The 72089-nt window shown below is 38.9% G+C and overlaps 1 protein-coding gene across 1 annotated transcript; it reads right to left on the bottom strand.

Moving 5' to 3' along the window:
- Window positions 1-15186: 15186 nt before the first annotated feature.
- On the bottom strand, window positions 15187-62907 carry TACR3 (tachykinin receptor 3; the record flags this gene model as incomplete). Its single annotated transcript, XM_079779352.1, has 5 exons — window positions 15187-15499; window positions 17503-17699; window positions 38641-38791; window positions 40614-40802; window positions 62378-62907. 5 exons carry the CDS (start codon window positions 62905-62907, stop codon window positions 15187-15189), a joined length of 1380 nt encoding a protein of 459 aa, XP_079635478.1.
- Window positions 62908-72089: the final 9182 nt, after the last annotated feature.

Here is a 72089-nt window from a genome sequence, read left to right as displayed (position 1 = left end):
ATATTGCAGTGAAATTATTTATTTAAAAATGTAGCCTGGCCAGTGTGACTCAGTGGATTGAGCATCGTTCCATGCACCAAGAGGTCACTGATTTGGTTCCCGATGAGGGCATATGCCCCGGTTGCCGACTCAATCCCCAGTAGAGGGTGTGCAGAAGGCAAGCTGATCGATGTTTCTCTATCATGAATGTTTCTATTTTCTCACCCTCTCCTTTCCTTGCTCTCTAAAAATCAATTAAAAAACTCATATTTTTAAAAAATAAAAAGAAAATGTAACCGAGGCTTAGCATTTTGAGGATTCAACAAAAATAGGTACTATATTAATCAACAGTGTCTTAGTCATAAATAAGAATTGTTGTCCAAGGAAACACAGAGAAAACCAATAAAAGAAAGTGACTATATAATAATTCTTGTTCTGAGTACAGGTTTATCAATTTCTCAAATAATTGTTTTATCATGTAGAAAGCTAATATGCTAGTTTGCCAATATTCTGAAATTTTCTCCAGTTTCCTGTGTAGATTGTTTTCTGTATAGTTCCTGTGAACTTCACTAACATTACTTAACTGACCCACTTTGGAATCAATCCTGGGACAGCCTCAGGCCTAGAATGAGAATCAGGACTCATCCTATATAATAAAGAGGTAATATGCAGGTTGACCCTCATGCCATCACACAAGATGGCCGCCCCCATGTGGTCAAAGATGGCCACCACAAGATGGTCGGCAGGGGAGGGTAGTTGTGGGCGATCAGGCCAGCAGGGAAGGGCAATTAGGGGCAACCAGGCCTTCAGGGAGGGGAAGTTGGGGGGGGGACCAGGCCTGCAGGGAAGGCAGTTGGGGGGGAACCAGGCCTGCAGGGGAGAGCAGTTGGGGGTGACTGGGCCAGCAGGGGAGGGCAGTTGGGGGCAATCAGGCTGGCAGGGGAGCAGTTAGACATCAAGCAGGCTGGCTGAGGAGTGGTTAGGGGGTGATCAGGTTGGCAGGCAGGGGAGTGGTTGGGAGCCAGCAGTCCTGGATTTTGAGAGGGATCACAGATTGGAGGGGGTGCAGGCTGGGCTGAGGGACACCCCTCCCCCAGTGCATGAATTTCATGCACCAGGTCTCTAGTTCTAATAATAATAATAATTCATCAGAATAACTAAGCTAATAAAACATCTTAGCATCTAACTCGTAAGAACTTTCTGTAAAAATACTACATGTTTTGAAATGTTTGGAAGTAGTAGTCCATCAGCTTAAAACTACACTTGAAATGTACAATAGTGCCGAAACCGGTTTGGCTCAGTGGATAGAGCGTCGGCCTGCGGACTGAAAGGTCCCAGGTTCGATTCCGGTCAAGGGCATGTACCTTGGTTGCGGGCACATCCCCAGTGGGGAGTGTGCAGGAGGCAGCTGATCGATGTTTCTCTCTCATCAATGTTTCTAACTCTCTCTCCCTCTCTCTTCCTCTCTGTAAAAAATCAATAAATATATTAAAAAAAAGAAATGTACAATAGTGACATTTTAATGTACAACATTAAAATATCTGAAGTGTCAGGATTATTTGTTTTCTAAGATTATTGTCAAAATAAGAGAGACAAACATAAAAATCCTTACTAAAAATCCTTTATTTCACCAAGTTTATGTGGCTGAATCTCACAAATACTAGTGAAAGGCATGGGGAGTTTCTGGAGTCAAATTCCCTGGGTTCCAAGATTAGTTTTACCAGTAACAAACTGTGTGATTTGGGCAAGATGCTTAAAATCTCTGTATTTTAATTTCTTTATTAAATTAATTTAATTTTTCTATAAGAATAGAAAATAAACATGGAATAATACTCTACTTCATGGGGTTGTGTAAAAAATTAACAAGCCATTCATAATTTTAAAAAAAATGCCTGGCTGGTGTGGCTCAGTGGTTGAGTGTTGACCTATGAACCAGGAGGTCACGGTTCAATTCCTGGTAGGGCAAATGCCTAGTTTTTGGGTTGGATCCCCAGTAGGGGGTGTGCAGGAAGCAGCTGATCAATGTTGCTCTCTCACATTGATGTTTCTTTCTCTCTCCCTCTTGCCAGAAGCTAATTCCAGCAGGTCATAAATGCAAGAAGTTTCATCAAAAGGTTGATGGAACCTTGAGGATCGCCTGCTGGAAGTGGCTAATGGCATTTCCCCACACCTAAACATATGCATAGATGATTGCTTGCTGCCAGACAGGTGAGGGCATTTCAATCTACATGTTATTGCTTCCTGCTGGCCAAACACCTGAACAGCCTTAGACAGTTCCCCAAATCCAAAAAAGCCTCTGTATACTAAACCTTGGCCTTTGATGTGTATATCTACCTTGCCTTAGGACAATTTGTGTTAATAAAAGCTCTGGGTGCAGAGAGAGAGGAGGACTTGGTTTCTTTAGCTAAGTCTCCTCTGGCTCCCTAAAATGCCTTCCAAAATAATGTTTCATCTCTGGACTCTTTATTAATTTACCACAGCCCTTCTCCAGATTCCTGAACCCTGCTAGAGGCTGGATAAGACTCCTGGCACCTATACTTTCCTTTCTCTCTAAAATAAATAAAAACATATTAAGTTAGACTAAGTGCTTATCTAATCTAATAATAGACAAATATGCAAATTGACCGCACCTTCGCTATGCCCAAGCCACGCCCACCAGCCAAGCCACGCCCACCAGCCAATCAGGACGAGTATGCAAATTACCCCAACAAAGATGGCGGCTAATTTGCATATCAAGACAGCTCAAAGAACCCAAGAGCTGAAGAAGGGAGTAAAGCTTTGGAGAAGCAAGCAAGCCGGGGGTGGAGAAGGGAGGAGCGAAGGCAGGGCCGGGGGTGAAGGGAAAAGCAGGTGGGCTGGCCGAGAAGGCTGAACGGGCGACAAGGGAGGAGCGGAGGCGGGGTAGAGTGCAGCAGGAAACCCTATTGCAGGATTTTTCCTGCAACGGGAATGCTAGTATTAGTAATAAAGAGGGTGGCTGATTCAAGATGGTGATGAATTTCACTTGCTGAAATAAATGCGTTAACTTTTTAAAAATCCTAACTAAATTGGAAATGATTTTCTCTTGTTTTCACACAAATGTTTTCTGTTAAGAACAGAAAAAATAAGAGAAATAAATTGAGCAAACTCTAAGTCTACTTGGGAAGGAAAAAGCCTTATGTCCTCGTAATAATATTATGGACTATTGTGAATGTTCTATACCATGAGAGTCTGTAAACACACATTCTCTGAGGAAGATCATAATAATAAATTTTGAAACATTACAATTGTCTGAAACCTATTCTGAACAATTAGCTTTCATGTTATCACTAAAGAGTACTAGCAGCCCTAACCAGTTTGGCTCAGTGGATAGAGCGTCGACCTGCGGACTCAAGGGTCCCAGGTTCGATTCTGGTAAAGGGCATGTAACTTGGTTGCGGGCACATACCCAATAGGGGGTGTGCAGGAGGCAGCTGATCGATGTTTCTCTCTCATCAATGTTTCTAGCTCTCTATCCCTCTCCCTTCTTCTCTGGAAAAATTCAATAAAATATATTGGGAAAAAAAAAAAGAGTACTAGCAATGTAATGATACAGTACTTAGATATTTTTAGCTGCTTACCTTTATCTAAAAAGCAAAAAGGGGACATACTTTCAACAATAAATATAAATAAATAATAATAAAATAAAAGCGCTGTCCTTAATAGTCTGTTCTTCTGTTATCATATGAGGTAGGTGAACTACATTTTATTTTTTACCACAATTTCCATGGATTCTGACAGGCATAAAAGGAAAATGGCTGATTCAGATTTGCAGAAGTTTCTCTGATTCCTGAGAGAAATCAGAAGGTGAAATCTAAGCGAGGTTAGGTCATTGAGAGCAAGCAGCATCTCTTTGAATTGAAGATGAGGTGATAGGTTTGTCAATCTGAGAACATCTGGCTTGTGTACTTTAGCTGTCATACTCAGGGTCAAAAGAGTTTTCAAAGCTGCTGCTTGATTTAAGTTCACTATGTATTTGGAGCTCCAAATCTGAAAGAAGTTTTCCATAATCAAGGACAAAGAAGGATACTTTCTACAAAATCTTTCTCTATTAAAAGTTTCATTCTTCAATATTTATATAAGACATTAAAATATTTGTTAATCACCTATAAAACCCCAGAACCTTTCAGATTGTAAGAGTAAGTGATTGAATTACATTCCAGAATATTAAAGAAATCTTCTGCATAATTGGTAAAAATTATTATAATGATTACTTTGTATGCTTATACTCATAAGGAGTATATTTACTTATTTTGTGTTTTAATATTCATAGCCAAGAGTAAAGAAAGCTAATGATATCTCATTTTTCCATTTGAGTGTGGACATATGTTGATAATGCATGTGTTGGCAGTTATGACAGTTACAAAATCAGATATTAAAATACTCCACTGCCGGGAGAGAGGTACATATAATACTTTTTCCTAGAATTTCATCATTGCTAAGGACCAGTCCCTGCTGTGTGCTTCCGCTTCTTCTCTTCTCTGAATTTGAGTTTGTAATTATATTTGTTCTATACCTCCTCCAGCACTGCATATTGGTTGTGGGATAGAACAGATGACTTGTCATTTTAGATTGCAGATTGCAGAACCATAAGCAGCCCCATCCAGTTAGATGGAGAGGGCTGCATACCACCTGGACACTGTGATGTTTGAGCTGGATGCAGTAACTGAATTTCATTTCCTATGTCTATGATGGGCTGTGTGAGGGTATATGCTGCCCTCCCATAGTGCAAACTTGTTGCTGAGAAGTAGCTACCTAGCCAGAGTCTCTCTTTCTCTGGCTCCTTTGCATCTAGACTGTACCATGTATCCAACTCTTATCAGTGGAGTATAATTAGAAATCAGGTGTGCCCAAGATTTCCCCCCTCATGCCTTGGTTCAAGAAAGCACACCCACATTAGAAGCTAGATTTGGAAGATACTGAACTTACAGGGGGAAAGAGCCTTATTCATTGACTCAGATTTGGAGAACCGCATCCTCTTAAAGCAGGAATTCTATCTATGGATCTCATGTGAGAAATAAACTCTTTCAGATATTATACATTTTGGGCATCATACATTTAGTTGATCATTACTTAAATTAATGCAAATATATGTTTGGTACTTAAAAGTCAAATGTTCAAAAGAAATTACTTAACTTTTGTTTATTGGTGACTGAATTAACTACACGTGAGGACAAACATGTGAGGACTATTTTCAAGTTTTGTCTTTAAATGAATAGCACATCTGATTTTTAAAATTATTGCTCAGTTTTTTTTGTTGAGGTAGTTAAGCTATCAACTTTAATAATAAATTCATCATGGATCTGTTTGCCATGATATCACATTGTTTTTTAAGTTGTAGCACTAAGGAATCATTTGTGCCCCATGTTCTTAAAGCTTTCGCATTTGCAGACAACTATCTCTTTGCCATTCCCACTGTTAGTGTTGCAGACCCACCTTGGGATAATGTAAAGGTAGGATAAAAGCAGACCCTGACTTGGCCAGGGGTGGTGCTGGATGGATGGGATGGATAGGAAGCAACATGAAGGTATGAAGGGGGATGAGATAGAATTCCTGGGGAGTTGCAGGGTCTACTTTGGTGAGTAGGGAGGCAAATTTCACATTTTTGAACCACATTAGCCTGCATGACTATTCTTAAGAAAAGTAACAGTGTTATTTTGACCTATACATCCAAGACCTGGAAATGAAATGGTAAAGTGTGTTGGCTGGGACATGTATACTCCTCTTTGCCTTTATTGTGTAAGCTGGGGAAGTTTAACTTCCACCAAATCCTTTCATTTTTTAGGAATTATCCATATTTGTTAAGATTTGCATTTTAGCATCAATTCTTTGAATATATAAACATTGTCTTTGAGATGCTTGGGTTCTTTCCCCAGTACCCAATATTTTTGAGTCCGTTTATCTTGCTTAAAATCCTCATACGCCTCTTCACTGTTTCTAGGTCCCCACTGGACCCACACCAGGTCTGTTCCATGTGGCTTCTCCTTGCCTAGTTCAGGTTTTCAGTGGCTTCTGGGGTGCTATCACGATTTCACATTTTGAAATTGCTTCATTCATCCTGCCAATTGTCTTTGCATATCTAAGTCTTAATGTTGCTCTACTAAATAAAGGGTCATGTACTTTCTGTGCCTGCCTTTTAGGAACACAAAGGTAAAGCTTTGCATGTTTTAGTGCTCTTCATAGCCTGGTGCATAAGCTCATGCTCAGGGTTTGCATTCATTACAATGCTCTTGTCCTCTTAGACCACCTAGGACTGCCCACACACATCCACCCTTAGGATACTTAGAGGTTAGAGGAAGAGGGAATCCAACAATTGAGACCTCTGGTACTGGTAAAACTTCTGACTTAGAACATAGAACAATATTCTGATGCCTTTCATTCATAAACTAGGATCCTTTTCTATAGCCCTTGCTGTACATTTTAAAATGAACTGTGAGCATCTTGTTATACACTGAAAAAAATTTTCATTGATAATAAAATATAAGTTAATTAAAATTGGTCTTCACTTTTTCTTGAAATCTCAGACCAGGCAGAGATTCAAGTTCTTTAAAAGATTAGGCCATTCATCATTGCTTGTTTGGCTTGTCAGACACAGGAGTTTTTGTTTTTTAATTTATAAAGTGCCTTTATGAATATGACATTATATCTAGAGAGTAATTATGTTAATTTTTCCCAATTGTGATATCATCTGCCTAACAATAGCCAAATATTCTAACCTTTAACAACCCCGTAGCTATTGTTTTTCATGTTTGCAAAGCATTGTCATAGTAAGATTGAAAAAATGGAGATATTTCCTGTGAATTCAGGTAAAACAGAAAGCTTCTCTCTTTTCCTCAGAATGAAGCTACTTAAAATTTGTTACTTATGCAGTACGTGCTTATTATGAAAAATATGGTTAACAAACACACAAAAGGAAAATTGTAGCATTTAGATATATTTTCTTTACTCAAGGCAACTAAAACAGACATCTGCCATTCTTTCTGAACATCCAAGACCCATATTTGGGGAATTTCCACCTTATGAAGTAGGTTCTGCCTCCCATTTTAGAAGTACTTAACCTAATACTTAATTTCAGCTGGCCTGGGAGCTACGGGCAAGCACACGGCGTAGGCCGCACCAATCCATGCAGCCAACCCAGCCCGTGCTTTGGATTGAAAGCTAGTGAAGCAAAGCAGCAGAGATGCAGGGAAACCTATTTAATGAGGGTGGTGTAGTGGCCTTTCATCCCAAGTACCCACAGGTGACAATTTAAGTCATCATGTTACACTGCATGCTATTGATGATCAATGCCTAATTTCCCGTTGATGAGGAGTTCAGATAGTGCTCAAGATCAAAGAGTTAAAATAAACTAGAATCCCCTGTGACCACTCCTGGTATCAAACACTATATCAGTCAGTGGTCTAGTTAGGAAAAGGTCAATCATCTTAGGTATTTCAAGCAGAGATTTTGTTCCCATAAATGTTAGAAGTCTGAAAGAGCAAATTAAAGCGTGTCGAGGCAACACAAAGATTCACACTTGGAGACAACAGTTCTTATATGGAGTGCTTGGATATATAAAAAAAAAGATAAGATAGTTCTAGACTGAGAATCCAGAGAGGGGACCTCAGTGGGCTGATGCTTGCATCTTTATGAAGGTGTCATAGGCCTTCAGGTGAGGAAATGTGGGTGGTGGTAATCTGATTGCTAAGGGGACCACAGAACATTTATTACCATTACCTTGGAAGGGCATGGAGAGCTAGTGCGAGGGGTGAGGGGTGTTGAAAGAGCTAGTGGTAGGTGTCAGTGGTTTGCTGTTGCTGGAATGTCACTTACCAAAGTTTTTCTCGGTCTACATTCTGATTTCCCTCCCATTTACAGAACCTAGCAGAAAAGTCAGGTAACAAGGACGTCTGGAGAGTGGTTTTCATGAAGTCCCATCACTGATACTATGGAGAAGAGTAGTATAGAAGGGTGGTGATACAGCTGGAAAATAGCTGACATACTCTGACATTGAGAAATGATAGATATATGAAGAACTTCAATCTCCATGATACCTTACATAAAAACTCATTTTTTCATTTATTTAATAACTATTGAATGACCGTCAGTCCCTAATAGAGCTCATGTATCAATTCAGGGGAATAAGTAATAAATATGATGAATCAGTAAATTATATGTTATTTTAGAAAATGAGAAATGCTATGAAAAATGAAGAGCTGAATGGAGGACCAGGAGGAATAGTTTGGGGGTGGGAGTGATATTAAATAAGGTAATTAGGATCAGCCTCTCTGGGAAAAGAATTGAAGAAAATGGAGTTTGTCATGTAACTATGTTGGTGGACTACATTCTAAACAAAAGGAACAGGCAGTATCAGAGTCCTGAAGGTGTAGCATGCTTGGCTACATGTGGCATGCCAAGGGAGAAGGCAATGTTGATGGCTCCCTGGATCCCAGTGAGCACGGGAGAAACAGTAAGAAGGGCCACATCATGAAGCCATGAGAGGGTTTTGAGCAGATGAGAGATATGATGCGATGCTGTTTTAAAAGAATCACTCTGGTTGCTTTATTGAGAATCAACTTTAGGGAAGAGATGGGGTGGAGGCTATTGCAACAATCCAGGCAGGAGATGATGGTGGCTTGGACCAGGTTGGTAGCAGGGAATATACCGGTAGAGTGAATCAGCAGAACACTGGGACTCTTTTAAGAGCCTAAAGGACTTCCTGTGTTTTGGATGTTTGGTGGGCCGGTAAAGATATGCTGCTTCTTTCTCTCTTCCCCTTTACGTAGACTGAGTTGGTATAACAGGGTCGGGGATGCTTGGCTGTCTCTGAGGGGGTGGTAACTGGTGGAAATGGATAGGCAGTATGGGTCTTTGCTGCCCTGTGACATGGAATTGTCCATGTTTGTTCTTCCTCAGAGCTCAGGGTGGGAGGCATTGAGAGATCAGCCAGTGCTGCCAAGGGAACCCGAAAAGAAAAAAAATGCTGCTTTCATTTATTATCTTCTTATTCTTTAACCTAAGATGGCTGTATCTTTCCTAAGAAGTGAGCTTAGTTTCACATCTTCACAGCCACTCCTCTGAATTGGACTTTTCTTTTGTTGTTGTTAATCCTCACCCTAGGATATTTTTTTTGATGACTTTTAGAGAGAGTGGAAGGGAGGGGGATAGACAGAGAGAGACACATGGATCTGAGAGAGACATATCGATTGGTTGCCTCCCACATGAGCCTGCAACCGAGGTATATGCCTTTGACCGGAATCAAACCCAGGACCCTTCAGTCTGCGAGCCAACACTTTACCCAGAGCCAAACCAGTTAGGTCTGAATTGGCCATTTTTATTTATTTAGTTTTTATTTATTTATTTATTTATTTTTAATTAATTTCTTTATTGATTAAGGTATCACATATTTGTCCTCATCCCCCCATTCCCATCCCACACCCCTCCCCACACATGCCCCACCCCCCTGTTATCCTTAACCATTGGTTAGGCTCATATGCATGCACACAAGTCCTTTGGTTGATCTCTCCCCCCTCCCCCCACCCTCCCCTATCCTCCCTCTGAGGCCCAACAGTCCGATCCATGCCTCCTTGTTTCTGGGTCTGTTCTTGTTCATCAGTCTATGTTGTTCATTATTTCCCCTAGATGAGTGAGATCATGTGCTATTAGAAATACACTTATAAGAACTGAAAATGAGACAAGCAATAATGGTTATGCTGACAAGCAAATGAATCAGTCTGTAGTGAGTTTCTTTCTGGGCCAACAATTCTTTTGAGACCCAATTTCAATGTCAAACAGTTCCTTATGTGTACATGTCAGCAATGACATTTCAGTTCTGGATGGTGGACAAATGGTGGTAATGCAGGTCCGACTCTCTCTGGTTTGGTCCTGGGCAACCTGCAGTGACGCACAGCTGTTAACTGCTGGTATGGCAAGGCGACGTCAGCGTCTTCCATCTCTGGACTGCTTCTCTTCTGTCTTCATGGCTGGAGTAGTCCTGTCGATTCCTCTCTGTTGCTGGAATCCACATGGTCTCGGAGTTGTTTTCTGAAAATATACAAACATATTCTCGACCAAAAGTTAATAAAGGAATATTTTCTATAAATTTGACTTGGGATCCTATTTCATTTTTTTTGCCCAAATGATTTTCCTCTGGCTTGTTTTGACACCTTGTGTGTTTTTCATGGGTGTCTTGCTTTTAGCCTTACAATTAATTTTCTAAAATATTAATTTTCTAGATGTAATTTACTTACAGGATATTTTTCCTTACATGATATTCTTCTACTATCCCCCCCTTTTTTGATTTAAATATTAGGAAGCTTTTGAAAATTTTATAATGTAGTCTTGATGGCTTTTAAATTTTAATGTTTTGCACTATAATATTAAGTTTTAGGTTCATTACATGGTGCGCAATTTTATCATGAGATGAACCACCAATAAAAATTTTAGTTAACACTTTAGGAACACCTTTTTGTCCAGTACAATTAATTTTTCTAGAATATTCACTTGTTTCAACTAGCCTGAATTGGCCATTTTTAACTTTTCACCTGCTGGAGGCTAATTCCAGAAGGTCATAATTATGCAAGAAGTTCATCAGAAGGCTGATGGATCTTGGGGCTTCAGCAGGGCTGAAAATCTGCATATATTATTACCTGCTGCTGGAACAGCCTGTAGGCATTTCCCCTAACCTGATAATCTTTTCCTGTTTACCTGCTGCTGGCGGAATAGCTGAAGGAATTTCCCCTAACATGATAATCTTTTCCTATTGATCAAATTTTACCTGTTTGCATTCCTAAAGGGCCAATGTGTTTCCCAGCAAATAAAAAGCCGTGGGTCCGGACATTAGGAGAGCCCACTTCACTAGAAAGTGGAGCCTCCCCTGGCTCCCCCATGTCCCCCAAATTTATATTTCATGTCTAGTCTCTTTATTCAGTTTACGCACGGCCTTTCTCCAGATTTCTGAACCCTTGCAGCTGCGGAAAGACCCCGGCATTCCCCTATACAGCTTTTCTTACTCCGGGCTCAGGGCCAGGTAGCAAATTCCCAGAACAATCATACAGAATCCATGAGCTCTTGTTTGTGTTCTGAAAACAGCCCAAGCCTAAGTGATAGGATGTTATAATGCTACATATGCCCCCAAAGAGCTTTGGGTGGGGCAGATGATAAAGGTTTCTCTAATGTTCTCCCCATGCACACAATGATGCTAATCATGTTTTAGGACATTTATTTACTGTTTGTCTCTGACCCATTTCTGCATTAGAGTATTCAATTCTCACATCAGCACTTGAAGAAATTAATATTTTCTCTCTTTATTTGATGAGTTAAAAGAGGCTCAGAGCAGAGAATCATTTGGCCCAGGTCTCCCAGCTGGCAGGCAGTGGGACTCAGACGGAAACTCAAGTCTGTAGGTGGATATAGCCCTGACGCCATAGCTCTAAAATGCTATGCTCTGTGTTCAACTACATGTACTTTCGGCTCTGCAGGCCAATTCACCTGCTCCTGTTCCCTGAACAAAACGTGTCTCTACATTTTTATGCCTTTGCTCTGCATAATTTTCTTTTTTCAAGTAAGGGTAACTTAGGAAAATTAGACATATTTTTGTGAGAAAAAAAATAGGGATGAAAACACAATCATCTTGAGGAATGGTTGAGTGATTGTGCTTAGACAAGATAGCACCCTCCATAGCATGTTTTGCTAGCCAGTAAGAAAATATTAGGGATGCTTTCACTTTTACTATCCTTTTTAATATTTTTAAAGAGAAAAGAAATAATATCTGTCACATATACCACATATACAAAGGGTATGAATGTATTAAACCTATTCAGTAGAATTATCACAAGTCGAAAATACTTTATTCACTAGCTACAAACTTTATGTACATTTATTTCTTATATTCAAATAATATTTGCCAAGCTATTTTACAACACATAATTGGTGACCTTGTACAGAACAACTGGACATTATTATCCATTCCTGCTTGGCCCTGGGGGGAATTAATACAATGTGCATGCGATATCGCGCGCAGTAGGCCCTCCGCCGCTTCTGTGGGAGCCCGTGGGAGCCGCGCTGCTTCCACAGGGGCTGCGCCACTTTCGCGGGAGGCGGGGGCAGGGGTGGGGCGGAGGACCTAGAGGTACTCCATGCGCACACAGCCTTGATCATTACTGTGACACCGTAACGGACAATTTGCATATTACCTCTTTATTTATATATATATATATATATATATATATATATATATATATATATATATATATATGGAGAGAGAGAGAGAGAGAGAGAGAGAGAGAGAGAGAGAGAGAGAGCTAATAAGCAAATTATGAATTCATATATATGAATATATATAGATAGATATATATGGCCAGTGTCATGCTTGATTGCCTTATTTTTGGCACTATCAACAATGAGTGGGAACTCAAATGGTTACTGTTAAAAGGGTGAGCAGTTGTTGCAACTCTCCAACCTTTGTAGTTGATGAAATAGCTTATCAGACACTAATCAGAAGTTTTCTGATAAAATCCTGAATTAACAAAAATCAAATTCAAATTATGAGCTGGCCACCCATGGCTTTTCACATTTATTTTGTGCTTCTGAGTTATGATACCAACTTTCTTTGCATTTTTCTGTGTGCTTTGTAAGGGTGAAGTTCACTGTAAACTTGGGAGGATCTCTGTTTAGAAGAGATTGAAAGGATCTGGAAAAGAATATGAATCTGGCTGCTGGGTCAGAAATGTCACCAGCATGAAATTGGGAGATGGAATGAATAATGCTAGCTAAAAACCAGGTATTGTTAGATTGGATTCTATAACACTTATGTTTACTTTTTCCTCATGCAGGTAATTTTAAAAACACTTTGTCCAGGGGCAATATACTGAAAATACAATGTTTACTATTTATTCATTTTTGTCTTTCAAAAAGAGAATATTTAAAGCAATGCGAAGTTTTTTATTTATTCAGATTTCTCTCAAAATAGTGTGCATTTTTCTTCAGCTGATCTAAATCCAAAAATATCTTAGAACATTGTAACTATCTGCCTAGTATTTCTAGCCAGTCTTTGCCTATACACAATAATAAGGTTCACAGTGAACATTTACATCAGAAGGTAGGGTGAATTTTGGATGCAAATTTTTCCAAACCCTGACAATAATGAAAACACTGGCATAGCTTTAAAGTGGGACCACCTGAAGCTGATTTCCATGTGTATTATTCTATAATTCTCAGTGACAAAGTTCATACAAAAAGGATAAAATATCACCTCTTTTGTATTGTATTCATTTATTTTATTGTTATTATTTTTCAAATTTTGAACTTAAAAAATTATTTTATAAGTCTTGTTTTAAGAGTCACTAGTATTGAGTGAATGATGTCAGTCTTTTTCTAAAATATATTTTAAAAGGTACTGTCTGGACCTTAGGTATTTCTGTCATTCTAGAAGTGATAGTTGGTAAATAAAACAACAAATCTACTAAAACTGAAAGAAAGAAAGAAAGAAAGAAAGAAAGAAAGAAAGAAAGAAAGAAAGAAAGAAAGAAAGAAAGGAAAAGAAAAGAAAAGGAAAGAAAAGAAAAGAAAAGAAAAGAAAAGAAAAGAAAAGAAAAGAAAAGAAAAGAAAAGAAAAGAAAAGAAAAAAGAAAAGAAAAGAAAAAACAAACAGTATGGCTGTCTGGAGCAAACTTTTCCTTAGATGTCTTAAAGAATTATACTGGATTTCCCTAGCATGTGTGAAGGCCCAGACTTGTTTTTCAAATGTATTTTGCCGGCGGCTGGCCACATTGACTCTGAGGGCCACACTTTACGTTTGCATTCAATAGCTGAATATGGTCCCATGTATGGAGAGGATTCATTAACGCTAGTCCCATAATCATTCACAAATTTGAGAAGATAATGTTTACTTTTAAAATATTAGACTTTTTTCTTGACACTTTCACACTGTGTGATAAGCATTTACATTTTTTTGAAGTGAACATTTAAAAGCGTTACATTCATCAATTAGATGCTAAATAGTAATACATTTGCTTATCTAAAGCATGCAAACTTCAGAGTTTACTGAGTATTGTGACAACTCTGTAATAATCATTGACTATTTCAGCATTCAATTTTTAATTTAGTTTTTGAATTTGTTACATTAATTAAAATGTATGTGTCTGCACACTCAAATGTGTGTGTATGTATGTGTGTCTGCTTATTGGTGTAATCAGAAGAAATTCAGCTTAAACACATATGGTGGGTTGTTTAGACTTTTAACACATTATAACAATTAGATATTTCTAGTTTGGGGTCCAAAATAAAGAGGATGATTGAAAAATTTAATGTCTTGGCAGCAAAGGACCACGATTTGCTCTTGAATAATTGCTTTAATCTTGTTCTTCAAAAAGCAAATAGTGGGTTCTATATTGATGGAGGCATAACAATTCTGTAAGGTGTTACAGGTAATTATTTTAGCTGGATAGCTTTAAAAATACAACTGATTATTTTCAAGTTCTCAGAAAGTTTCTGCTTTCTTGAGCAGGATTGAGAAGATCTCTAATTCAAGGAAAGATGATTTATAAGCACTGATGTCTGGAAGATAAATTTCACACTTAATGGTGCATCTGGTTTTGTTATGGCTCTCAGAAATGTGTCAGTGTATTTTTCTTATAGTGAAACAGATGTTTCTTTAGGACCATTAGCTCATTTCTTTCAGGGGGAGGGGTACTTCTGAAATATCTAAGCAAACAAAAGGAAAGCTCTCTCTGTGGGGTATAAGTTCATATGTATCCAAACTATTGTCTGGCTTTCTATTGTAATAGATGATTCACCTTTCTACATCTTGCTTGATTTACTGATATGTATTTTGTACATATAGGCAGCACATAGACATTTTTCTTAAGGGTTTGCCTTTAAGCATATATCATATTTTCCTACAGCCCTTACTCTTTTCTTCAGTGGGGAGAGAGGAGAGGTAAAGGTCTGTACAATTTATAAATTGATGTTCACCTTTAACTTTTCCCTTGGGTTATAGAGGAGAAACACACCTTCCTTTGGAGCCGATAGATGCTCCTGTCTGCCATCATAACTATAAATTCTGCCATCATAACTATTTTTAATTCTTGCCTAAAATTGCCCTTCTCTTTTGGGAGAGTAGACAGGACAGGACTGATACACGGTGAGGAGAAAGGGGCCCCAGGCTGCCACCACGGTGGCCTCACCCTACTTTCACCTCAGCAAATGCATTTAGGAATACTCATCCATGGAGTTATAGGGTGAGCTTATGAAACTTGAGGTGGTGGAGGCAGACTTGGAATTCCTGCGGGAGCAGCTATTGGAGCTTGCGTCTCTTGGTGTCGCTCTCTTCTTCTGGCTGGATTTGGCGTGGACAGAGTCGCTGGGGTCAAACACCACTGTCATGGACTCCATTCTCGTCACAGTGTACAGGCTGCTTTGCCTGGTTGGGTGGAACCTGGTGGCCTTGAGCTCCAGCTCATCATAGCTAGACACTTCGATGAAAGGACACCAGCGAAAGGCTCTCTTGAAGCCAGCTCGAAATCTGAGAAGTGGGCCACAGGGAGAAAGAGTCATGCTTTCAAGAGGAAATTTCTTTCAACTGCCACAGAAAGCCCTCTGTAAGGCGTGTGGCCAACTCAGTGTTTTAATCTGATTTTCTAGTCAAACTCTTAGAATTTATGCCACAGCACGGGTACTAGTCTTTTAAGTTCTTCTTGTTTGCTTTGAATCTTAATTTACCATCAAGGAGAAGCAAGTCATCAAAGAGTAAAAGGGCAGCGTCAGGTAATCAATATAACAAAGAAACAGTGTACATTTCTTCAATAATTGCATATATTTGCATAGGTGTAATTGAATTAGTCTTGCCACTTAAGGCACTTAAAGATGACATATTTGGAAACAGCTTTTATTCCAGTCATAATTACACATTTATAAATTAAAGTCTTATTTAATGTTAGAATTAGTTGCTAAACTTGATAGGTGTTTTTTAATTTTTATTTTTAGAAGAGTTTATCTGAGCCAAACTGACAACATGTACCAGGGAGCAAGATTTCAAATGCTCCCTAATCATGATGGCTTTTATCTGATCACACGTGAAAGTGTAAAATCCTTGGCTTCGTAAACTATTAAATGAAGTTGATTAAAAAAAGATGTACTGCTTGTGGGGTGGCTTGAATTGATATATGGTTTATGCAATGAATAAAAAAGAAGTAAGAATTAAGTATTTAACAAACTAAAGGCACAGTGTGGTGGAGGCCCAGTTGGAAAGAGAGCTTAGAATTTAGCTCAGGCAGTTATTTAGATGATGTTCCCTTTCTCCTTGTGCTCAAAGTAGCTCAAAACACATTGGTTTATGAAGGAAATGATCAGCCCTATGAAGTTAACCCCACTCATCCATGTGCTGACCTTACAACTAAGGTGATTTTTACCTGGAAACCACATTTTACTATTTTTTCCAGCCTTAAATTTAACTGTTAATATTCCTTTTTTTTAAAAAAAACTTCACTTTAAAAATAGCTTTTCCCTGATCACCTCAACTTCTTCACACCCCATTCCCACGGTGCACCCTCTCTTACTCACTGAGCTCCTTATGCAGGAAGGAAGATTGGAATTCCCCTTTGTCTGTATTGTTGCCTCTATCACACTCACAGCAACATTTTCTATTTAAAAGTTTATTTACAAAACACCCCTTTTAGTAGAGTACACTCACATAGGCCATCATCTGTGCATGTCTGTGAAGTATCTTCATTTCTTTGCGGACCTGAGCACATCTTCAGCTCACCCCCTTCATCATGAGTGCCTCCCTTTTTCCTTGGCATATAAAATTATGAAAGGCTTGGAGGGAAAATGTGGCCCCTATAAAAACTGGCCAGTTAGAATCTCTGAGAACATTGTTTTGAGGATGTAATTGTTAAGGTGAGGTATCCTATCTAATTAAGAGGGGATATGCTAATTGACTGCCATGCCCTCAAAGATGGCAGTGCCCACAGCCACAAGAGGGCAGTGCTCAGTCCCCTCTGCCCAGCTGGGGCAGCAGGCACGCAGCACGGCCAGGCCCGGCCCCAGGTGAGTCTGGCTGCTCCACGCGCCTGCCTCTGGAGTTCCCCAGTCCCCTCAGCCCCCCAGCCGCCCAGGGCCAGCCCAAGGCACAGGCAAGCCTCCAATGGTGGCTGCCCAGCCGCCCAGGGCCGCCCAGGGCCGCCGGAGGCTCAGGTAACCAGGGCCGGCTGAGGTTTGTGCTGCCAGCAGTGGCAGTAGCTGAGGTGTGATGGGGGCGTCACCTTCCCCTGATTGCTGAGGGCTCCCGGATCATGCACTGGAGGACCCCCCACTCCAGTGCATGAATTTTCATTCACTGGGCCTCTAGTTTTATATAATAGGGGAGAGTCTAGAAAAATATCCAGCTTTGTGCTCCTCTCAGTGAATTTTTTTCATTTCCTCTTCCTTTTTCATTTTAAATTTACACCAAGAAGATGGAGCAACGTTATATGCTTCCAATGATGCTAGGAGTGACAAGAAACTTGCATTGGGAAATTTTGTTTTTACCTCTTATTCAGACAGCAGTAGATGATGGGATTGTACATGGTCGAGCTCATTGCCAGCCAAAAGCTCGCGAGGTAGACCTGCTGGATGTATTTCCACCTATTTAGTTGTTGATAGATCGCAGTGAGGATGAAGTAAATATGATAGGGCAGCCAGCAGATGGCAAATGTCACCACAACAATAATCATCATTTTTACAACCTAGAAGAAAAGAAGGAAAAGGTCATATTTGGAAAATTTAAAAGTCATGAAATTAGATGACTTTCAATAGCTTCCTGAAAATCATATTTTTCCTGGCAGTATAGTTAAGTCCATAGCATGCCTAAGGAATAGTCAAGATATGTTTTTAAATGGGAGGTAACAAAGGGACAATTGCCTATGATAAGTTTCGAGGAAACATACTTGTGTCACCATTCCGTCTTTATCTAACCTGAGTGAATGGGTGGCACTAAATTAAACTGAAACAAATTTGGTTTAATAGGTCTGTCTACTAAATTTTTTCATACTTCTTTTGGGAGGTTAGAAATAATATAATGTTTAGAATATCTTAAAATAATTTTGAGGCTTACCCACAGTTAGATCAGAACACAAACTAGAGAGTCTTGACATAAATGGCCTATATAGCACCTTAGAACTATGAAAATATATCATCTGTGTACTGGACTTGTCATTTTAAAAAAATATTTGTAAAATTGATTTTTAGAGAGAGAGGGTGGGAGAGGGAGAAAGAAAAATATCTATGTGAGGGAAACATGGATTGGCTGCCTCCTGCACATCCCCTACAGAGGATACAGTCCACAACTTGGGCATGTGCCCTGATCAGGAATCAAACCAGGAACCTTTTGGTGCACAGGACAACAACCAACCAACTGAGCCACACAGGCCAGGGCTGGACTTGTCATTTGACTACAAGCTGGAGATTCAAATGAAAGTTGGCAAGATTGAAGATCATAAGAGACATGATTCTAGAAATAGACAAAGCATGAAATGGATCAGTGTGGAAGGCAAAGCTTTCCCAAGGGCCTAATCCCTGTAACATCCAGGTGACTAGTACTGAGCTGCTAGAAATTGGCCACCAAGGCTGAAAATCCAGGTCAATAACTCATAGAATGTCATCACTGACTATACCATGTAAAGTCTTTTGATTTTTTCAAAATTCTCTGAATTGTATTCCCTGCCCCCCCCCCACCTAAAGATCTATGTTCAGAGTTCTGCATTTTATCTCTCCTCTTTCTTCCTTCCTTCCTTCCTTTCTTTCCTCCCTCCCTCCCTCCCTCCCTCCCTCCCTCCCTCCCTCCCTCCCTCCCTTCCTTCCTTCCTTCCTTCCTTTTTCTTTCATATATTTTATTGATTTTTTTACAGAGAGGAAGGGAGAGGGATAGAGAGTTAGAAACATCAATGAGAGAGAAACATCGATCAGCTGCCTCCTGCACACCTCCCACTGGGGATGTGCCCACACATGGTATATGCCCTTGACCGGAATCGAACCTGGGACCTTCAGTCCGCAGGCCAACGCTCTATCCACTGAGCCAAACTGGTTTCGGCTCTCCTCTTTCTTATTCATATATTTGTAGAATAGAAGTAAGAGCCATATTTTATTACTATCTATGACAATGTGAATAGTGCAGGCTACTACGTTAAATATAATATCAGCAAATGAATGTTTTTGTACAAACTAACCACAAACTCCCTATGCATACTAAACTTGCTTTCCAACAATAGCTGAAGAGGTACATAGGCTATCAGAGTCTTTTAAAGTGACTTCCAACCGTCAAGTCTAGAACATGGAGACATTAAAGTAAATGTGCAGAATTTTATTAAGTTAAAATGCATCTGGAACAGAGGTATCAGATAACGTATTATTCACATATATATGGTCTTAAGGATCTTGTTGCAAAACATTTAGAAACTTATTAGAAGATTTCTTTTTTAAAAATCTAAAAGACCCTAAGCTTAGGCCTCTGCTCACACAATCTTGTGAAGTGATTTTAGATATATCAAACTTAGGACCCCAGGTTTCTTATAAATGCATAAGCAAGCTCTTGGGTGAACGAAATTGCCTTGCTTTGTGAAATGCTGAAATCATTAAATTGAAATTGTAATCCTGTCCCTCATAAAATGTCAAGTAAAAGAGTACTTTGCAGCACAAACCTTGAGGAATGATAAACGTGAAAATGCTGTGAGCAGTTCCCCTGTGTGGGTTATGGCTGGTCAATGGCATTAGCACAGACAGGGTATAAATGCTAAGCAGGAAAGTTGATAAAGTTCTTGAAACTCCTGAGATTTTTAGGCAAGATAAGAGTGTGATAGAGATGATGCAAATCTGTCACCATGTCTTGACAAATTTTATTACAACTTGATATAAAGATTGATTGACAATGACAGATGATTACTAGAATTAGTGGGGCAATCACATTATGAGATATAAAAATGCTGAATCACTATGTTATACACCTGAAACTAATATAACTAATATAATATTGTATACCAACTATAATTAAAATAAAAAACTTTATAAGCCAAATAAAAAAGGCAAATATTAGAAAAAAAAGGCTAATCTATAAATCCCAGGCTCTGATTTTTATTATTCACTTAGTAGAGTTTTGTTAAAAAGGTGAATTTTTAAAAATTTCAGATAGAAACCTTTGAATGAAAAGGAGGTAGAGAAGACACAACTGACTTCTGTATGCACTGAGATAACAGTTAATGGCTTAATCAAGATGCAGATGAAGTGGTAGATATAAAACCCTACTTTTCTGGGAGCTAAGCAGGGGTTTCAGAAGGTTGTGTTTTCATTTTGAGCAAACAAAGGAAATACCAGTTGACAAAGAGTGGTATCGCTAGATTGATAGATGATCTGCAATAAGTACAATAATCCTTTTTTGTAACTTCAGATTTCTGTTTTTGTAGTTCATACCCAGTATGCTCTTGGTATCTTTCATAGTTTCAGATTCAGTAAAATAAAGTAAGCTTTTGGGACTTTCTTTTGAATCTAATTAGGTGCAAATTATCGTATCTAGAGATAAAACAGCCCCTGACTTTTTTTCAAAATTTTATTGTGATAAAAATACATAATATAAAATTTATCATCTTAATCATTTTAAGTTCAGTTATACATATTAATATTGTGTAGCCATCTCCACCACCCATCTCTAGAACTCTTTACATCTGGCGAAATTGAAACTCTACTCTCATTAAATAACCTCCCCATTCCCTCCTCTCCCTAGGGCCTTTTCTCAAATAAAAAGGGTTCTAAATGTCTTTTTCTTTTTTTAAGCTTGATTGATATTGGGTATTCATGAAGCTGAAAGACTTATCCAGCTTCCGAGGCAATGGGATTTATTTTTCATGGTAATGTGGACATTGCAGCCATCCATTGTCCTTGGCACAGAAACTTACCAGTAGGAGGGATAAGGGAGGAGGGACAAATGAAGAAGCAATTGCTGTAGTATTGCCTATTTCTCATAGTTAAGAATCCATTTTCATTATACAGGCAGGGTTGAAATGCATGTCATCTGTTAGTGAGAAGAAGCTTTGGGCACCCTTTCTTCATGTATCAAAAGGAAAAAAAGACCTTTGATTTTTGTACCCTGTGTAGGTTAGACTGGAATGCCTGCGGCTGTTCTTATCTGCCATGTTAAGTTAGTGCAAGATAGATGATTTTGAGATTTCCGACAGAAATGAAAAAAAAAAAAAATCAGTCTAGGAAATGAAATAAAATACTGTCAGCCAGAAAAAAAGTCTAGGAGTTGTAGTCTTCAGGGTAGAATTTATTCTTTTAAAATGTCTGAATTGGAAATTCAACTCTACTGGTACATGACCAGAACTTCTTGTTTTGATTAGAACTTCCTCAGAGTATACTGAATTATTGGAAGAACCATCCCATGGACCACACATACCCTATCACGTCTCTATACCTTTTGTCAGCTCAAATGGTAATTATTTATTTTTAAGTCAAAATTATAGGCCTGCTTGTTTTAACCACATATTAGCAAAGTAAAATATTTTTAAGAGTAAGATATGAAAAAAAACCAACACGTTAATGAAAAGCATTAAAATCTAAAGCACCACTTCCTGGGCTATTTAGGTTGGTTTTTTGCTGCTTCAGTTTCAAAGGCTGTGGTTAAAAATGTCATTCCCAGCAAGAAAATAAGAACTAAGTAGTAATACTTGTGAAAAAGAAGTGCACAATGTTCCAGAAGAGTTGAATTTTGCCAGTAATTTCAGAATTAGATGAGCATATAGGCATATTATTTTAGTGTTATCTGAGAAATTTGACACAGTAGCCCAATCCAAGATGTATATCTAATTAACATTAGCTTAGAGCAATACCTGTAAGTAATTATGTCAAGTCCAAACCACGAGTTTGTGTGTGTAGATTTACAACAATCTATAGCAAAAGAAAGGAGTGCAGCCATCAAAAGCAAGACAAGATGAAATAGAAAAGAAGTACATTAAGGCAAAGGGAATAAAAACTGGTGTTATGAGATTATGGTTAGAGATAAAAACTTAGGCTTATTATGAACTGAATTGTGTCCCCTCAAAATTCGTTTTTATGTTTACAAAGCCCTTTTATTTATTTAAGTTTTGTTCTAGCTTCATTGAGATATAATTGGCATGTAGCATTACGTAAATTTAAGGTGTACAATATGATGATTTGATACATGTGTATATCATGAGGTGATCATCACAATAGGATTAGTTAGCAAACATCTCCACCACTTCACATAAATTCACATTTTTCATTATCATTTTTGTGTGTGTGGTGACTACATTTAAGATTTACTCTTTTAGTGACTTTCAAGTATATAGTACAATATAGTTAATTATAGTCATTATGCTGTACATTAGATTTCCAGAGTGTTCATTTTATAACGAGGCAGTTGGAGGGTCTGCAGGTGAGGTCCCCAGCGACTTGTGGGCTGGCTTCCAGATTTTATTTTATTTATTTATTTATTTTAAATATATTTTATTGATTTTTTACAGAGAGGAAGGGAGAGGGATAGAGAGCTAGAAACATTGATGAGAGAGAAACATCGACCAGCTGCCTCCTGCACACCCCCTACTGGGGATGTGCCTGCAACCAATGTACATGCCCTTGACTGGAATTGAACCTGGGACCTTTCAGTCCGCAGAACAACGCTCTATCCACTGAGCCAAACCGGTTTTGGCTGGCTTCCAGATTTTAGTAAAAGGGTTAGTGCTTCTTTCATTCATTTAAAAATCTTATGAATATATATGAACTTATTAAATCTTCATTACAAACCCTTGATCACAATATTTATCCATTTTATGGATGAGAGACTTAAAACCAAAATGGTATAGTGATTTCTCAAAATCCCAAAGGCAAGTTCATAGCTAGAGTTACTGGGTATTTTAATTCTTAATTAGCCAAGGTTCATTTTGTATACATTCTGCTTCTCAAGATCCTTAGAAATAGGCTTTGCTTCTTTCCTCATTTAGCATGCTCAATTACAGTTAAAAGTCTAATAGATATGTATTTCTCTTCTAATAGTGTTGTCAAGACATAGAAGAGGCTGATTCTGGAAGTAAATGTAAATAAAACATTCTTATGTACAGTAATTTCTTGGGTATTCAACTGCATGAATTTATATCTCTAACCTAGACCTCTCCACTACCCTTGTGTTATTTTCTTTCCTCATGAACCTTAGGTGTTTTGTATATTTGTTTGTGTTTTGATATATTTCTTCACTTCTCAACAGTGACAAACTCTTTTTCAACAATTGGAGTTTTAAAATTTAAATATCATTTACTTAGTCCCATAATCCTCTTGCCATAACTAAGGGATTTTGTCTTTTGTGTTTAGTTCACAAAGTACAGCTTATTCTAGGCCCTCTCCTTCTTTGTCTTATTTCTAGCAACTGGTTTTCCTATGATTTGTTTTTATTTTATTTTTCTAACTCTAAACTCTTCATCCTTGCATGTACTTTTATTTTTTTATTTGTTATTTTTTAAATTATTATTATTTTTTATTGATTTTCAGAGAGGAAGGAAGAGGGAGAGAGAGACAGAAACGTCAATGATGAGAGAATCATTGGGAAGCTGCCTCCTGCATGCCACTCACTGGGGATGGAGCCCGCAACCTGGGCATATGCCCTCGACCAGAATCGAACACAGGACCCTTCAGTCATCAGGCCGACGCTCTATCCACTGAGCCAAAGTGGGTAGGGCTGCATGTACCTTTAAACTGAAAGTGTTCTTTTCGGGGCTACAAATCTGCAAATCGTAAAGAACGAGCAGGCTCCTCTCCTGTTGGCCAGCTATGTGTCCTCAGAGGATGGCAAAGCATTGAAACTCTCATAGTCTTATGAATAATGAGATGAGTAAAACAGTGTCTTTCTCTCCTGCACTGCAGCGCCCTCCACATTTCACACATCCTCTGAGCTCTGCCCACTGTCTTATTGCAGATGCTGCATCACTCCAGAAAATTAGCCAAGTGGCAGATGAAAAAGCAAAACTTTAAAAGAACCCCTTTAAGCCACCACTGTCCCTCAGATAGGTGACGGTCTCAAAGGCATCTCGAAATGTCATGTTTAAAACAAGCTCCTTCTCTTGTCCATCTCCTCACCCCAAAGCTTTCTTTCTGTGAAGAGAATCTCAGTAAGTGGCGCCACCACCCATCCAATACCTGAAGTCAGATACTTAGAAGGCATGCTTGTTTCTTTGCATTCCCCCATTGTCACTGCACCATTCAATACCTAGGCAAATCCTAATGGCCAAGTCACCAAAGTACGTCTGAGCCTTTTCAGGGCTTGTCATCTTTACTGCTATACCCTCTGAGAAAGCATCATTATCTTTCTCCTGGACAACTGCAGTAACCACCTAATTGGACTTTGCTTCCAAACAGCAGTTAAAGTGTCTTTCTGAAATAAAACCAAATCTTCTTACTGTTGCTCAAAACTTCTGCTGTATTTTGCTTCTCCTGCCTTATTCTCCAGTCTCACCCATCATATACTCCCTTTGGTTCTTTCTGCTCCAGCACTCTTGCTTCTGATCCTTCAACATATCAGTCACATTCCCTTTCCAGACATTGCTCACCTAGTCTTTCCTGCCTGGGGTATTCTTCACCCAGGTCTTTTTTTTTTTTTTGCCTTATTTCTTCTAACTGATAAAAGCTCAGCTAGAATGATATATTTTCCAGCAGGTATTTCCTGTCACCTTGTTTAAAAGTGACCCTCATTGCAGTTATTCTTTTTCATATTACTCGTTTCTTTCTTTCAGCATTCTGAGCACAATTGGTCCTTATTTTGTTACCAGAGGCCTGGTGCATGGATTCATGCACTGGTGGGGTCCCTCAGCCTGGCCTGTGCCCTCTTGCAATCTGGAACCCCTTGGGGGATGTCAGACTGCCAGTTTTGGCCCTGCAGGGATTGGGCCAAAACTGGCAGTCCAACATCCCCCGAGGGATGTAATAGTGCGCGAAGTGGCAAGATGCCTGGGAGGACCCCGAGCCCTGGGCCCAGCGCTGTTCCGCTCCTGCTCATTCTAGCCCCACTGCACCTGCCGCTACTGCTGGGTAGCGCTGCCACAGAGGCAGGAGAGGCTTGTGCTGTGACAGCTGCACTTGCCAGCCATGAGTCCAGCATCTGGCACCCTTCAGCTGAGTGGTGCTTCCGCTGTGGGAGTGCACTGACCAGAAGAGGGCAGCTCCTGCATTGAGCATCTGCCCCCTGGTGTTCAGTGTGCATCATAGCTACCAGTTGAGCAGTCGAGCAGTCGAACAGTTGATCAGTAGCTTAGGGATTTATATATATAGATTCCAGAGGGTCTTTGTGTCCTGCCAGAATGTAAATCCTTTGAGGGCCTTGGACATTTCAGTTTTGTTTACCCTATATCTCTATAGCATAGAAGAATACACACAGCACAGGATGGCCCTCCTTTGAATAACTGAATAAATAAATACATGAATAATATAGTAATGATTGACATTCTCATATAGGGTATAGGGCTATGATAGCTTGTATAAAATACACCTTCAACCTCATACAGGCTACTGAGAGAACATTATCAAGTTTCTCTTCAGATTCTCTCTATATTGCAAAAATTAATAATATATTGATAATTTTGCACTGTGCATTATAGTCTATAACACTGGTCATATTTTTAGCAGTCATAGGTAGTGCTGGTCAAAGAGTCTTCATATAGTTAAGTATGGTATTGTGATAAATGAATGGATGAAGAACCAGGAGCTATGAATTTTAGTCACAACTTTTCTAGCAAATTATCTGTGTGATCTTATAGAAGTTATTTAATCTCTTTAAGTCTCAATTTTCTCATATGTAAAATGAGATGAATCTCATAGCATTGAGATAAATGTTATTTAAAATGATGCTTTTAAGGATCTGGGGAAAACTATCAAAGTTATAATTATGTTTTAATAGCTAAAATATAATAACTGTCTTAGCTTGGGCTGCTGTAATAACATATCATATAGTGTGGTGGCTTAAATAACTGACATTTATTTTTTTAAAATAATCAGTTTTCAATTTTCAGCAAGGCACTGTATATGAAGGGAATTATTATCTCCTAATTGATTTTCTGCTTTTTAATCAGCATGGTAGCATTTGAAGAACCTTCTTCTAATTAATATTGGCGTTCCTATTCCCATTGGTATGCAACTACTATTCTGTCCATCATCCTCAGTTCTTTTTGGGTGCTCTTTTCCTTTACAGATTTAGCATGTGAAGCATGTCTGGTGTTTCTTTAAAGTGTCAGTGACAATCATTATCATCTAGGTTTAGTTGGCTGTGGCAAAAGGATTTAGAAATTCCTATTTCAGAGATTTGTAAAATGCTGCCAGATCATGTTGAAGAATGATGAAATAATGAAGCAGAAATAATCTGAGGTTAATACCTGAGAATGAAAAGGTATGAAGCATTCACAATGTATTATTTCACCAGTTCTAAGTATTTCCAAATAAAAACAGATTAAAGATAGATTGGAGGACTACAAATGATTAGAAAAACCCATACATTTGGAAATACACTGCATAAAGCATGTAGAAGGACAGACACTCAAAGTCCTTTTGGGATCTACTATCTAAGCAAAGTAGGAGAGAAAAGTCTCTGTAATTTTTACAGAAATGAAATAAATATGAAAATCAGTAACAGAAAGACATCTGAGCAAGTAATTAAAATCACACACATAAAGGGTTTGTGCAAAATAGCGTGACAGAAAACAACAACATTATTTTTCTATTTATAAGCTCTCCTGACTTGATGGAAAGTGAAATTGAGTATATGAAGGATATTTTGTTTGCTGAGAAAGGGAATGGAGATAGATGGGAATTTGCAAGTTTGGAATTATTTAAATAACAGGGCGAAAGTTTGAATAGTAGGAACCGTGCTAAATTTGTCTTGAAAAATGGTGGGTGAAAGGTCTTTCTGGAGCACAGAAATGCCTAAGGAGGTGGCTGCAAGCAGGAAAGGGGAAAGGTGGAGAAGGAGATTAGGAAGAAAACATACACACACAATTGCCTGGGGGGTATTAAGCTCTGAGAGGCAAACCCCCTTTGAACTAATCTACAAAATCCTCAGTGAAATTCACATTTTTCATTCAGGACACACACACACACAAAAACGAAAAACAGTGATATACATGAGTTTTGCTAAAATCTTGGTCACAAAAAATAATGGTAAATAAAAACTGTCGATTACTGGGAACTGGCTATCATAAAAAACCAAAGGGGTAAAAGTTACGTATAGGCACTATGTTGGGGGAGGACGTTGTCCTGCTAGGCACTTTAAAAAACGGCATTGCCCATTTCTGCAAAGATTATGTAAAAATGGAAAGGTGCGATAATTTTAACAGAAACTGTTTCCTCTAAGGCAGGAATGAAGAAAGAGGTAGAATAGAAAGTAAAATGAAAAGGGCTCAGCAGCTAACTACCAACTAGGGATGAGAAAAAGAAGGAAAATATCCAAGTCAAACAAACAGAGAATTACATAGTTTCCTCAATTTCCTTTCAGCTAGAGGATGAACTGTTACAGAATGGAGTGGAGAGAAGCACGACCCTAGTCCCTCAATTAATGCCACTCACACTTGCCAAGACCTCGCATCTTCAAAACAGAGCAGAGATCCTTCTTAGCTCCAGGAAGCTACCAGAATCCATGAAATGACTTACCCAGAGGGATACATTTCTAAAAATCTAAGTAATGACTTTGTTATAGATTGAATTGTGTCCCTCTAAAATTCATATGTTAAAGTCCTAACCCTCAAGTACTTCAGAATGTGACTATCTCTAGAGATAGGTCTTTAAGGAGCTAATTAAGTTTCAATGAGGTCATACAGATCAGTGGTTCCCAACATGGAGCATACAACACAGGGGGCAATTTGATTTTTAAGGGGGGCAATTCGAGATGAGTTATTAACAGTGAATATTTTTTTTGCATTTCATATGGTTCTATGTTCCTCATGTATGGTATATAAATACATATTGTGACATATTTATGCATTTCAGTTCTCTATTATATGTTTTAAAACTTTATTTGCTATTTTTTCATATCACTTCATATTTTTATTTTTAAACAATTTCCTAATGACTTCTTCCTCAGTACTTCAACTGTCCTTTTGTTCTTTTATTTTTCTCTTTCATGGATGCCATGTTCTTTGGAAGCTTGTTTAAAACAAGTTAATGGCCTTTTAGGCTTTCTCCACATGAATAGGAGTTCACTTTTTGAATAATAAGAATTACATGTCACGGGCGGTGGGGGGGGGGGCATCAAAGTTTTAGAGATGCTTGGGTGGGGCATAGTCAAAAAAGGTTGGGAACCACTGATATAGATGGACCTTAATTTAATAAGACTGGTGTCCTAATAAGAAGAGGAGACTGGGATGCAGGCAAACACAGAGGGAAGACCACAGGAAGACACTAGAAGAAGACGGCCATCTACAAGACAGGGAGAGAGACCTTGAAGAAACCAACCTGATGACACCTTGATCTTCTATCACACAGAACTGCAGGAAGATACATTTCTTCTTTTAAGGCATTTAGTCTGTGGTACCTTGTGTAGCATCTCTAACAAACGAATAGACTCTTCTTTCCACTTTCCCTCACTCATCACCTCATCCACTTGTAAATCATATGTGGCAGATATCATGACATAGAACTTACATTTGTATACTGTTACTTAACCAAGGTGAGCCATACACTTATACACTGTAATTCACATAGCTGCTTCTGTCACTGAAATAGCTAACTTAATCCAGCATATATTATTCATTCCTTCCAGCAGAGACAGCCCTTGACTATGGCAATCCCTGTGTCCTAGATGTCAACCAAAGGGACACGAAGAAAGAAAAGCCTGTCTTTTGTGTATTCTTTGGGATTTTGGAAAGGACTTTTGTTTTCAGGAAAATGATTGATAGCAGATTTTATCAGTTGAGAGTCTGGGGCAAGATGGGGGGACTCATGGAAATGTTTGTTAGGCTAGTAAATATGCTATGGAGATTTGCAACACTTACACCTAAGAGTATACTGTGGAGTGTGCTAGCTGCTATCTGTCATCTGTGAGCAGTGTTATTTGGTCAGGCAGTTTATATTTGATGCTAATGCAATTAGTCCTGCACAACACTGAAGTAGTTTTCTCCTCTATGAAATAAAGAAGGTGTTTTTGTCCCCCAGCATAATTTAATGTTGAGGAAATTTGGAATTTTATAATGAGTAGTATATGTATAATACAGAGTTTTTGCTTACTAGAATTATTTGTTTGCTGGAATGCTATATCCATAATCTATATAATAGGAATACTCTTAGATATTTTTCTTGTGGCAAGGTGAAGAAATATTTTTATTCAATGAAATAAGGAAAAATTTCAAGAACAGTTTAATTCATTCCGCAATAGAAAAGTAAACCTCATTTTTAATCCTGAGATTATTAATATACTCTTGAAGACATTCCCTTTGACCTGAAGATTTAGTCTTCCTGTTTGTACTGGGATGAGCAGCGGAGTACCAGGTCAGAACTCAGGAAGCTTAAAGTCCAAAACTAGCTCTCCCTTTTAATGATTTTTGACCTTTAGCAAATCACATACATAACAGTACAGTTCTTACATATAAAATGAGAAGGTTGTTGATTCATAAAACCTTATTCTTTCCTTCATTATCCATTCATCAGTCCATCCATCCATCCATTTATCTATCCATCCATTCAACCCAGAAGGCATTATGCTAGGCATTGAGGACACAAGCACATTTCTTGCTCAGTATTCTACAACAGAGTTGAGAATTTACCGGTGATAAAATGTCCACATTTCTTACAGACATTTAATTTAACCTAATTTAAACTAACTTATTTTTTCCTTTTCTTTTTTTGTATACTCTAACAGTACTTTAACTTATTATTAAATGAAGTTTAATTTTTAAACTGAAGAATTGTAAGGGGTTATTAGGCAATCTATCATTGTGAACATAAGTAAGTACTTCATGTATTCAAACATAGCCTAGTTAAAACTACTTAAGTTTACATTAAAAACTACTCAAGCAAAGTAGAACAGGAGAATATGGATAACATGTAGAAATGGGCATTAGTCTTAGAACAGGGAAGAAACACAAGTTTGTGGTAATTTATCAGATAAGAAGTGGGAAACATTGAAATAAATTCTGACAAAAATCTTGTCTAAAAGCTGCACTGAAAGCTCATGGACAAAAAAACATAATACATATGAGAACAAAGGCCAATCTGTTTCCAGATAAGAGATTCCATATGGAATCATTTTAGCATTAAATAAAAATATAAAAATGGATTATTCTATTATGAATGGATTATTCATAGGTAAGTAAAGGGGGTGAGATGTACTATGATTTACATGGACAATAAAATTAGAGAAATTTAGTTTATAAAAGGAATTTATTTTCTTAAAATTTATGTATTGAGTATACATTATAGAAAAAGCAAAAAAGTGTTAGAATGCTGATATCATGAATTATCTCTCCCCCTTTTTTACCTCTTTTACTGACATTATCTATAATGCACTTTAACTGTATAAAAGGATATAAAAAGGCCATGGATTATTTCTTGGGCTTCAATGTTAGCTTGGGATCTAAACCAGATTCCTCTACTTATTTGAAAACATAGTATTAAGCAAGTTAAACTCCCTAAGCCTTGATTACATCACTAGTTAGATAAGTATAATAATATCTTAGAATGTTAATGAGGTTACTAAATGAGATAACATATGTGACTAACAATGCTTAGGCACAAGGTCTTATAATTAAAGATAAAAAATTAAATTAAAAATTGAGCACCTGAAGGAATATACATCCAGATTTTATAATCTTACTGATCACTTATTTCTAGGTGTATAATGTAACAGAGATCCAAGGTAGCTTATTTACTATGAATTTAAATGAGATAATTTCTTTCTTTAGTTGAATCATTAAAAAAAAAAAAAAGCCTGCTGTTTTTTCAAAAGCTCATTGTCTTAGGTTTTAGGTTGATCAATTGTATTTGCTTTATTTTTTAATCACAGATTTCCCTAAATTGACTTTTTTTGAACAAATGTGGTCTTTCTCAAGATGGATAAAATACTTAAATGTAAGTCGCGAAACCTTAAAAATACTAGAAGAAAATGTAGGCAGCAAAATCTCAGACATCTCTCCTAGCGGTATGTTTACTGATACATCTCTTAGGGCAAGGGAAACAAAGAAGAAAATAAACAAGTGGGATTAGATAAAAATAAAAAGCTTGTGTACAGCAAAATAAACCATCAAAAAAAAAAAAAAGAAAAAGAAAAGGGAGCCCACTGTATGGGAGGACATATTTGCCAATGATACACCTGATACATCCAAAATATATAATGAATGCATACAACTTAACAAAAGAATGACAAACAATCCAATTGGGTGGGTGGATGGGAAGAGATCAACCAAAGAACTTGTATGCATATATGCATAACCCATGGACACATACAAATAGTGTGCTGAAGGCCTAGGGTAGGGGTTGGAGGTATGGGATGGAGGTAGTCAATAGGAAAAAGGGAACATCTGTAATACTTTCAACAATAAAGATAAATTTTTAAAAATTTAGACATTAAAACACCAGAAAGCAGCGGGGGCGTGCGGGGGGGAGAAGAAGCTGGAGAAAGTATATGAATATGAGCCAGCACCAATTAATCACAATGCTGAATAAACAGCTACAAATGCATCTCCCATGGACAAATGGTCAGAAGGTAAAAACTGCACATCATTATTAACACAGGCCATAAATAAGACACAAAATGAAATAGGAATAGAAGATAGGTGGTATCTACTCTCTAGCTGCATGCATTGTAAGTTAGCAACTCATCTTTTTGCAAAGGATATTTTATTACTCTGTTGTAAACTGGTAACCCCTACTAGAGAGGAACTATGCTATCAATGAATTTTTCTGTATTGGTTGGAAATTCTATTACAAAATTAAAAATAACAAAGGTAGAAATAATAAAATAAATAGAAATAGAAACTGGCAGTTCTGGCAAAGAGATTTGTCTCTGCTCCTCTGACTTGGGTTCCAGGAAGTTGGGGGTGTGGAATTTAGGAGGAGGAAACATTGAGAGGTGAGCAGAGGAATTTGGGCTAATGATATCCTATAGCTGGTGTGTCTGTATTCACTATTATCTCATTCGGAGGGTGTGACAGAATGTTCTTATGAAAATTTCTAATAGGAATACAGAATGGGTTGGCATAAAGCTGTGGTCATAGATTACAGAGTGTGAAGTGTTTCCTGCAGTAATAACATTAGTTGTTACCTCCATCAGCATAAGTAAAAGTCTTCCCTCTGCTGGTAGATAACGTCAGCTGCGTACAAACCATGTTCACCTGGCTGTGTTCTCCTAAAGTGCATTCATCTTCTTCATGAAAACTGTTTTATTTTCTCACAGGCTGCCTATTTCCTGTCAATAGTGTCCTAATTTTCTAAGCAATTGAGTCTTTAAATAGAATTTTCATTTCTTCTCCTTCAGTGTTTATATCTAATCAGTCACCACACACTGATGATTAGTTTAAAAGTTTTTCACATTGATCCCTTGTTTTCACCTTTACCTTCTTGCTTCAACTTTCTTGCCTACCTATCTTTAAATAAGATAACACCTTTCCTATTTATTCCAGAGCATTATTATGAGTATAAAATAAAATAATATATAGAATTTGTGCTATAAAAGGTTATAGAATTGTGACACTCTCTCAACACAGACTCTGAACTAGTTTTGAACTCCAAGAAGCCTGTGTATATAAACCTTGTCATTTTTAAAAATATATATTTTGTTGATTTTTTACAGAGCGGAAGGGAGAGGGGTAGAGAATTAAAAACATCGATGAGAGAGAAACATTGATCAGCTGCCTCCTGCACACTCCCTATTGGGTATGTTCCTGCAACCAAGGTACATGCCCTTGACCAGAATCGAACCTGGGACCCTTGAGTCCGCAGGCCAACGCTCTATCCACTGAGCCTAACTGGTTAGGGCCCTTGTCATTTTTTTTTTTTTTACTAATTTACTACCCACGCCCAAACTTGGCTTAGATTCCTCACTAATGATCACTCCAACCTAAGTTTCTTTGTCCTGTCAAAGCCTCACAAATTATTGTTTCTTTGTGTAAAGAGATATAAGATCTGTCTACCTTTTGGTCACTCTCTTAGTATCAACTTATCATCTCCCATAAACATGAAATTGTTTTGTCACCCACTAGTCTGTCTTGTATCAATTTTATTATTAGTCTAGCCATAAGAACTTAAGAGGGGTAAGGGAGAAAATTCCTCTTCCTGATACCCCAACTAGATAGGGCTACGGGTAGGAGAAGAAGGAGATGAAGGGGTGTCTGAGACAGGAGAGACAGAAGTATAGAAATTGAAGTCATACATTAGAAGAAAAACAAATTTTATTTTTGAGAAAAGGAAGTTCTCTGATGAACTGACCTTAAATGTGGGTCTTTCTATCCCTATCCCTCTGCACAATCCACTACCTGTAGATAAGAGTATAATATGGGTGACTGGTTACATGTGTGGGATCAAAGGTATGAGGGAAAACTTGGGCTCTAAACAAAATCAGCTGCACAAAACCCATTAGAAAATGTCCTATGAGTTTGGCCTACTAATATTTCTGACCTGAAATATATCCTCTTTTATAGGATTTTATAAGGTTTAAGTAAAATCATTGTGCACAATGCCTGATACACATTAGATGTTGAATATTTGATGAATCGCTATCATGGATGTTTATAATTAGAAGGAAACTTAGAGCTACTCTAGTTCAATCTTCTCATTTTATAAATACGACTGAACCCAGAGAAAAGTGGTGACTCAAACAAGATAATGCTCTCTCTCTCCCTCTCTCAGGTAGACACAAAATATTATGCTTATTTGGATTTTAGATTTTTCTCTAAATACAAAAACAATTATATTTATACTAGAGGCCCAGTGCATGAAATTCACGCACCGGGGGTGGGGGGTTCCTCAGCCCAGCCTGTGCCCTCTCACAGTCTGGGACCCCTCGGGGGATGTCTGCCTGCTGGCTTAGGCCTGATCCCTGGACATCACTCTCACAATCCAGGATCCCTCGCTTCGTACCAATCACCTGCTGGCTCCTTACCACTGGGCTCACTGCTCCTTAGTGGCAGGCTCCTTATTGCTAGGCTTGCTGCTCCTTAGTGCTGCTGCGGAGGCAGGAGAGGCTCCCGCCACCACTGCTGCACTTGCCAGCCATGAGCCTGGCTTCTGGCTGAGCAGCTGGGGGAGGTTGGCTGTGGGAGTGCACTGACCACCAGGGGGCAGCTCCTGCATTGAGCGTCTGCCCCTGGTGGTCAGTGCGCATCATAGCAACTGATCGTTCTGGTCGTTCTGCCATAACGGTCACTTAGGCTTTTATTATATAGATTTGTCTACTGATATTTGGCAATGACAACGTAGTTATTGTGGAATTGTTTTACATGTGGCAAAACCATGAGTTAATATCCATATGCTTTAGGGTATTGTACTAACTAAGGAGAATTGTTAAGATGCTGTGTGTATTGTTTTTATTCAATATGTATTAAAGTGAACTTTATTATGTTAAAAATTCATTTAAACTAAAACAAAAAAGTAATTAAGTGACATAATTGTTAATAATAAAAAACAAATTTTATACTAGTGGACATTTTTACATATCTAAACTACCAGGTGTACTGGTTAATAATGAGGATTTTTTTCAATAGATGGAGTTATACATATGTTGTTATATCTGCAATTTGATATGTATGCTATTTTGTTGTATTGACAGCAAGCTTCAAAACTTCATATGTCAAATTTGCTGAAGTTGTTAACATCATAGATATTTTTATGCTTAAAAATGTCAAATTTCATACCAAAAAAAAGAGCATTTGCGGGAAGTTTTAATTCATTACTTTATTTTGAAGGAAAGTGCTGCTGAATACTTCGGGAAGCTTATGGTGAACATGTTCCATCTCAAGATACTTGTGAACATTAGTTTAAATGCTTTAGAAGTGATGATTTTGATGTGAAAGACAAAGAACATCCAGGTCAACCGAAAAAGTTTGAAGACCAACAATTACAAGCATTATTGGATGAAGATGCATGTCAAACTCAAAAACAACTTGCAGGAAGATTAAATGTTGCTCAGCAAACAATTTCCGATCCTTTACAAGCAATGGGAAAGATTTTAAAGGAAGGAAAATGGGTGTCACATCAACTGAACGAAAGACAAATGGAAAACCGAAAAGTCATCAGTAAAATGTTGCTTCAACGGCACGAAAGAAAGTCTTTTTTGCATCGAATTGTGACTGGCAATGAAAAGTGGATTTATTTTGAGAATCCCAAATGCACAAAATCATGGGTTGATCCAGGTCAACCATCAACATCAACTGCAAGGCCAAATTGCTTCGGAAAAAAGACAATGCTCTGCGTTTGGTGGGATCAAGAAGATGTGGTGTATTATGAGCTTCTAAAACCAGGTGAAACTGTTAATACTGACCACTAGCGACAACAAATAATCAATTTGAACCATGCTTTGATCGTGAAATGACCAGAATGTGCCAAAAGACACGGCAAAGTAATTTTGCTTCATGATGATGCACCATCACACACTTCAAAATCAGTTACAGACACGTTAATTACCTGGTCCATTCAGAGAAAGATTTATATCTTAGACCTAAGTAGACATATTACAGTATAAATATAACACAGTAACTAGAAATAACTCTTCCAAACATACCAGATAATATTTTAATATTGGATTTAAAAAAAGCAATTTAGAGGAGAGCTAGCTATATTCTGAAATTTTAAATTTTTGGAAAAAAGTGTTACTTTTTGAGATACTCACAGTAATACCAATAAGTGATTGTGAAAGAACTGTAAGAATAAGGTAATTTATTATAGGAAGTCCATAACATAAATGTCATTTTGTATTATTTCAACCTAGAACACAATCTGAGAGAAAGACATATGGACTGAAAAATTTAAATGTGTTACTTTTTTGAAACATTCCAGAAGGATTATACTCTCCATTTAAATTGATATTTATACTTTAAAACTACAGAATGAAATCGTAAGGAAATATTTATGCCTTACTTTTATAAGTTATACAGAGGCAAAGGCAGAGTATTCCCTCTTGTTTTTGTTCCTTGTGGGACTCAGTGCAAAAATAAAAAGTAACATTCATTAAATTTTAATTTCTTGCTAGAAAAATATTACATGTATATGAAGAAAAAGGAGCTATAATATACAATTATTGGACTTATTTAAATTTTCCTAGAAGTGAACAGGGGAAAACTGCTAAGGAAAAAAAAGATGCCTAAACCAATAAGAAACAAAAGACAGGAAACTAAGTGAGTAATAGAAAGGCAGAAATTATTCTGAAATATGTAGAACATCACATCAGTTATTTTATGTGATGTTGCCTAAAACATAGCTATAAGAAAATATCCCCCCAAAGATCACCTTTCAATATGAGGAGGATGTTATGAAATGAAGGTTGAAATTGCAAAAGAGAAACTGTTCACTTCAGACGACCAAGTTATTGAAATTCTCCTACTTTTAGGATTCTTTCTTAGATGCTAAAAGCACAATGTGGTTGTTTGTGCACTTCATTTTTAAGATTTTAAAAAAGCCTATCTAATAATAGAGTAATATGCAAATTAACCATACCTCCGCGACAAAATGACGGCCCCCATAGCCACAAGATGGCGGCGCCCAGTCACCTCAGCCCCGCTGCTGGAGTGTCTGGCCTGTCTGACCAACAAACAGAGGCTGGAGAGCAGGGCATGTTGGCTTCCTCAGCGCGGCAGTGGGGAAGCCCCAGGCCCTGCAAACAGAGCCAGGACAGCAGGGCATGTTGGCTTCCTAAGCGTGGCAGTGGGGAAGCCCCAGGCCCTGCAAACAGAGCCCGGACAGCAGGGCATGGCGGCTTCCTTACAGCAGAGGCAGCAGGAACACCCCCAGGCCCAGCAGACAGAGCCCAGACAGCAGGGCTTGGGGGATTCCTTAGTGTGTCCCTGTCGGTGAAGCCCCCAGGCCTGGCAGACAGAGCACACTGCAGGGCATTGGGGCTTCCTTTGCATGGCGCATGGCAGCAGCAGGCAGAGAGCGGACAGCACGGCATGGGGGCTTCATCTCCATGGCTGTAGGGAAACCTCCAGGCCCTGCAGAGAGCAGAGAACCATGGGTAGTGGGCCTAAGCCATCAGAAGGACATCCCCTGAGAGCTCCTGGATTGTAGAGGGTGAAGGTTGGGCTGAGGGACCCCTGTGCACGAATTTCGTGCACCGGGCCTCTAGTAAATAAATAAAATAAAAATATGTATTATAGGCTGAAATTAGTAAGTGATGTAAAAAAGATCATGTATATTTTTATTTTCAAATACTAGATATCATAAATTGTTAACTGAACGTAAGTCTTACCTACCATTATTGTCAATAACAGAAGGAAAACATATTAGTATTAAAATGGAACCCATTTTGTACATTAAATTTTTCAAACCTAATTTTATTGTTGTTAAGTGAGTGTTTGTAGGTAAGGGATTTTTAAGATGTTGAGTGTTTTTTTTAAATATATTTTATTGATTTTTTTACAGAGAGGAAGGGAGAAAGATAGAGAGTTAGAAACATCGATGAGAGAGAAACACCGATCAGCTGCCTCCTGCACACTCCCTACTGGGGATGTGCCTGCAACCAAGGTACATGCCCTTGACCGGAATCACTGAGCCAAACTGGTTTGGGCTGTTGAGTGTTTTTTTAAGGAAAATATCCACATAGTTGGTAGTTCTACATAAATAAGTGAATCATAAATTGAATAAATAATAATTGGCATAATTAGCATGACTCTTATCCTTGGCAAAACCTCTCAGACTGGCAATAGGTACACATCAGTTGGAGAGAGGAAGATGGGATAGGTGACTGTGATTCTTTTTAACTCTACAAACTTATCAAAAATCTCACTTACTGAGTCACATAATGGTAGTCTGAGTAAAATCTTAATTAAAAATCCTGGTAAATGTCAATATTATAATTTTAGAGCATTTCTTGTTTAATGTGAATATTCATAAGTTGGCTTTATAATGTCACCCAATAAGTTGTAGAAGAGTATTAATGCAACTCTCATCTTTTAATCAGATATGCATGATGGCTGTGTAGAAATCAAATGTGGGGAGAGGGAAAGGGTGAGGAGAGGTGTCAGGAAGGTAGGGAGGGAGAGATAGATAAATGGATATTAGGAAATTATAACACATATTAAAAGAGATGCCATTACTGGGATTAAAGAAGCTTCTGGAAGATTATAGAGTGCATCAGAGGATTCTATTAAATAAAGAAGAAACATAGCTAGAACTTCAGAATATAGTAAATGGGACTCCACTTAAAGTAAAATTTCAGAAGTTTCTTGTGGAGTAATTGAGGATACTCTGAACAAGGTAATAAAAAGTCTTTCTGTAGGAAAGTGACTATTCTATCACAAACTGAAATTGCACATGATCACTGGCTTATAGAAGATAAAAAAAAAGAAGCAAAAGAAAAGTTGGATTAAAAGAAAACATTAGACAAATAAAAGTGGAAGCAAAGCATCAAATGATATTATACAGTATTAAAATACCATAGGTAGGTATTCTCCATCTCTGATGTGCCACAACTTACACAAATGCTAGGTAAATTATATGTAACAGTACCTTTCTTTTAGCCTTTAGCTGCTCATGATACTTGTCACAGGTGTCTCCTGGGATCTCTCCTCCCCAGAGAGTGATTCCAACAATGGTGTATGTGATGCCCATGACAAGCAATGGGAAACAGTACACCAGTATAATGACAATAATATGGTACCTGAAATTTAAAAACAACAACAACAAAACTCACATGCTGAAGAGCATATTGGGATGAAATAGTGGGACTTTGAATTCATTCCATTTTAAATCATAATTTAAAATGCTAAAGAATATTTCCACATTTTCTCTAAGTCTTCATTTCACACTCATTAACATACCATGGTATTGTCACCTACAGTTGTCCAAATGCTACCAGTTGATTTCTATCCATCTTTACTTTATACATGAACAACATAGTGCTAATTTAAACCACACCTTCCCCCACCCTCACCCCCTTGTCTAGAGAGGTTCAGGATAAATGCCTTTCCTCTGCTTGGTAATTATTGGGCTAACCTAATTAAATGTATCATCAGAAGAAAAGAGATGGGGCGGGCAGAATAAAGTAATCAACTGATGATATTTTCTCCTATGTAAAACTATTCTATATATCCTGTGACATCATTCATATTTGAAATAAATTATTTTTCATCCAAATGGAAAAAAAATGTTACGAAATACTGTGAGCCACATTGAATTCACAAGCTATTTGACAATGATTTTAAAAATCAGATAAAGATATGTACATGTATTTTTCCAAAGTCATGGAACATTTGATTGTATTGTTAATTTGGTAAATAATATATAGACGTGTCAGTCACAACAAAGTCATGACGCTATACATTATCAAACAAAATTCTAGGATTTCATAGCTTTCAATCAAAATTATAAGGAGGCAATTAGGGAGGAATAGTTAATAATATAACAGCCCATTTAGAGTTTGTATAAACTTTGTTTGGCTTCCTCTTTCTTAAGAGGTTTTAAATAATTACGGAGTTTGGTATGCTAATATTCTCAATGCCTGTGGGTTTGTTTTCTTTTTACTCCATTTACCCTTTACTACTTCCCCCACCCTCCCTTCCCTCTGATCACCACCATACTATTGCCTGTGTCTATGAGGTTTTGTTTATTTCTTTGTCTTGTTTGCTCATTTGTTGCTTTCAGTTTTATATCCCACATATGAGTTAAATCATATTGTTCTTGACTTTTTCCCTTATGACTTATTTCACTTAGCATGATATTCTCAAGACCCATCCATGTTGTCACAAATAGCAGTATTTCATCTTTTTTAAGATGGGTCCAAAATATGAAATGTCAACTTCTATCATATAACATTCCTATTTTCTTTTCAAGCTAGTGTTTAAATTTCTTTAATGTTAAAACAAAGGAACACGACCAAGAGCCTACCAGGACTCTACTTCCCTTCAACCAGGTTTCTTTTCTTTTCTTTTTTTTAATATATTTTATTGATTTTTTTTTACAGAGAGGAAGGGAGAGGGATAGAGAGTCAGAAACATCGATCAGCTGCCACAAGGCACATGCCCTTGACCGGAATCGAACCTGGGGCCCTTCAGTCCGCAGGCCGACACTCTATCTACTGAGCCAAACCAGTTATGGCTCAACCAGGTTTCTTAAAAGAGCAATCAACACATTTGGCCTCTGGTTTCTTCCTTCTCACTCATTTCTCTGTCAATAGCAACCCTGTCCCCCTTTGGGTATTGCTTTCATCTCCAATGAGCTTATCACCTGCTCTAGAAAATTCTCCAGAGCTGTCTCATACAGAAGCCATTACATTTTTTCAATTATAAATCTTTGTAATTTACACCAACTTAGTGACCATATCATAATGTTTTATAATATTTGTATGTGTCTGTCTTCCCAAGTAATATGTGAGACATTGAGGGAAATGCCTATGTCTTATTTATTTAATTGTTGCTCCCAACCTACAGTTCCTTAATTATTCAATAAATTGAATTGAAAATTACAATAGAGAATTAACTTACGTGAAATGTTGTTTGGGACCTTCTGGCCATTGCACATAGCAAAGAGTACGGCCCGGCATGACTTTGGTTTTGGAGTAAAGACACTGAGGAAAGGCTAGCAGAAATGCTAGAATCCAAATGCTGCCAATGACAATCTTGGTTGCTGTGGCAGACAGTCTGGGTTTCAAGGGATCAATAATGGCCATATACCTATATGAAAATAAATGAACCATTTTGTCAGTCTCTTGTTAGTAAAGTTTTAAAAAGTAGTTTCAAAGAAGTTTCAGTGGCCAGGGTTCTTTCTCTTCTAGTAAACAAGTTGATAAGGATTTTGCTTGGGTAGAGGCAGCATAAAGTAATATTTACAATATAGTCTTTGGAATCAGACAAATGTAAGTTCAAATCCTATTTTGTCATTTTTTTAAAAACTTTTTGAACCTCAACTTCATTATTTTAAAAATAGAAATAAGAACATCCACCTCTTGTGGGTGAAGACAAGATCAATAAAAATAATGTAAGTTAAAAGCCTTGATTATTTGGTGCTGTGCCTTGCACATTATCAGAATTCATAAATGTCTGCTGAATGGAATTAGAAATGTGAGTAACAAGTGCTGAAAAAATGAATTCAGTACCTCAAGACCTTCATTTTTTCTTTTGCATGTTTAAGTTTTAAAAAGATAATTCTAGAGACAATATGGTAATACCTACATGATTGATGAAGATGAAGAACCCCTATAAAGGATATCATCAATATTTCCATCTAAAAGCAAGGAGAGACAAGCTCAGGATTCAGATAAAGATGAATAAATCAAGTGTGATTGAGGCGATGCCTTCCTGCTACCTCCAAAATTGAATTCATACTGCATCATAAAAATTTCCATAGTATCTATCAACATAAATATATATAATTTTTATAAAAATACCTTTGAGGCTCTAAAAATCACACTTACAATGATTTTTAGAGTGTAGTTTTTTAGAAATTGTCAAATCTCTGAATATGGTAACCAGAGTCAAGTTTTATTCACCTAGTAAAATAGTGACAATATCCCTGGAAGGATCAAATTCTGGCTTTAAATTGATTAATATTGCTAATTGCCAAATTTTGGCTAATAGAGCAGAAAATAATGTACAACAAATTAATTACATTTTTGCATTTCTAGTTATAAATCACATTATTTAAATGGTTTTATTTTTACTGTTGGCCATTTTGTGTGTCTCAAACATATACTGATTTATGCAAATTTTAAAAGGCAACATTTTTATCAAAGAGTTAGTATTACTTAAGCAAAAACATTTTAACTTTAAGAATAAATACCTCAAAATGAGAATAAAAATAAAGATAATGAATTAATTTGTGGCTTGCTTTGTGCTTTTGTAATTATTAGGCTTTTGATCTGCAGTAGATATATTGAAACTTATCTATATACTACTCATAATATTAACTTTTGTTATAATTTACTTAAAGGAAATATTCTTAATTTATTATATATGACAGTCAATAGGTAAAAGTGAATGTTGAATATATAAACAATTATCAAAACAGTATCTTTGTTTAAGAAGATAAAGTGAATCATGAATAGAACGTAAAATGAAAGCTTTAAAATTTACTTCTCATGCTTATGTTGATAAAGATAATAGCAATATTGATTGTCAATCATTACCAGGCTATTTATTACAATTACATACATTATACATATTTAATATCTAGAATAACCCAATCAATAAAATAATATTATCAGATTTCTTTAGCACAAAAGAAAACTGAGGCTTAAAGAAATTAAGTAAATTTCTCAAAATGACTCAGATGGTAAGAGCTGGAATTCTAAACCAGTTCTGCCAGTCTTCAAAGTCCATATAGATACAGATTATGGCTTTGAACATAGCCATTTATGTAAGAAATTGTGAAAGAAAATAATATATATAAGGTAGATACCTTCCAAAGAATCAGAAGTTGCATTTTGCCTTAAGAATCCAAAAGTATTCACATGTAACATAAAAATTAAAAGTCAAACATATAAAAATAATAATTGTAGTTGGGCATTTCTGTTTCCACTGTTGCTGATTACAACTCACCATAGTATTTCTCATTGTATTAAATTGTTGTTTTTTGGGTGTTTCCAGAGTCAACCACAACATTTATCAATAGATTTTGTTTTACTCAACTGAATATTTCTCAAACTCTATTATAATCTGCTCTGAAATTTCTGAACACAATTTGGATGTTTAAACAGTTGATTTTTTGAGATTAAAAAGAGAAATTGAGTGACATGAGTAGGGTTAGAGTCCTGTATAGCTACTGTAGCATGGATAATTCAAAATAAACTGCAAATTTCTTATAGATTTTTTTAGACAATTAGCTAATGATAGAGAAAATTTTTCCTGACAGGTGGAATATTGTATGGAAACAATTTATGTTCTCACTAACACTTTAATAAAAGTAGAAATTTTGAAACTTCAAGCTGACAGTTTTGTCATTTCTGATCTGATCTGTTGTTTATTCATTCAGCCAAACATTTATTGAATGCCTGCTGTGGTATTCCAAACACTGTAGTGATACAACCGAGAGGAAAGATGGCAGAGCTCACAGTCTACTGAAGTAGATAGATACTAATCAAATAATCTCACTAATAAGTGTAAAATTATAGATATGGTAAGTGTTACCAAGGCCAGGTATATATGATCACGTGAATTCATTTACTGAGAAAATACATTTAGATTGTGAACCAATCTTCCTTAGGAAAGGTCACTCTGGGTTGAAAGTTGGAAGGGTGACTATGCAAGGTGGCAGAAGGATGAAAGTTGCAAAGAAGACTTCTTGGAGAACAAGCACTATGTGAAAAACTCCTATGCTAATGGTTGGCTTTTAAGTTTTGAATGGTATTCCCTTAAAAAAAGATACATTGAAATCCTAACACCCCGTATCAGAGAATGTGACCTTATTGGGAAGTATAGTCTTTATATAGGTAATGAAGTTAAAAGGAGGTCATGAGGGTGAGTCTTAATCCAGTGACCGGTACAAAGGAGAAATTTGGAAACAGAAATACACGGAGAAGGCCATGTGAAGATGGAGGACTGTGTGATGCATTACAAACCAAGGAATTCCAAAGACTGCCAGCAAATCCCCAGAGGCTTGGAAGAGGACAGAAAGGATTTTCCTACAGCTTTCAGAGGGAGCATGGCCCTAGACAACACCTTCATTTCAGGCCTCTAGCTTCCAGAACTGTGAGACAATAGATTTCTGTTGTTCTAAGTCACTCAGTTTATAGTACTTGGTTTCAGCAGCCCTAGGAATCCACATGATGAGTCAGGGTGAGAAGCATTATACACTTGAGTAATTAAAGGGTAATTGAAACACAGAAAGTGAAGGGGGAAAATGGTTTGAGACAAACTTGTAATGCAGGTTACAGATTTTTTTTTTTTTTTTTTTTTGTCTCATGGAAAGTAATTGATGCAATTCAATTAGGGACGGAGAATAATCAGATTTTAGTCTGGGGAATGGACTGAAGGATGAAAAGAATGAAGTAGGGAAATGAGTTACCTGGCTGTTGTTTTGCTTTGGGTGAGAGATGATTGATGCTTGAAATAGAGTGTTGCTACATGGTAATAGTCTGAGGAAAGTAAAAAAAAAAAAAAATGTTGAAATATTGCAGAAAGAGAGAGCCAGTTGGCCAAAGTACCTGGTAGTGGGTAGAATTGCCAGGCACTGCTGAAGACCAATTTGAAATTGGTGATTTGGAATCCATTGTGGCATTATTTCCTATTCTGTGATTCTCTCCAGTAATAACAGCAGGCATGAAGATGGCTGCTTAAGCTCATCCAGATAAACATTCTCTGGACCTTGAGAAGAAATGATCGAATCTCAGATGTAAACTCACTCAAATATCAGTACTTTTTTCTTCCTTTAAAGAAATATATATCTTTGATGTAGTCACATTAGCTTTTCCTACGTGTTTTTCTGAGCTTCTCACTACCATTCTTTACTCACCAAACAGACTCCCAAATATGTTAGTCTCCTGAGTATTATTTCATGAATAATAACTAAGATTGGGTTCTTATTGTACCAATTAAGATATCACTTAAAAAAGTTTTAAAGTCACTTTTTATCACTTTTTACAGAGACTGAAATTCTCAGATGCATCCATTTGAAGCTTGTTTTTTTTTTTTTTGTTTTGTTAATCCTCATCGAGGATATTTTTTACATTGATTTTTAGAGAGAGTAGGAGGGAGGGATGGGGGTGGGGGAGAGAAACATTGATATGAGAGAGACACATGGATTGGTTGGCTCCTGCATGTACCCTGACCTGGACTGGGGATCAAACATGCAGTCCAGGTATGTGCCCTTGACCAGGAATCAAATCTGTGACCCTTTGGTGTGTGGGCTAACACTGACTAGCACTGGGCAGAGTGGAAGCTCATATTTTTATTGACATTTTAAAAAATCAGTTTTCCTTTACACTTTATTATTTACAGTTTGCTTTACCACTTACTATTTTTCTGATATAATTGAGGGGTTCTTTTCTCTTTGAGGTATATTGCACAATACTATTTTTGATATAACTTTACTTAATAAATGAGCATTTTCCATTTTGTAATTGTTCTTGGTATCTTGTCTAATTCTTTTTTTTGATAATATTTTTATTAAACTCTCTGGATCTTTACTTGTTTCTACACATTTCAAAATGAAGGCAGGTGCTATCTTCAGATGATTACTTGTTTATATTAACCATGCAAAGAATATTTGTCTGAAGTGATATGGATTTTGCTGTTTTCCAGTTTGATTCTGACTATAGCAGACAATGTTTTAGCCTGTAAATGACAAATATAAATTGCTGTTTGGCTTCCATGCAAAATAAAGATTAGTTGCAACAGTTGCTCATAACCCATAAAATTTCAACTTCTGGCCTATGGTGCCAGAACATTTTTTGCTTGGACAAATCACTAGAAATACAACCTTTCTTGAACCTGCAATTTTTAGACAAATTTTATTTTCTATAACTGTTCTAAATGAACTTAAGGATGAATGAATTATTATTGTCAGTGAATTTTGAAGATTTTATGAAAATAAACATATAAATATGCATATGAATGTACATATATAATAGGGACTTCAAAATATTATCCAGCAAAAAAGAAATCACTTGTTTATTTATTCAAAAATTTTTATTAATATAAATAAAATGTATACACTGGCATTTGAGGAAAATTATGTTTAAAGAATAAATTATCAAAATAGTGAAAGTATTAGACTTTCATTGCATATGCTTTCAATTTAAATTTAGCAATTAGGTTTATCTATTTAACTATTTATTTATTTATTTATTTATTTATTAAATATCAAGCATTTATTTTCAACTAATTCTTAAATGCCAGCAATTTTTTCAGGATTGTGTGACATACTTTGGCTATGTTGATAAATAAAATAGATGTTGTTCCTAATCTTGTGGAGTTGGAGTCTAATGTAGAAGAAATATATTATTAAAATAGTCAGAGCATAGGTAAGAAATTATTACCTAATTGTTGTTTGGGACAACATTACCTCTTGAATATTAGGTAAACTTTCCTTAGAGTTTTAGTGTAGTGCCTGTGTGAGTTCAGCACACGTCCCTCTGATTTCTAAAAACTGCTCCCTGACCTATTTGGTGCCCTCTGTTTCCATTTTCATATGTATAACAGACATTCATCTCACCCAGTGTAAACTGTTAGGTTTGATGGAGCAATTGAATCAATACCCCGCCCCTGAGAACTGGCTTTTCAGGTCATTTCACTATGGACATTCCCTTTGCTGAGACCACATTTCACTTGTGGTGACCACATTCCATTATCTCCCCTCCGGGTATGCATCAAGAAGTCTCTGCCCAGAAAAAGCCCGCCAAAAGTCCTTTAAAAGCCGCTGACTCCCCTCACTGGGTGCTGGAGCCATCCGGGCTCAACCACCTGGTGATCAAATAAATTTGTAATCCCTCACCATTCTGGCCTCGTGTTCCTCCTTCAGCGACCTAACATTTGGTGCCAAAACCCGGGAAGGTTCCATGAGGATGGGGAGCCATCGTCCCGGCTTCGGTCACCCCGGGTTTGCTATTCAGAGAGCAGTAGGCAGCGGCAGCTCGTCCTGGGCTTACCTCCGAATCCTACTCGGGTGACTCAATTGCCAGCCTCGATCAGGCCTCCCTCCCTTACGGAGCCTTCTCCAGCCAGCCAAGGGCCTTCCCCAGCCAGCTAAGGAGGACGCCGGACCGGGAATCTCTCCTCCATTGCTGACCCTCCATCCCACACCGGCCAATCTTCTCTAGGTGAGTGACATTCCACAATTTCCCTTCTCTCGGGTCTTCTGCCCACTCTCTCTCTGACTTCTTGGAAGTCCCTCAGCTCGAAAGTCTTAGTGCTAGGCCAGAAGACTCCTCAGCCATTCAGCTTCGGGTCCTTCTGGATCGGGGACACCCAGTCCAGAGGGTCACCTCTCATTTCTTGAGGTGATTTGTTTAGCAGCAGGGACACCTGCCCTAAATAGTCACCTTTGGATTTGTGGTCTGTCACCCTTCCTCTCTCGTGGGCCACACCACACTCCCTCAGCACACTCGCAGGGGAGATCATGCCCAACCACCTCATTTTACTTTGTAACACTGTTTGGCCACAACATAAACTAGATAATAAGTCTCAATGGCCTGAAAACAGCACTTCTAATTTTAACACACTGAGCAATTTAGATAATTGCTGTCACTGCAATGGAAAATGGTCAGAGATTCCCTACGTCCAGGCCTTTTTTCACCCCTTAGTCCCAATCCTCTCTCTCAGTCCTGTTCTACCCATCAGATCTTTCTCCTTCACACAAAACATCTTATCCCTAACACTTCTGATTCTGAATCTACTTTTGACCCAGCAGACCACTGATCTCCACCTCCTTACACATCCCCTCCCTCACCTGCAGTAGATTCCCAAGACCCAGACCCTTCTAACCAGCAATCACCCTCTCCCCGGCCCCTGAGAGCCAAAATCCCAAGAATACAAGCTCCAAAACAGCCTTTTCCCACCTGACACTTGCTCTCGGGCCACCCAAAGACCACCCTCCTCAACAGCTTCTTCTATTCCCGTGCCCATTCTACCCCTGAGAGAGGCAGCAGGAACTGAGGGCGTAGTCTGAGTCCACGTCCCATTCTCTATGTCTGACCTCACACAGATTGAGAGGCACCTCAGGTCTTTTTCCACTAACCCGACCACCTTTACTAAGGAATTTGAGTGCCTTGACCCAGTCCTATATCCTGACCTGGCACGACATCTATGTCCCCTGTCGTCCTTTACAGAAATTTACCACCTTAGACTCCACCTCCCCAGAGGGAGCCTTTCTTCTGAACACATTTTATATCCTAACCAGCCCCCGACATATGCCGCAAACTTTGGAAAATAGACAGAGGCCCACAAACACCGCAAAAAGACCTCGTTAACCTGGCCTTTAAGGTCTTTAATAATAGAGACAAGGAGACCCAAATCCAAAAACAAAGGCAAGATCAGGCCAGGCTGAGGCCCAGAAGGAGGCCTTCCAGCTCCTAGCCAGCACTCTCATGAACCCCAGACGAAGTGCTGGTCCTCCAACCGTGGGTAAGTCTGTAGAGAGCGCCTGGGAAGGCACATGGGCATTTCTTTAAATTGTCAGTTGAACCCAAGGCGACAGGCAAAGCCACACCCTGGGAACACGCTTTGCCAAAAAGGCAAGGGTGTTGTTATCAGCATGACCTTCATTTCAGCCCAGGTGTTGGGTAGTGGGTTTTGATATGTAAATCCCGTCAAGCACCAGGAATGCTCGGGCCTACTCAAGAATGCAAATAATCTCTTTTGTCTTGACTTTTTTTGAAACTTCTTGGTATTTGGGGGTATAAAATAAACACGCTATATCGGCTCTGGGTCACTGTCTCTCCATCAGAAGAGGGCAGCGGTCCAACCGGCCCCAGCTTTTTCCTTCCATTTTGTGTCTTGTCTCTTTCTTTCTTTTATTGATCAATCCCCAGCTTCCTCTACTCAAGAATTGGGCCCGCTCTCTAGCCACGCTGGACGCGGAAAAGAGAGAAAATAGTTACATAAGTCAAGGGCTAAGCCTCCTCCGGGCCCGTGCTTCAAATGGACACTGAGGAAGGACACTGAGCCAAGTCCTGCTCAAACCTGAGACCCCCGCCTGGGCCCTGCCCAAGGTGCGGAAGGGGAGGCCACTGGAAATCAGACTGTAGACTGGCCCCTCCAGGTCGGACCTCAGCCAGTCCAGCATGGCTGCCCTCTGGATCTGTTTTGGAGCTCCCAGACCTCCTGGGACAGGCTACCAAAGAAGCTGCCCAGGCCCTGACAGGACCCCACAGACTTACATCACCAGGACAGAGCCTTGGGTAATGACTGTGGTGGCAGGTAAGCTGATCTCCTTTTTAATTGACACTAGGGCCACGTATTCTGCCCTCTCCAAATTCGCTGGGACCCTTGTCCCCTCCTCAGTCTCTATTATGGGGATTGATGGATTAGTCTCACAGCCATTAGCCACCTCACCTCTACACTGAATCTTACTAAATACCCCCATTCACTCTTTTCTCATTCTGCCTCGGTGCCAGGCCAGGGCTACCATGCATTCTCTCATAGAACCCAGTTGTCCCAAACCACAGTCACCTACCTTGGTTTCACTCTCTCACTCCACAAGACTGAGCCATTCTTTAGACTGTAAATGCCTTATCTCCTCCATGACTGTCCCCTCTGAACAAGAAATTTTCTCCTTTCCTTAGGCTCACTGGGTACTTTCGCCTCTGGGTTCACAATTTTAGTCTTCTTGCAAAGCTCCTCTATGACATGACATGGCGAAGGGACCCCCTCACTGAGCCTTTAGATCCCAAGACCGACATTCTCACCCCTTTAATGCTCTGAAAACTGCTCTGACCTCAGTGCCTTCTCACCCCCCCACCCCCCACCCCCCACCCCCCACCCCAACTTTCCCAAAGAACAACTTTCTTTACTGCACATGCTTACTTAACAGTCTGGCTATTATCAGAAGCTGAGCTCATTATCGCTAAAATGTTAGCATGTTATCTCTAAGGAAAAATCCTGCAGTTTTGAATCCAAGTAGCCAGAGGCCTGGGAACAGGCTGTGGGGCCTGCTCCCTCCTCCCCTGCCTTTTCTCCAGCCTCAGATGCCTGTACATAATTTCCCAAAGTCTTTAATAACTTAAAGACCTTGGAGCATTGCTGGGTTAAATGATAAACATCTAAACTATTTTAAAACAACATAAAATACTGAAACATTGATTGCTGGACACATTTTAATTTGCCTGGTCTTAGTTTTTATTACAGAAGGTTTCTTGTACTTTGTTGTATGCATATTTTCTTGAAAGTAAGAGTGTGCTTAAAGTGTGTTGATAAATGTCAATCTAAGAAATGTTGGCTGTTTACTTTTTGGTTATCATTGAAAAATTAAGATTTCTAAGAGTGAAGAATTCTAGTACATTTTATTTATTTATTTATTTATTTATTTATTTATTTATTTTTTTAAATTTCTTTATTGATTAAGGTGTCACATATTTGTCCTCATCCCCCCATTCCCATCCCACACCCCTCCCCATGGATGCCCCAACCCCCTGTTGAACTTAACCATTGGTTAGGCTCATATGCATGCACACAAGTCCTTTGGTTGATCTCTCCCCCCTCCCCCCACCCTCCCCTATCCTCCCTCTGAGGCCCGATAGTCCGATCGATGCCTCCTTGTTTCTGGTTCTGTTCTTGTTCATCAGTCTATGTTGTTCATCATTTCCCCTAGATGAGTGAGATCATGTGTCACTAGAGATATACTTATATGAACTGAATGTGAGACGAGCAATAATAGTTATGCTGACAAGCAAATGAATCAGTCTGTAGTGAGTTTCTTTCTGGACCAACAGTTCTTTTGAGACCCAATATCAATGTCCACCAGTTCCTTATGAGTACATGTCGGCACTGACCCCTCAGCTCTGGATGGTGGACAAATGGTGGTAATGCAGGTCCGATTCCCTCTGGTTTGGTCTCGGCCGGACCCAGGGGCACGGCTTCATCCGGACCCAGGGGCATGTGGCCTCACCCGGACCCAGGGGGTGCGTGGCCTCACCTGGACCCAGGTGCGCGCGGCTTCACCCGGACCCGGGACCCAGCCTCACCCTGATCCAGGGGCACACGGCCTCACCCGAACCCGGGATCCAGCTTCACCCGGACCCAGGGGCGCGTGGCCTCTCCCAGACTCTAGTACATTTTAAAGAAAAAAGAAAGAAAAGGTCTGTACAAGTTGCTGAAGGTATGACAAAAAGAAATATTAGAGTAGAAATACTTAATGGAAGTTCTGAGGCATGGTTATGCATTTTTGAAGGACATAGAAAGAAGGTTTGAAGGCTAATTTGAAAGTGTGAAATTTGTGAAGGTTGCGTATGTGATGAGAAGGAAAGAGAAATGTTGAAAGAAAGAAATAAGTTCTAAAGTTAAGTATTTATAAGAATTGTAAAAGGGCCATTTTACTCTGAGCAAAAAAGTGAGGTTTCAGTCTCCAAGCCTGGCAGGACAAGGTTGCTGGATACTTCTTAAACTAAACCAGAATATTCAGCAGTGGACGTTTAAGACAGGAGTGTACATAAGGCCTCTGACCTGCACCAAGCCTGCTCTTCCGGTTGGCTGGGGGGAGGGGGAGGCATCTGTACTTCATAGGTCAAATATATAAGTTTGCTTACTTTGCTTTTTCAATAAAGGAGAATACTTTAATTGCTTGATAGGTTAGCTTTTCACAATATAGTCAAAGTCTCATATAAACTCATTCATATGAGAAGCCAATATTTTATGAGCAACTGGTTCTAGTAAAGTCCAAAGTAAAATTTGCATATATATGCAAATGAGCAGTAGCCAAAAAGAATGCTGCTTAGAAGTAAATTTAAGTTTAAAAAAAACAGGAATTTAAACCTTGATGCAAAATTGTACTGTCATGCTATTTCCACACACACACACACACACACACACACACACACACACAAAAGCCAATTATAGAAAGCATTTCAGATTTCACAATTTTATTGGATTTACATGTTTAGGGGAGGAAAAACTAAATCACCATTTTTTCCATCTGATGGTTCCAAACATGGCTTTCTTTTTTTGTTATACTAACCTGTTATTCTGTCATTTTCTAAAACCCTACATCAGTGATGGGCAACCTTTTGAGCTTGGTGTGTCAAACTTCGCCAAAAAACTGAGCATAACTCGGGTAGTGTGTCACTTTGAGGAAAAAACATTATTTCGCAAATGTTTGATCCTCAGGAGCAGCAAATGTTTCATCCTCGGCATGCGGCCGCCTCAGCGGCCGTGTGTCATCAGAAATGGCTACGCGTGTCAGTGCTGACACGCGTGTCATAGGTTCACCATCACTGCCCTACATGCACCATCAGTAATCCTGTCACTTATAACCTTTGAGAAATTTAGCCCAGTTCCCCATATCATCATCAGGCTACTTTGTCTAGCTCAATACTTTGAATTTTCATGCACCAGGCCTCTAGTTTGTATATAAGGTAATATGCATACAAAGCCCTTTTTCATGGCAATAGAAAATAAAGGTAAATCAATTTTACCTCATTTTATAAAGGGAACAGTTTTTAGATGAAGAAAGAATTCAAGATGGTGCCCAAAGTGGATTTAGAGAGAATAACAGCTAAAGAAACCCTCAGGTAAGATCAGTGGACATGTTATCCTATCTAATAATAGAGTAACATGTAAATTACTATCACTCCGCTACGCCCACGATTGGGCGGCGGGAGGCTGGGGGGTGGGACTTGGGGTGGCCTATCCGGCCATTGAGAGGCACGGATCTGCTGCCACTGAGGGGGGCTACCCTGCTGTTGAGAGGTGCAGGGGACGGAGTCCTGCCCCCTGCGCCTCTCAATGGCCAGATCCGCGGCCGCTGAGGGGGCCTGCCACGGACACCCAGCTGCGCCTCTCAACGGCAGGGTAGCCAGGTGTCTGCGGCAGCCCCCCTCAGCGGCCGTTGAGAGGCTCAGGGGGCGGGAGTCCCACCCCCTGCACCTCTCAACCGCGGGGTAGCCCCCCTCAGCGGCCGCGGACCATCAAAAGTGGGGGAGCTGGGTGCCTGTCTGCTCCGGCACCAGGCCTTTCAGAAGCCTCCGCCGAGCCGGAGGCTTCTGAAAGGCCTGGTGCACCAGCGGACAGGCACCCAGATCCACCGCGAAAAGCGAAAGCGTGTAGGGGACCCTACACGTGCATGATTCAATCATGCACTGGGCCTCTAGTATAATAATAAATGGGTAAAGGAAGTGAAAATTTTAAACAGAAGAATCTCAGGACACTTGCTAGTTTTAGTCAAATATATGGAGTGCTATAATATAGAACAAATATTAGAGCAGTTTGATATCACTATAGAGGGTAGAGCTCAGTTTCTGGAGATGAGTCACATATACTTTCCAAGGCTCCAAGGGTATATGGATTGTCTTCAGTGGTATTAAGATTGTTGTTGTCGTTTGTTTGTTTTTTGTTTTGGCTCCGTTGTTAAAGGTACTCAGGAATAGAATGAGTGACAATTTTTTGGATGAATTAAAAGACTATAAACTTCCAAATGAACTGTTGAAATAGATGAAAGTAGACTCCATCACAACTTTGAAATTCCAAATTTAATCAGAGAAAGGTTGTCTAAAAGCTAATTATAATCAGAATTATGACAGGAAGCAGATTGACGAAGACAAGCTAGTGTGTTGAAAATTATATATGTTCGAAGTAATTGTAACTGTGTAATTGCAGAGTACTACAAATGTGACTCATATAGCAAATAGTATGAGACCACATTCCCTTCCATCAACTTCATGATTTGGCTTCCCTTTTTATATGCCTTCTAGGCATGTGATTAAATAAAGCTACATATTATATTTGGCACTACAAGTCAAATTCTGGCAGACCTTTTTCTTAACCAATAGCAGCACCGAGTTCTACGAAAGTGAGTGGAAACAATTTTATATCTACTCTCCTTCAGTATGAATTACTTCAGAAGAAACATGACTATTACTAATGTATATGAGAATATGTGTGTTTCATAAATAAGTTCTTTTACTCTTGGAAAACTAATACTACTTTGAGCATGCTCATTGTAAATATTATGCATATGTACATATGAGTTATTCTGAACCTCTTCCCTTTTCTCATTTCCTTTGTACAGTCATAAATATTATCAGCCAAATTTCTGACATTACCCGTTATGTTCTTTACTTCCCTTCCAACTATCAATGCCTGGACTACTGAAATACCATCATAGTGGGTTTCTTTGATGCTACTCTTTTCCAGCTTTCTTCACATAGTCTTCAAAGTTCTCATTCTAAATTATTTTACTGTTTCTTCACTTTCAACAGGATTAACTGCAATTCTGCACACCCTTTACTATAGTGACACTAAATATCTTACCCTTTCCTCAAACTGCCTATAATGCATCAGTCAGAGCTCCAGGGAAAACAAGGCACACTCAAATGAGAAAACTGAAGAGAGTTTAATAAATAAGTCATTTACAAAATTTAATAAAGAAGTCATTTGAAAGCCCCATTTTCAAATGAGGAAAGGAAACCAAGTTGAAATGAATGTTCCTAGGATTAGCAATAGCAAAGAGTGGGTGTCCCCTGCCCCCGGCCTGAAGGATGAAAGAATCCTATAATCAGAAGTGAGGAGGTGAAGCCTTAGGAGAGAAGCTCTTGACAAGAGATATGGCTACAATTGGGCAAATTTGCAGCAATTCTGAAAGGAGGGTGTGGTTCATATATCCTAAAGTTATTCTCTCTTCCTCCCACAGCTTCCAGGTGTCTCCCATTAGGCAAAGCTAAGAAGAGGCCAGATAGCAAGGGACCCCCATCCATGCAGGTAGTCCATAGAAATATCCAGATGGGGAGCGGGAGGAAAAAAGAGTGCAATAGGTAGAGAGGAGATCTGAACTGAAAGAGGGAAAGCACCCAGCTCAAATATCCTTTAACAATTTAATGTTTTTCACATGCTAGTTTCCTTACTGAAATGATTTTCCCCTTGCTCATACCTTATTCTAAAGTTCCACAACTGAGCTCCACTCAGATTACAAAATGTTCACTGTGGATTCCTTCCCTTCCCTACATCCAGTTAATTTTTACCTCTTCAGAGCTCCAGCACATTATGCACTTACTTTGATTTTAGCTCATTGGAGATACTGATTTTATTCTTCTCTATGTTCTTTGGCACTTAAAAAAGTATCTGTAGTAGTCAAATGATTGTTGAATAGTGATCACGAATGGTTATTGAATGTTTGTTTACAAATGAGAACTTCAGCACATATATAAATTTTTAAATTGCTAACTGGAAATAATAAACAAAACGTAAAGTATGATTAGAAGGTAAAAATGACATTAAATGAGACAATGTATACAAAGAGACAGACAATGTCAAGCACAGTAGATGATCTAAATTATCCTAAACTATGTCAAATAACATGAAATTAACACTTATGACAAAAACAACAACAAGAAGAAACCAGCTATAGTGATAAGCTTGAGACAAAAGCAAACAAAAAATAATTTATTTTAAGTGGTTCTTCGGTATTTGTGATTGGCATGGAAAGAGAAATAAGCTGATGCCAAAATTCTGATGTAAGAATTTAAAAAGCTTCTTTTGATATTGTCTCTAGCTCTTCAATAGAAACGTAGTCCATTGGGGCACTAGAGTATAGGTTATTTCTCTTCTAATTCTCTCCTTTTAAAACAATTTCCTGTATGAAAGCAATGAGTAATAAGATCTATGCAACTTTAATTAGGACAACTTGTTCTGAGTGATTCAGTGATTAAATAAAAATATTTAATGTTACAGTTGGAGACTGTAAGTTCTTTGGGTAAACTAGGAGCTAATTGCTTTCAATTTTGTCTAATGTGGGTCTACATCAGGTAAAACTTTTTCCTGAAGTAAACAGTGGCAGGTAGCAGTTCCACTGTATTATCCTTAAACTCATAGAGATGATGGTGTACATCAAGCAGAGGATGTCTAAATATTTGAGTATTTGAGTTGTGATGAAGTAAATACTTATTTAACTGTTATTGGAAGAATTTAGGTAATAGATAACCTCTATACTTTGAAAATAAAGATGGAAAATAGAGGCTATTTTCATATCTAATTTAAAAATTTAAATTATATTTTCATGATATCTTAATAAGGTAAATTATTCAGTGATAGAAAATGATAGGAAAACAATTTGTATTGAGTGTCAAATGTATGCAGTCATTATCCTAGATGCTATGAATTTAGTAGCAAACAAAACAGGTAATAGTAAATAGAAGAAAAATAAAGCAGAATAAGTAGATAGGAAATGATATGAGGCTACTGTTTTAGACAGTAATCAGTTCACACATGAGCTACACTGAGAAATGAAAAGATAACTATTCATTCCTTTGTATGAACAGCTTCTCTGTCCTCTTATAACAAACCTACAAATGTAAGATACTTTTATTCTAATAGTAAAAAAGAAGGATCTCTTACCCTTTGAGACAGCATGGAAGGACCTGGAGAGTATTATGCTACGCGAAATAAGCCAGTCAGAGGAAGACTGGTATCACATGACCTCACTCATATATGGAATCTAATGAATAAAATAAATTGATGAACAAAATAGATCTAGAGACATAGAAGCATGGAACAGACTGACGAATCTCAGAGGGAAGGCACGGGTAAGGGGGGTGGGAGGGTGGGGAGGTGCATGGGAAGAGATCAACCAAAGAACTTGTATTCATATATGCATAACCCATGGTCACAGACAATAGGGTGATGGAGCCTGGGGTGGAGGGTGAGGCTGGGCTAGAGGGATCAATGGAGGAAAAAAGAGGACATATGTAATACTTTCAACAATAAAGGTGAAAAAACAAAAGTATTTCTTCTTTGTTCTCACAGACCTTACATGGGCAGACAGACCAAAATAAAACACACAAAAAACAACCAATAAACATTACCTATGAACTAGTTATTTAATATCCTAGAAAGTGATACATGTGATAAAGAAAAAAATAAAGCAATTTAAAATAGAGTATTCAGAGTCTAGAAATAGTTCAGGGAATGAGTAACATGGTCATCTGGAGGATGAGTGTTTCACACAGATGTAAGATCCTGAGGTGGCAACATGCCTAATATGTTGATGAAATAGAGGGGACCAGTGATAGTGGAGCAGAGTGGTGGAGTGATGAGCAGGCAAGAAGGTCAGGAAATAGCATGTGACCAGTTACTATAAATTCTTACAGACCATTGTAGGGACATTCGCACTGAGCAATCATCAGCACCATCCATCTTCAGAACTTTAATTAAAACTTTATTTGGTTTCATGTAAAAATGTGCATTTTGTTGTAGATAGTCATAAAAGGAAAAAAATAGAAAAGAAAATTACCCAAAGTCTCAGAATTCAGAGCAAATAAAATCTACATCAACCTTATTGCACATATAGAATTATATCAGACTATTAAATCCCTGATCCAAAAATTCCTCATGTGTTAGAGATCCTGCTGAGTCTAGAATGGCATTCCGACTCCAACTGTGTCTAATGAAGTGGTGAGGCTGCACGCCCCAGCCATCTGTTTCACAGCATTTATTTAACGTACCCGTGATCAAGCTAAAAGAGGTATGGACAATTCGCCGTTCTGGAAAGATGGTTCAGAGCTAAGACCCAGCAAGTGAGAGTTGCAAGTAGAAGATGACAGAACACTGGTCATTAAGAAATTGTTAATGGAGCAAAGGTAAGGGACAAGATCCCTTTTCCAAATTCTATTTGGGACACAAATAGACATCACCAATATTTTAGGCATAGGGCAAAGTTTGTAACTTAGGAATTTTGCAGATTTGGGTGTAACAATGTGCCCAAACAGCTGTCTGGAGAAAGGCATGGCTTTTTTTTTTTTTTTTTTTTTAATTGATTTCAGAGAGGAAGGGAGAGGGAGAGATAGAAACATCAATATGAGAGAGAATAATTGATTGGCTTCCTCCTGCATGTCCCACACCAGGAATCAAGCCTTCAACCCAGGCATGTACCCTGACCAGGAATCGAACCGTGACCTCCTGGTTCATAGGTTGATACTCAACCACTGAGCAACTCAGGCTGGGCAGGGCATGGCTTCTTCCTCCCAAGAAACTGTCATGCTCTGTACCAAAGTGTTGGCATTGCTCCCCTCTCCTCCCCTCCTCTCCTCTTCTCCTCTGTTCTCTTCTTCTCTTTGGCCAGGGTGTGGTGGGGAGAATGGAAGTGCTAAGGATGACTACTGATAAACTCTTATCAGACCTCCCTAGGGCTCTTTGAAATACTAATAATTGGGAGAATAGCAAGAAATGGTTTATAAGTAAAGGTTATGGGATAAAAAAATATTCATTATTAACGTTACCATATTTATACACATGTGTCTTGGGAAAATTGATGTTATATTCAAACATGATATTTTTCTATCTTTGAATAAGAAGTACAAATTGTAGAAAGCACCAGTGATTCATAAATTTCCTAAAAGTAACCTTTCCTAAAACATAGTTTTAGTTACTATTTTGCAAAGAATGCAAAGTTAAAGTTCATCATCATCTGGGCTAAAAAATGAGTCAAGTCTTATTGTAATACTAACAAAGAATATTAACTCCATGGCAATGGCTTTCTCTAAAGTAGAAAGAAATGAGGAGATTGGCTCAGCACACTAAAGACTGATAAAGTAGTTTGAAAAATTGACCAAAGTTTTTATATCCATAATATGTATAGCATTGTAACATTTACCACAATATATTGAACTAATTTCATTTATTTATAATATCTACTTTGTTGTATAAATTGTTATGTTGTATCATCCAGAAGAAAACTAATTAGATAAGAGAATAAATTGGAGCTCTCAATTCAAAACTGAAAAACAAACCCATGAATTTGTATGAGATTACTTGGAGTGAGATTCAGGATTCACAATTTTTTAGAACTGTATTTTTTAATTGCCCATAATAAATTTCAAAAAAATAGAGGTTCTATGAATATGTTGCATAACAGTTAGCTTTATGAAAATTAATCTTTCTAAAGAAATTAAGAAAACAAAGAGTAGTATATAATATAGATTTTTATCTATTTGGCTAAAAATATAACTTAGGCCCTAGCCTGTTTGGTTCAGTGGCTAGAGCGTCGGCCTGCAGACTGAAGGGTCCTAGGTTCGATTCTGGTCAAGGGCACATGTCTGGGTTGTGGGCTCGATCCCCAGTAGGAGATGTGTAGGAAACAGCCGATCAATGATTTGTTCTCATCATTGATGTTTCAGTCTCTCTCTCCTTCTCCCTTCCTCTCTGAACTCAATAAAAATATATCCTATCTAATAATAGACAAATATGCAAATTGACCGCACCTTCGCTACGCCCAAGCCACGCCCACCAGCCACGCCATACCCACCAACCAATCAGGATGAATATGCAAATTACCCCAACAAAGATGGCGGATAATTTGCATATCAAGGCAGCGTAGAAAGAAGTCAAGAGCTGCAGAAGGGAGCAAAGCTGCAGAGAAGCAAGCAAGCTGGGGGGAGGAGAAGGGCGGAGCGGAGGCGGGGCCGGGGGAGAAGGGAGGAGTGGAGGCGGGGCCGGGGGGAGAAGGGAAAAGCAGGCGGGCTGGCAGAGAAGGGAGGAGCAGAGGCGGGGCCGGGGGAGAAGGGAACATCAATGACAGAGCAACGGAGAAATTAGAAAAACAGGGGGGCTGGCGGAGAACGCGGGGGAGGGGGGCAAGGGAGGAGAGCAGGCAGGGCGGGGTAGAGTGCAGCAGGAAACCCTATTGCAGGATTTTTCCTGCAACGGGAACGCTAGTTTAAAAATAAATAAATAAAAATATAACTTAGTTTAGTTAGATTAAATATTTTTTAATAATTATTCACAGGTATGTTCCTATGTTTAAATAATGTAAATTATTTTTGCTATCTTTGTTAATGTTTTTGAATTATAAAATAAAATGTATTACATTACTTAAGGTTTTTAGGTAAGAAATAGTGAATGTCATCTTCAAAATTCTATAATTAAATATTCCAATCAATACTGGACCATGTACCCAGAAATTGTCCTTTACTCTATGTTAAGTTAGAATTTCTAACTTAAACTAAAAATGTACTTAGAAAATATAAGAAAATATTTTTTATTTTCTAATATCCCCATATATTGAATAGCACATTCACACACATTCACACACACACACACACACACACACAGAGTGGAATTATTTCACAATGAAGAATCACTTTTCCCACCACCGTCCCCAAATTTGCCATTTTGAAATGTAACAATTAAATATAACATCTAAAAGATGCCAAGCTTTCCCAGGATCATGCAATAAAGCCAAGATCCAAATCACTGCAGGCAGTCTACTCCCAGGCCAATGCTCTCCTATGCTTCTACACTATTATGGCTCCTAAGAAGTTGTGATGACTGCAGGGTTTAATTAGACAAAGTTCTTCCTTCAATTAAATTAGAATTTAGGACTTGTTTATGCTATATATATTACATGTATGTATAACTCATCTTTAATACATGTTACGTATATCTTAATTGAGAATGTAGATGTTAGAAAAGTATTAATAGAACAGATAATATAATAAAAAATATTGTCATTTTTATTCACTTATGACATGTGCCATTCAATACCAATTTCACGCACACTAAATTTTCATCAAATTTCATGATGCACTATTAAAATTTCAAGAATATAGTGAGAAACAAAAATAGGACCAGAGTCATAGAAGCATTGAACAAACTGTCCAAACTATGAGGGAAGGGGGGGTGGTGAGAGGGCAAGAGATCCATCAAAGGACTTGTATGCATGCATATGAGCATAACCAATGGACACAGACAGTAGTGGGGTGAGGGCATGTGCTGGGGGGTGGGGGCGGCTGGGGAGAGGTCAATGGGGGGAAAAGGAGACTCATGTAATACTTTCAACAATAAAGAATTAAAAAAATAAAGTACATTGATTTACAAATAATAAAAAAGAATATAGTGAGAATTTCTTAACATGATATGCCAATGCCTCTCCTCCTGATCACATTAAAAAATCATGTGCTTGCAAGAAATATAAAAGACCAAAAAAAAAGAAAAGAAACAAAGACAAAATAAAAAAGAAAGGTGTTCAAACCAAAGTAAGATTCATTTCTATCTTGAAGCAATTTTGCCTGTTCCCCAATTTGGGACTGATATTGCTGCTTCTTTTTATTTCTGTCCCTCCAGAAATGAAGGGTGGAGACACATGTAGAAAATCAGAGAATAAAAGGGAAGGGATGATTGACAGTTTCAGAGGTAATAAAGAAAAAAGTGATTTTGTGCTTATTTCTCCTGTTTAGTGGCAGGTAACCACCGTTCCTCCAGTTTAACAGTCTTGTTAATGTCAAAAAAGTGCTCCTTTCCACCAGTGAGAATATTGAGACTTGCAGTTAAAGTGAAATCATCCCCTGTATACTCCATGCAGCTGTCAATCACAAAACTGAGACTGAAATCAACTGGCGTGGTTCATTTTTTAGCATAATGTTGAATTAAAGTGTAACCAGCTTCAATAACAGGTGGGAATTTACCATTGTTCTAACACAAGCATGCTTATGTCATAATGTCCAATATGAGAAAGCAAATGCACACGAAAACATTCAAAACTTAAATATGAGGACAAGTGTGGAGGCCCATCCAACTTTTAAAAATTGTTTGAGCATCTCAGAGTCTCCTCTGTCGATGAGGGAACAACCTAAAAGTTACCTTAAACAGCTATAGATCAGTATTTCCTTTAAAAATTTTTTATTGAATTTATTGGGGTGACATTGTTTAATAAAATTATATACGTTTCAGGTGACAGTGCTATAATACATCATCTGTATATTGTATTGTGTTCACCACCTCAAGTCAAGTCTCCTTCCATCACCATTTCTACCCCCTTCACCCTCGTCTATCTCCCTTAACCCCTCATAATCACCATACTGCTGTCTGTGTCTATGGGTTTTGCTTTGCTTTTCCTTTGCTCAGTCCCTTCACCTTTTTTACCCAACCCGACTCCCCTTCCCTCTGACAGCTGTCAGTCTGTTCTCTAACCATTTATTCCTTGAACGTTTTGTTACTCATTATCTGAAAGATTTGGAAGTGATGTTTGGGGCACAGGATTTACCCAGTTCATAGTCTCACAGACTACTGGAAGTAACATGTTACCCGAGACATTGGCTGGTGGCAATCTTTGGGAAGGCGTTTCTTGCCTCTGATGGATGGATGCTCCATGACTGGGAGGCCAAACCGGTGTTGGCCGGGGCATAAAGATAGGGAATGGATGGGTGGGAATGTGGACCAGCAAACCAGAGAGCAGAAAGAAGAGTAGAGGTTGACACTTTGTCCATTTCTCTAACAGGGAGGTGGAAGCCCCAAAAGTTCACTTCACAGGGATATAAGTTTTGCTGCAGTAGTTTGAAGCCATTGGATAAAGTCGCTAGTATTGTTTCTAGCTGATTTTGTCCTGCTTGGAATGGCAGACTTTCTCATCTCCCTCATCGGCCTCCGTCAGTCCCTCTAGATGCCCTTCATGGGGATCAAGGGGTTGGGTGGAGTGGGGGTGGCCATAGAAACAGAAACTGGTTCACCCCTGGAGGACTGACTACAAATGCGTCCCTGACCTCCCTTCTCCAAGAACTCCTTCCCAGACTCCTTCCTTTGATCCCACCCGTCCTGTCACCATTTTCCTTTGTAGCCTTATCCCCCAGCCCCGCTCTCCTCTCTCCCTTCCCCTTCCATCCTTCCTGTTATCTCCTCACCTGTCCACCGCGATGGCCGTCATAGAGTAGATGCTGGCGAACACCGCTGTGATGGGGAAGAAATTCTGGAAGCGACAGTAGTTGGCGCCGAAGTACCACTCACTGTGGAGCGCGTAGATGAAGTTGACCAAGGTGTTGAAAGCGGCCATGGAGGCGTCGGAGAAAGCCAGGTTCACGAGGAAGTAGTTGGTGACGGTCCGCATGCGCTTGTGGGCCAGGATGATCCAGATGACGATGAGGTTCCCGAAGACGGCCACGGCCACCACCACGCTGTAGGCGAGGGACCAGAGCACGATGCGCCAGGTCGGCTGCACGAACTGGTTGGTGAGGTCGGCCCGGGGCTGCGAAGGCTCCGGGGCGGTGGCGGGCAGCCCCGGCGTGGGGGGCGCGGCGGAGAGGTTGCCGGCCTGGGCCAGCAGCTGCAGCCACTCAGCCTCCGCCGCCGCCAGCGCCTCGCTCAGGTTCCGGGCGCCGGCGCCAGCTCCCCCCGCGCCGACCGTCCAGTTCCAGGCTGCGGGGAGAGAGGCCATCGCCGCGGGTCTGGAGCCCCGGACCTGCCCACCCACCCGCGGCCGGCCCGAGCCGCGCCTCCTGAAGTTCTTTGCCTCCCGGTCCCTGGAAGCACCGCAGGGAAGGCACGGCTCCCCTTGCTGGTGAAGGGATGCTGCCGTGAGCCCGCCAGCGACGGGGAGGACGGGGCGCCGCTTCCTCCAAGGCGTCTGAGACTTGGGCAGGATTGAGATCTCGGGGAGAGGTTGGGGCTGTCACCGGCCGGGATCTCGGGACTCGCCCCGGCGGGAGCTCCGCGCACCGGCTGGAGCACGGAGGTTCCGGCGCCCGGCGCGCTTTATAGCCTCCCAGTCCCCCTCGTTGGTGACGTCGTGGGGGCTGCGAAGCTAACCAACCCCTTCGAGGCGCTGCTTTCCTCCACCCGCCCGCCCGTCAGAGTTCATTCACTGCTACCCATTGCCCAGCAGCTGGAGCTCGGCAGGAGGACGTGCTCCAGGAGGGGCCGCACTGTCTCAGATGTAATTAAAATCTCTCCAAGAGTGTTTCTCCACTTTTGACTACAAGGTATTTTGCTGAGGTCCCTGCTCTCAGACATTTACTGTTCCTTTTCTAAACCAATTAAACCGTTCACCGGTAAGTCAAAAGCACACCCCAGGGGATTTTTTTTAGTGTGTGTGTGTGGGGGGGGGGGGGGGCGGGCAGGGGGGGGGGGTAGCTGCTGAGGGCTGTGGGCTGTGGCCACAGCTAGCCATGCCCTGTGTGTTGTGTCACTGGCTTTTGGAATTTCACTGGACTTTCTGCACGTGTGTTTATGTTATCACTTCTCAGATCCCTTTTCCTCTAGCTCCCACTTTCAAATCCAGTCCCCCTCTTCCTCTAATCTACGGACTATGGTTTCCCCTGGAGGAGTCTGCCCTGGGTGGAATGCCATGACGCACAGAGAGTAAACCAGAAACCCCCGCGAGCTGTAGTTTCTTGAAAAAACGACAAGAATTGGATTTCTTTATTTCCCTGGTATAAACATATCCTGTAAGCAATCTAAATGCATACACTTGGTTATACAATTTTGCACATTTGGCCCTTGGGTTTTCAAGGCCTGACTATGCGGACTCAAGTGACGAAGCTGAACAGCCATATCCTTAGTTTCCTGGGCAGGTGGGCAGGCCTGACTCCTGAGCTTTGGCTGGAGCAGGTGAGCTGGAGTGCACTGTGGAAGGCGAGCTGGAGAAATAGTCTGTGATTAGATAGATTTTATAGACAATGCATCAGTATGTTCCAGAGGCTGTGCTCTCCTTTATTCGATTCTTGGGATAGGTGTGCAGGGATTTCATGTTAAACATAATTTAGCAATCTCCTGAAAACATTTGAAATCTTTCAACCTCAGTTTTCTCATTTGAAAATGAAAAATGAAAAATTATATATATATATTTTACAGGGTAATTATAAGGATGAGTGGTTTCAACAGATTCCTTCAACAACACTAGGCAAGATGGAGGCCTCAGGAAGTGTTAGCTATGTGCCTCTTGTTATTGTTGTGCATTTCATCTAAATGTTTTCAGGTAAAATGAATCTTAGGAAGTTTGCTTTACTTCAAGCGGAGGTACCTTCTAATTTGTGACTGTTCTGTGCTGCTTAATTTCCCAGTTCAGAATATGTTCTTTAAAAATCCTGCAATAATTATTGCACAAATGGACATAGGGTGACTGGTAATGACTAGTGTTTTCCATTTCATATTTTTTATGATGAAAACAGTAGTGTATAGAAATAGGTTTGAGGCAACCTGATAATTACATTGACAAAACCCTGCTTCAAGGTAAATGCATGCTGAAAGTGATAATTATCAAGGGTTATTATTTCCCAGAAAGGCCTGTGAAAATATATGATAAATGATAAGTTAACAGAGATTTCAGATTTCCTGCTTACTAATTCTAAATTAAACAAATTTTAAAGGCAAATTACTTCTTTCTGCCAATTTATCATCTAGAAATTACTTGAGTTACAAATGAAAGCCTCTTTCTTACCTAATCAAATCATGAATTTTTAAAAATTTCTTTGTATGGTAAACACCATTTATTAAAATTATAAAATGGATTGCCCAGCCGGCATAGCTTAGTGGTTGAGTGTCAACCTATGAATCAGGAGGTCATGGTTCGATTCCTGGTCAGGGCACATTCCCAGGATGTGGGCTCAATCCCCAGTGTGGGGCATGCTGGAAGCAGTGAATCGATCAATGATTCTCTCATATCATTGATGTTTTTCTCTCTCTCTCCCTCTCCCTTCCCCCCTGAAATCAATTTAAAAATACATTAAAATAAATAAAAATATTATAAAATGGATCATTGTGGTGGTTTGGTGATTATGTATATTTTGATCAAATGTTTTAAGTTGTAAAATTACTTGGTTGTATAGAAATCCATTCAGTTTACACTGTTGCTTTACTTATCCATACAGAGTATCATAAGTCTGTGATTCTGTTTTCCTTGGACTTACATGTGGGTGGAGTTGATATGACAAAAAGTAAATGATAATTATGAAATTGAAGTAGTTACAATACAAGGGAATTAAAGAGATCTTTCCTTTCAGAAGAAGAGAGGAACCCAGGTCATGCTTTTCCTTCTAGATCTGCCTTACATAGTGAGACTCTCTCTGTATCCCAGGGTGGTAGTGAGGGGTAGCCATTGTTCATTCATTGTTTCATTCATTCCTCAAGTATGCATTGAATATACTTCTTTCCAGGAGCTGTGCCAAGTACTAAGAATGTGGCAATGAAACAGATATGAATCCTGTTGTCCTAGAGCCCTAAATAATTAGCATTTTTGACATTCAAGCAAGTATTATGAATAGTAAATAGGGAAGAAAAGAGAAAAATGGAGTGTGTGACTGAGTGGAAGGATGCTGTACTTGCTGGATTCTGGATTCTGTCAACTTTTCTTAAAAAAGGGGAAGGTCTTGCCAGGCCATTGTGGCTAAGTTGGTTGCTTGTCATCCCATGCACCCAGAGGTCACCAGTTTGATTCCAAGTCAGGGCACATGCTCGGGTAGGGAGCTTGATCCCAGTAGGGGGCATGCAGGAGGCAGCCAATCGATATTTCTTTCTCTCTCTCTCTCTCTCTCTCTCTCTCCCTCTCCCTCTCCCCTCTTCCACCTGTTGTCGGAAACTGCTGGCAGGACTATAAAAATGCTGGGGTAGCAGAAGACCACATTTACTCTCTGTTTTCCTCCTGAATCCCAGTAGAGGTGTGAAAAGTGGGGTTACATACGGATTTTTTCTAACCTTAGGAGATTGTGCTTATAATTTCCACTCTACAAGGCAGACTTTTAATTCAACCTGAGGTCTTGCATTTTACTCAGCAGATATTAATCTTTATCCAGAGATTTAAACTTATTTTTCTGGAAATACTAGATTAATAGACTTACTGATGTTTTTCTATCTTATTGTGTTGGAGAGATCAGGAGTAATATTTTGGGGGAGGGTGGGGACCTGAGTAAATCATTCTTAAAATGGGAATGTTCTGATCCTAGCCTTTGCAATGATTACCACTGCTCTTTTTGATCGCATGATTTGTTATTAGGCAATAAAAATGTTATCTGCTGAGCTGTAACTAAAACTGTGTTTCTGAAATCTCATAAAGTAAACATAAAACAATGCAATTTATTTGTAGAACTAACTCTTCAGACAAAGTTTTGTAGAACTGATTGTTCTCCATGGTCTTAGAAAGAAACTGGTCGATTGCTTCATCTACATAAATAATTTCCTTGGATGGCTAAGGAAATAAAATTAAAGGAGGGAAAAACTATCTCAAGATATTCAGAAGCCTCTTATTTTTGAGGGACTATAGAGATCGCTTAATCTAAATTCCTTAGAGATGGAGCAATTAAGTCACCAGGAGTTACAAGTCATTTATGGTTGAATAGGTAAAATGGCTTGGGAGTTGTGAAGAAAGTTTATTAGTATTTCTGGGCACCGGTACTGAATGTACTTTCATATTTAGCTAACAATTGCTGACTAGTTACTGGGCTTTAATTGAAACTTTTCTTGTTGAGTGGTATACAATTAAATACCTATTATGGTCTGTGTTATATCAGCTCATCACTGGGACAGGGAAGACAGGGAAGGAAGTACTAATGAGTCCGGTGGATTTTTCCTGAGCAGGATGCAAGGGTGATTTCTTTTCTGGGTTCTTGTCCAGATGGATTCGAAGAATGAAGCTATGGACAAAAGGTGGTAGATGAAAAGGTAGAAATTTATTGGAAACAAGTGCAGACTCCCACGTAGGGAGAGGGACTCAAAGAGGGTAACCCACTAAGTTCCTTTTTCCTAAGGTTTATAAAGGCTGCAGTTCTTTGTTTCTTGATGCTGCCTTCCAATTGGTAGAATATTAATTTCAAAGCTCAAAACCCACATGGTGCCCCATCTCTTTCTCCCCCTTCAGTGGTAGAATTCTCTACCTCCTGTGAAAATCTGTTTCCCTCTTTCTCCCATTTGTCAGCATTTCTCTATTCCCTGTGAAACTTCGTTTTCTCTTTCTCCCCATACCCTGTGGCTTTTCCCTACCTTCTGTGAATGGATGTCTTCCTCTCCCCTTATCCTGTGGCCCTTTTTGTTCTCTGTGAATGTATGCCTTTTGGCAGCTCCAAGCCCCCAACCAACTATGCCTTCCTCCCCCATGGGCCCCCTAATTCCTAAAACTCCCTAAACCTGCCTATTTTACCCCTAAACACTCCTTTCACTAAGAGACTTTCCCCAGTAAGTGGAAATGGCATATTCAAGAACATGCAACCTGAGGAACCATGTGAATCTTACAGCATTTGCTTGTTTGTCAACAGGAATATCAGAAGCTGAAAGAACCCATGGGCTGAATATTGAGCAGATCCAGGCAGACCCATAGTTTATAGATCACATTGGCTTATTACCCATGACTTTGGATGGATACCAAAAAGCCTTGATCAGGTTAGACACTTATTCTATATTTGGATTTATTTATCCACTAACTGAAAAAATACCTCTAACACTGTTTAATGCCTAAAGCAGAAAATAGCTCCATTTGGACCTACTGTTTACATAGCATTTGATCAAGGAACCTATTCATAATTTGACTACAGGTGCAGTGAAACAATACCCTAAAAACACACACATCTTACCCTCAAAATAGTGTAAAATTAAAATTTGGAATGGGCAATGGAAACAGCTACTAACTATATTGAGAAGTGATAAGGAACTAAAAAGATGGCTGCATTACTGAATAAATGTGTGTAGATACTGTTCTATTGTTTTTAGCTGCCAGTATTATAAATGATGAATTCTAATATAAAGTTGAATTTTTGGTGGATAAGAGTTTTATTTATATTTGTAAACTTGTATGATTATTATGAAATGTAAAATATAAAATCGAGAATATGCTGATAATATTCTAGAGGGCAGACTGAGCTTCGTACTATTTTTAAGTCTCTTCAGCAGGGAATGTAGGTGATATACAGTGTACAATGTAAGAGCTAAACATTCAATTGATTGCAGAGGCCAGCTTATCAAAACATCATTCTGTTTTATCATTTAAAAACTTGTTTGTTAAGCCACTGCTACCCCATATAAATTTTGTTCTCATATATGTATATCCTTTTAATTTTGCTTTTCTTTTTTATGAGAGATTAACAATTTCAAAGAAACTTGTACATATAAACTATTTCTACATAGAGAACTTGTAGTCTAATTTTTTGCTCCAAAGCACAACAAAAAGTACAAGAAAAAATGTATTTAAAATGTATTTTGGGGGTTTAAATTCATACCATCTCTATCCTACCTAATAATAGACAAATATGCAAATTGACCATACCTCCGACATACCCACAAGCCACGCCCACCATCCAATCGGAGCGAGCATGCAAATTAACCCAAACCAAGATGGCTACAGCCACAGAGAGCAAGGTTTCCTAGGCAACAGAGGAAGCCAAGCTTTCCGCCTGCCCTTGCCAGGCCTAAGCCTCCACTCAAGCTACAAAGTTTCAATTATAGAAGGTAAACAAATTCAAACAAATGGCGGCAGAATGGAGCTTGAGAGAGCAGGCCAGGGTTGCTGCCGGCAACAGGGGAAGCAAAGCTTTCCACACACCCTGGCCAGGCCCACCCGCTTAAGGCAACAAAGTTTCAATTATAACCCATACAGAAATGGCTGCCAGCCTCAGAGGGAGCCCCAGTCTTGGCTCCGCTCCAGGCTACAAAGTTTCAATTGTAGAAGGAAAATAAATTCCAGATACCAGGGCCTCTGCTTGGGTTGCCAGGGGGCGTGGCTAGCCTGCAAACCACCACAGGCCCCTCGCTCAGGCCGCCCCACGCCCCATGGGAACCCCCACCTGATCCGGGACACCCTTCAGGGTAAACCAGCTGGCCCCCACCCCTGTACCAGGCCTCTATCCTATCTAATAAAAGAGTAATATGCAGATTGATCATCACTGCAACACACAATATAGCTGCCCCCATGTGGTCAAAGATCCTGCCCCCATGTGGACACAAGATGGCTACCACAAGATGGCCAGCAGGAGAGGGCAGTTAGGGGTGACCAGGCCGGCAGAGGAGGGAAGTTGGGGGCAAACAGGCTGGCAGCAGAGTGGTTAGGGGGTGATCAGGCTGGCAGGCAGAAGCGGTTAGGGGCAATCAGGAAGGCAGGCAGGCAAGCAGTTGGGAGCCAGCAGTCCTGGATTGTGAGAGAGATCCCATATTGGAGAGGGTATAGGCTGGGCTGAGGGACAACCCCCCTCTGTGCACGAATTTTGTGCACCGGGCCTCTAGTTCTATATATAAAAGCCTAAGTGACCATTATAACCAAACGACTGGAATGACCAGAATAACCAGTCAGCCAGTCACTATGACGTGCACTGACCAGGGGGCGGAAGCTCAACACAGGAGCTGCCCCTTGGTGGTCAGTATGCTCCCACAGCCAACCTCCCATGACCCCTCCCCCCAACCAGCCAGCCTGTGGCCCTTTTCCACCTCATCTGGCTATCTTCCCTGATTGACCACAATCAGGGCACCAGCTAGCCAACCTACTGTGGTCCCTGCCCCCGGCTGGCCGTCCCCCAATAGGCCTCGATTGTCAACCAGGCCAAGGGAACCCACCCTTTCACAAATTCATGCATGGGGCCTCTAGTGATGTGAATAAAAAGAAATAGTCTTCTATATTTTCTTAGGAAAATGAACTGGATATTTAAAATATACTAATTCCAATGACTTTTAAAAAATCTGTTAATTCTGTAAAGATACTTTTGATTCATGGAATTGGAAATAAACAATATTTTGAACAAAGTCTTATTTCTGCTAACTTACTACAATAGCTGTACTGAAGGGAGTCATCTGTCAAATGGTGGAGGAAAGAAATAGTATTCAATGTCCTTGGAACTAGAGTCTATGATCTCAGAATGCATGCTATCCTTGGCATTAGTTATAGCCAACTTTATCTCCCCATTTTGTACAGTATTTTACAAACCATTTGTGTGTGATGTCTCCCATTGTAGTTAGTAGCCACCAAAGAGTCTGAACATAGCTTGCTTGTAGTGGAGAGGTATTTTCTCATTAGTTTTCAGAAGCACTCCACAGAAAAGCAATATAACAAGAGCTATACCACAAAAAGCAAGAAGAAACTTGTGGTAATGCCATGTGGACTTCCTCTATTTCTGTAAAGACTCAGGATTTTCCATGTGAATTTTTGTGGCTACATTCCATGATAAAATGTAAGTATAACACTACAGATTATACTTATATTTAATTGGTTAGGTTCTGATTTTGGATACCTTATGTAAGTTACATTTCTATTGGGAGATTTGGGATAAGATGGATATTCTCCCTTTGTGTACATGGATGTCTACGGTTGATGAAGTAAGAGTGAAACCTAACTCATAATTTGACTGTAATTACATTCTTAATTGCTCCATTTGTTTTCTCACTGTGATTTTCAACCACCATAGGGATGCCATAGAGAAATGCTTTGAGGTCTCAGAGGACAAAATAGGAGAAACTAAATTGAGGTTTTATTTTCTCTCTTCAATAAAATCATATTTAATATTTAGAGATTTTATTTAAAGAAAAACCATCATTAAAAAGTTTAAAAACAACTGCTTAAGAGGGCCTGGTAGTCTCAAATTAGAGAAGTCATGATGACCAATTCCAGTAAGAGACTGTCCCGATTGTGTTGAGTAAATAACAAAACCCACGGGTCAGAAGTACACATTAATTGGCCTGAGTACACTACAAAGCTAAATTGTAAAGTTGAAGTTACATGAGCTCAAATTGGATTATATTATTCATCCTAGAAAATTATTACAAGATTATACTAATTAACTCTTTCTTCTAGGAGAATAAACATTGTTATTTAGAAGTGCTTCTTGGGATCATTATAGGATTGAGCCATTATTTTTTCCACTAAAAATTGTCATTTCTTTCCAAAATATGTAGGTAAAAAACACACACAAATTACAGAGAATGCCACATCCACTGAAGAGTAGTCCATATATAAGACAGAACTCTCAGAGTTAGATAGGCAGAGAACTTCAGCAAACATAATTTCATTAATTGCCAAGCAGTTGACCATCTTGAATTGAAGAGTTTCTTAGTTTAAAGCAAAATTCAGTAGATATAAATGGGTAGAACAAGCAAACAAATAAAAACAGTACTTGCTTAACTTTGACCAAGAAGTTAAGCAAATATTAGGACTCAAGTCTGCATTGTTCAACATAGTAACCACTACTCACATGTGTCTGATGAGTCCTTGAAATGTGCAGTAAGTGTAAAATACACACCAGACTTCAAACACTTACTATTCGAAAGTAAATAAAAATGTCTCCTTGATAATTTTATATTGATTACATATAAAAACAATAAGGACATGTTGGTAATGGATTACTATCTGTTTGTGGGACTAGAAAAAGTATGTAAGAATCCACTCATAATTAATTTTTATACACACATAAGAAACTGTATAACTCAAACACTAGAATTTGGTTCAGTCATTTTCAACAAATATTATGCTATTTTTAATCCTCTCCATATAAGACATCTTTCAGATATTGAACTGAGTGAACTCTACCTGATTATTAGAGCCAAAATTTTCAGGCCTAGAATGGACTAAATGATATGAGCAATCTACTCTGAGATTTTTGCCAAAATGACAAAATCCTTTCTGTTTACAAGGATATAATATACAGCATTCTTGTG

This window comes from Cnephaeus nilssonii (genome assembly GCF_951640355.1).
Source record: "Cnephaeus nilssonii genome assembly, chromosome: 1".
Taxonomy (NCBI): domain Eukaryota; kingdom Metazoa; phylum Chordata; class Mammalia; order Chiroptera; family Vespertilionidae; genus Cnephaeus; species Cnephaeus nilssonii.
Note: the sequence above shows the minus strand (reverse complement) of the source record. Positions and strands in the feature narration are given on the sequence as shown.